We start from the raw sequence: 60,948 nt of genomic DNA, 5'->3' as shown, positions 1-60,948 counted from the left end.
AGATTATCATGTCATTTTTGCTGGAGTGGGATGTTTGAGAGATTCTCTGTTATTAAAGTCAACAAGGTTAATTATAATCATCATAAGATGCAGTAGCTCTGGGTTTAAACTAGAGTTTTTCTGTCCTCTAAGAATGGCTGGTAACTACAACAAAGAGAAATTAAACCAAAAGTGACAGAAGTTGGTGTATTATATCATATGCAATTGTATATTGTCACACATAAGAAGGGGAACATTACTAAAGAAGAACAGGGATCCAGGGTGAATATAAGTAAAATGTGGTGGCTTAAATACTGTGAAATTTTATAAAATCATCAAGTCTCATCAGGAGCACTATCCACTATCAGGCAATGGTCATCATTGTTAGGAATCATTTGGCCTAACAGGATTCTTTGGGAATCACTATTCTGTAATAAATTCTTTACTAGTCCAGCTCTGCCCAAATGAGGTGGCACATTTTGCATTTTCTGAATCTTGTAAAACTTGCCATAGCTTCTTCTGGAGCATTTTAAAAGCGGTGGCACATTGAGGTGCAGTGTAAAACAATAGAGTACAGCAAGCCTGCGAACAATTCCACAAACACCACCACAACAAATCAGGGCATTATTTTTAATAAGGTACTTGACTAAAGTGATGCTGTTGACACTGGAATGACATCTCTTACTTATATAGTACAAATGATTTGCATTTAGATTTTACTAGATCTGTCTGCTCCTACTTTCAGTGACACATCCTTGCTAAACAAGCATCATAGAGAGGAGACAGTGTTTTGATTTTTTGTTTTTCTTTAACTCTTTGAACTTCAATGGTGTTTTTATAGAACAGTAAGAATTCTGCTAGTTTTCTGTTTGCTTTTTCCATACTGTAGTCATTAGGGCAAATATCTTCGCTCAGGTTAAATAAAACATTTAGTTGTTATCTTTGGCAGATGGATATTCTTGATGGTAGACTGAATTTGAGGCCCTGTGCTCAGAGTTCAAAGGTCATGTGTGAATTTGTTATGCTTTCTGGTTAACTCAACAAAATAAATGAAACTGGTGAAATTCTCATGAAGTGTTTATTTTTTAAGGTTGCCATAATATACAGTAAATTACAATTTATGAGGTGTAACTGAAAAAAGTCTAGAGGAAGTTGTGTATAAGATTAGGGGATTATCAAATCAACTTTTTTGTGTTTTCAAACATAAAGTATTTTACAGCTACAATAAATTGTTTGAGAGTGTTTTCAACCCACAAATTTTAATAATTTAATAAATACACTGTCCCACTCCTGTAAAGTGGGATATATAGCCAAATCTCAGAGTGGTTTGTGCACAGAGTATTACAATAGTAATATAATATTTTTTTCTTTACTTAGATACTGGAAGAGTGTTCTGTTTTTATCCATAACACATGGTGATTGGTCATTTGTTTTAATGAACTGCATCTAAGAACTTGCTGGAGTTAGGAGGAGAGTTGTCATCCCCCTCCTTTTTCTCCATCTGTTGCAGGCTGTTAGATACAAGGAGAGAGCATCACTTATTACCTCTCTTGAAGCATGTTGACCTTTTAGGCTCTTGGCAAAGTGACTGCAATGTCAATATTCATCTTATGGGAGACTGAAGGCTATTATTCATCTCTCAGTGCTTGCCCTGAAGGAAACAAATACGAAAAATGTTAATTTATTTCTCTTGAAGGAGGATGAGATTGAACAGAATGAGAAAGGAGCTGCTGCAGTTGGTGTGTGTGTGTGTTCCTTACTTTAAAAAAATTATTATTACTATGTTTTGATCATAACTATGATTCTGAAATGGTACCATGAAAATTATCTGCGGTAAGTTTTTTGCACATAGCCTTGGCACACTCTGTCCTGAAAGTAGAATGTAACATAATGAAAGATCTGACATCTTCTTCAAAAGTAGGTGTTCAGCACAGGATGGTGGCAGCAGTGGAGTCAGAGATTCAGCACAGAACTCTGTCCAGATCTTAATAAGGAAGGTCCAACAACTAATGCTGTAATAAGATAACTATTTTAATTGGAAGAGGAATATACATACCCAGCAAATCTTAAGTCCCTTCAGTTGTTGGACACCCTGCATTTCTGCAGCATCAATTGGAGCCCAGGTAGACCTCCACACATCCCTCTGTTCAGAGCTAATCCTGTCCACAAGGGAAAGCTCTCCCTTTTGGTCATATAATTCCTGCACGAGCAAGCAACTCTGTTCTAATGAGAACTTCTTGCTGCCCTTTTAGGTAAAGGCAAGACCGTGAAGGTGGTCCAATAAACAATACCCAGTGGAAGCTGCCTACAACATTCTCTCTTGCAATATGTAGGTCTAGTTTATGCTGCAGCCAAGGGACTTTTGGTGCACAGTACAGCCCCAAAGGCCTCACATTATGTGCAGTTCAGCACAGCACAGTTCAGCACAGTCCTATGTATGTGCAACACTCCCCCATCAGTATTAATAGAGTAGGTATCCAAGAGTGATGTAACTGAGTTCAGAGTGTAGTGTAGAGTGACTTGTGTTTGTAGACAATACAGCACCTAGAAACAATAATTTATTTTAATAATATCATTTATGACAAATATTTCAATAATACTCTGGGGGTTTCTTCTGGAAATTTAAGTAACTAACTTTAAAATAAAAAGAAATGCCTCAATTTCTTCTACTTCTTCCACGTTAGAAAGATCCTGCAGATGAGATGGATGGGATTTCATCCAATCTGCAACGACTTCATAGAGGGAATAATTGTATGATAGCTGGTAACCTATAACAGACTATTTGCATCATATACAAATACAATTTCAAAATCTATTGAAAGGATATGCACGTGTGCATTAATTCATCCATTTCTTGCAAAGGGAGAATCCATTTTCTTTCAGATTGTGCTTATCTCAAGTGAAAGGAATCTTCATTTATTAATGGATAAGACCATGTATCAAGTGACTGTTCCTACCTTTGAAGCAATTCCGTTTTGTAACTGTATATATATATATATATATATATATATGTGTGCATACTTCAGATACATTTTGACTTAATGAAGAGCTTAATAAAAATCGGCATTCATAGCTTCTGTGTAGTCAGATAAATTAGTTAATGCACAAACTGAGATCTTATGTATTATGCAAAAGATTAGTTCTAAGATTTGCATAATGTGCTACAAATGACCTACTGTTTCAAACAGTAGCAGCTTGGGTAAAAGTGGGTTGAAAGCTGAAGTGACGTCAATAAAGTAATTACTCCTAGCTTGGTACATCTCATTCACTGTCAAAAGTTCAAGTCCCTGTAGTGCTGAGAGAACAGCTGAAAGACATTGAAGGAAAGTTAAAGCAAAAATGCTACTACAATAGTCAGCAGGAGGGGCAGGGAACGGTCAGTGTGATTGGGGTACCAGGGATTCTTAGCTCTTCAGCATCTGATCCAAAATCCCATTAAAATGAAAAGCAGTCCTTGTGCCTCCTTGAAGAGTGTTATTATTCTGAACCACAAGCTGCAGATTTGAGTTACGAGATTGTACTAATTCAGACCTGACTACACTGTTAACGAAACCTTAAATCAGTTCAGTTTCTGAGACAAGGGAGAAATACTCTTTACAAATCTTGAAGTAATTATGTAGTAGATTCAGAACATCAGAAACAGCAACTGCCTGAATTTACATAACAAGTTTGATCATACCAGGGTGCAGAACACAGAGTGGATTGGAAACACATGGACTCCTGTCAGTCCCTCATTTGGTTTCTTATGTGGTCAAAGCCCTTATTTTCTCTTTCCTTGGGTGTCCCTTAGGAGAAATTTTTGTGGCAATGTCTCACAAAATTTTTTGTTGCTATGGCAAACAGCTTACAAGCACAAGTCCATGGCACTAACACTACTCAGCATGGATTTTCTGAATCAATATTAGTCTAAAAATATTATTCTCTAGCTATCTCCTGTATAGGCAGCCTATACTGAAGGCATTTCAGTCCCTCTGCATTCCTGGGGGCCAAAAAAGCTTTCAAATTGGTGCTATTAAAAGACCTTTTTAATTTGCTCTCAAACAAAAGATTAAATGGATATTAGAATTGTTAGCTCCAGATTGACTGAGGCATGTGAACAGAGCAATTAGAAGAGATACAATACCACCATTGACTGAGCAAAGGGCTTCCCTCTGTCAGATGCTGGAAGAATCACAAAAAAACCACAAAATTTTGGGTTCTGTGTCGGGCAGGCATGCAGGTGTGTAAATTCACTTATTGTAATTTGAATCTAATCTTTAAGAGGATTATTAATAAATTTTTAAAACAAATAATACACAAAATATTATCATTTTACTTATTTTGTTCTTATTGAATAAGAAAAAAAAGCTATAATTTTTTTTGTATTGGGACAAGAATACTGCAATACAAACAATTTTTTGGCTGAGGCCATCTTAAATTGTGGTTTTCTCAAGGTAGAATAAGGTCTAACCCACTCTTGCCGTATAAAAATATAAGCTGAAGCAGTTGAATTTCTTGTTGCCAATTTGTGCAGTTTGTTAGCATGGCTCTTGTAATGTCTGACTGTTCCAGAGAAGCCCCAGACACCAATGCTTTTGAAAACATAAGTAAAACAAATTAATAGATCATCAGGTTAGAGGGATGAAGCTTTGAGAACCAGACATATTTGCAGAAATGAAAATGTAAGTAATTTTTGCGGCAAGGGGCAGAAGGAGTGGTTGACCAGCAGTGCATCAGCAGGGTGGGGGCATTATGGCTTCCAGAGGAAACGGCTGCCTTGGGCAATGATGTCCATGGTCACTGCCACGTGGGATGATGTGTCCTGTGCTTTGCTCTCACCAGCACCCTCAAAGTGCCATGTGCTTCTCCTGTCAACAGGGCTTTGTTTGGGAAGCCTTGAATGGCCAAGAGTCTGTGCATCCTCCAGAATGGGAGCTGCAGCCCAGCAGGACCACCCAGGGCTGGTGAATGTGTAGACCTGCAAGCTCTGTTCGACATCAGCACTTGTTCCTACTCTGACTTCCACTATTCTTCTGATTTCTTACACAGTGCTGCTCAAATAATTGACTTTTAAATAAAACCCTATGTTGCTCAAGAAGAAATGGGAGAGTGGGAACCCCTTCCTTTCATTAACACACACAGGCATAGCAGATGGAATAAATGGACCAGCTGCTTTGTATACTGAGGTACCTGGGTTTTACTCCAGCCACTATATCAAGAGGAAAATTACATGCTTGGATGTCTGGTTGAAACGTCTTTTGGGAAAAAGAAGAAAGAAATTGAAAATTGTATACCTAATTTAAAAATTCTGTAATATCAATCTTTGATCATCATGAGGAGTAGTAATAGAGCAAGTAGGGTATCTAATAATGGTAAATGTTTTCAGAGACTTGGTAACAGCCACAGGTACAGTGGGTTGAAGTCAGGTCATTTTTAACAATAAGATAAAGTCTCATTGTTTCACTAGGAAGCAGTGTTTGTAGCTATCTTTATGACAGGCAGTGTTCTGTCTTAATTAGTAATATTATTTCTACTTCACCTAAAATAGCTGAAGGGTTCTCCTGGGGTCTATTCTTGGATACCATTTTGTTTAATCTTATTATTAATGGTTATAATTTTTTTCTTGCTTGGATTATCATCTGTATGCCAATGATTCTCTTATTTAAACAAATAATTATTACACATTACAATTCCATTTACTGCATGACAATAACAAATTGTAGTTACAGCTCATTCAAAGTAAATTAGTTCTAAAACACTAATAAAATTAATTGCAAGATGCTTGATTGAAAAATAGAAACAGTTAAAATAGGAGCTCTTTATCATGGTGTTTGATAATATATTCCTTACTGGAATATAGTTACTAGCTTTAAATATCTTGGTAATTTTTGGCAAACAAAGAGTAATTGAAACTTAGTTGCTAAGAAACATTATTTCTCATTGCTGACAATAATGATTTTCTTTGATTGTTGCTTCTATTGTTTTTCATTGCACAAGCTAAATGTTTTCTCATAACATTGTGAAAACATTCTTTGGATTCCAATTGTTTTATGTGAAACCACTGGGTCTGTTTTAAAAGCTTACAGCAGCATGGTATTCTCCTGGAAGAGTGGTGGTGTAGGATTTTCTGTGGTAGATGTAAATTTTTAGAATGCCAAAGATACATGAATGAAAGCTGGAATTGCAGTTCAAGGCCAGCAATGCTAGCCTTCTCTCATATACTGCAGGTGAAAAAATTTGTAGGGATACTTTTCTTGATGTCTAAATGGCTTAGCAGCACTACAAACATTTTTCAGATGCTAACACTTGCTTTTGGGGAAGCAATTTTAGTAATCTGAAAAGAGGTTTTATTTTTAGAATTTTTTTAAGTCCCAAAGAAAGTGGCTTTATTTCCCCTCAAATCATTAAACAAAACCCATAAAAAATGTAGCCACATTTGTAGCTGGAAAAGTATTCTTTGGCAAAAGTCAAAAATAGGAGCTCTTTGATTGCTGATAGAGGCAGCCATCTACAATTTTTTCTCCAAGAATTTCTGTTTGATCAGATCATGTAGTTGGCAGATTCTCTTCTAAACTTCTTTGTGATTAATGCAAGGGATGAAAAATTAGCAGCAAAAAACCTCACCATGCTAGTTTTTTATTTTGACCCATTTAATAGATAAGTTCTGTTTTAGGTCAAAACTCTGCTCTGTGAGAATTACTTTAATATTCAAATGGCAAATTTTTAAAAAACAATTTAAAGATTTTAATTTTTTTTAAAGTTTTGGAGTGTTTCTTAAATGTATACATTGCCTTTGAAATGAAATAAAATCTAATGCATACATATCCTAAGAGAAAAAATATTAAGAAAACAGGAAAGACTTGGACAGTGGGGATTTTCAATTCTCCAACAGATGCATGATTTTCCTTGTAGAGATCTATGCCATATCCTTTTTCTCTTGTCTGCTGAGGTGTCTTTTAGGTACTAACTTCTTCAGGATGGCTGAGTGTTGCTTACATCTCTAAAAGCAAAGGGTCCACAAGTACAGGAACTGCACACTGCAACAAATCTACATGACAGGATTGGTTTACAGAGCAATCTACAGCATAAATTTTCCGACTGGGAATGTCTGCTTTGGACAGATGCCAGCTGCAGTTTGAGTAGGAAGAAGGTATTACCTATTTTGTTTTGACTACAGGTTTTTCCAGATAACCCTGTGTCTGTGAAGTAGCCTGAAAAATTAAGTCAGAACCCATCCAGTGCTACAGAGCAAAACTGTTACATACATCAGTCCTTGTGCTGTAAAGAAAACATATATCGTAAGAGAGATGTTTCTGCCAGAAAGAGAAATGTAATTTGCATCTGTACGTGTGTGTATATATGCACCTGATTATTGGTTTCACATGGAAACTCATTGTGGCAAAGAGTGTTTTAGTCCTCTAAAGACTGAATTTCCAGGCTGAAAAGTTTGAGGTTGAACTCTTTCAAATAATTTCTGTGTTTGAAGATTTTTTTTTTTTTTTTTTGCTTTTTGATCTGAAAAGCTGGTACTTTTATTTAGAGAGGGATAGCTTCTACTTCTTGAAAATGCTGGGAAGTGAAGTTTGCATTTACTGTGTAAAAAGATGAACATGTGGAAAAAAAAATCAGACCTTGATTTTCTTCTGAAAGGAAAATTGTTTTTGCAATACAGCTCAACATGTCCTTTGTGTGTTTCCGTGTGTAGTAAATATATTCTGATGTTGATAAAATCTGTTTTCCTAATGAATGTTTTAGTATTCTTTTGTCCCATTGTATTAGGTTCCTATTAACTGGCTTACTGTTTAGGTACTGTGACTAATTCTTGGTTTCTAGTTTCTAATTTGGTTACTTAATTAATGGTTTCCAGAGTTCCAGAATGACGGTACTTTTATAAATGAAATGCAACTACCACTGTTTCTGAGTATGGCAAAAAAGGACTAAATGTCAGACAACCACCAATGAAGAGAAAAGAGAAAGAGAAAGAAGGGAAGGGAAGGGAAGGGAAGGGAAGGGAAGGGAAGGGAAGGGAAGGGAAGGGAAGGGAAGGGAAGGGAAGGGAAGGGAAGGGAAGGGAAGGGAAGGGAAGGGAAGGGAAGGGAAGGGAAGGGAAGGGAAGGGAAGGGAAGGGAAGGGAAGGGAAGGGAAGGGAAGGGAAGGGAAGGGAAGGGAAGGGAAGGGAAGGGAAGGGAAGGGAAGGGAAGGGAAGGGAAGGGAAGGGAAGGGAAGGGAAGGGAAGGGAAGGGAAGGGAAGGGAAGGGAAGGGAAGAACCCATAAGTGAGAAGGAGAATTGATCCAGTAGTCAAGGCAAGATTTTAATGGATTTTAGGTGATTTGAATGAGGTAATTACATATTTAAAGGGAGCTTCTCTGTTAAAATAAGCCAGACTGAGTCTCTCTTCAGAATCTCTCAAGTTTTGCACATATTCTACATGCACTGTATGATTTTGCACAGGAGCCAAGTTATAAATTCTATCTGTTATCTGTGTAGAATTACAGAGCATGATGCTACCTAGTCTTTTGGGATTTTATTCTTTCAAAAGAGAAAGTGTATGCATAAGATCTAGTCACCTTGTAAAAATGAGGAAGTACTGTCTGTGTACAGAAAGCAGATTAGGCTGGGGTCAGTGACTTTATGACAGCTATTCCAATATGTTTTATTTGAAGAGCAAAATGCCAGAGATTTAGTGCTTTTGAAAATAGTGCTATGTAAAGCCTGTGTTGTATGATGAACACAGTAGAAGAACAGCAGTGACAGTGAAGAGTGATTTTAATTGCTTTAAATGTTCCTTCTTTCCATAACAGTCCCTAGGTCACATCATCCTTACAAACACTGCTGGAGTCTCTCAGCAGGACATTTTTTCTGGAGAGATGTTTGTCACATATGGACTGCCTTCAAGCAAGGAATTCAGTTGCATATAAGGCAATGTGCTCAAAGAAGGCAGTTTGGTAAAAAAGGGAGAAATGCTTGAAATGCCTCAATAAAACCACCATCTCCAGTGCAGGTTAACTTCACCTAGGTAGTAAGCATAACTAAGCAAAAGAGAAGACCATAGACCATAGACATAGACATCCATGCTGCAAGAACAATCATAAAGCAAGATGCTGAAAATATGTGATATAGTAGAAGAAGTCAGAGGGAAGAGCACATTTTATCAAGCTGTGCCACATGTTTTGTGAAAGCTCATATCTACATCAAAACATGGCCCACCTGACATGCCATCTCTGTCCGGGTGTTTGCTGTCCAGACATGGTAGTTGTAGGTGGATGAATGGGTACAACTGTAATGTGGATAAATGCTGTAATTGTGTTCATATGATTTTATCTATGAGACAAGTATTTATGATTGCATTCCTGGTTTGCTTCAGAAATGATCCCATTAAAATCAATGAGCATATTGATCCAATTCAAGGGAAAGATATCTGGTGTCATATCAGTTGAGAAATGTGTTTGACAATTCACTTGCTCATGAAAGAGGCACCAAGGACATTGAAAATTTCTACTGCAAAAAAAACAAAGTGAGATTTTTCTGTTTTCTATATGAAATAAAAGGAAGATTTTTAATATTTAGACTCGCATCTAGTTATGATGTTGTGCATGTGGGCACCGGATTAAATTCACTGCACTTTGCAATTACTCATTACACATCCACTCTGGTAAATGTTACTACATTTTTCTGGGTAGTGATGACAGGACAAGTCTGAGCTCTTTCACCCCCCCCATGGCTATGGCATCTCCGTTCTGGCTTGAAAAGAGACTTAATCCTCCTGCAAGCAATGAGGAGAGGAGAGGAGAGGAGAGGAGAGGAGAGGAGAGGAGAGGAGAGGAGAGGAGAGGAGAGGAGAGGAGAGGAGAGGAGAGGAGAGGAGAGGAGAGGAGAGGAGAGGAGAGGAGAGGAGAGGAGAGGAGAGGAGAGGAGAGGAGAGAGAGAGGAGAGGAGAGGAGAGGAGAGGAGAGGAGAGGAGAGGAGAGGAGAGGAGAGGAGAGGAGAGGAGAGGAGAGGAGAGGAGAGGAGAGGAGAGGAGAGGAGAGGAGAGGAGAGGAGAGGAGAGGAGAGGAGAGGAGAGGAGAGGAGAGGAGAGGAGAGGAGAGGAGAGGAGAGGAGAGGAGAGGAGAGAGAAAAGTCAGGGTCTTAAGTCTGGGGCGTGGTTTAGAGTAGCCTGAAAATATTGCAATATTTATGCACATTTTATTCTGTGTATGCACAAAGCACTTGTCATTCTGAGTCAAGAGAATGAGATGTTTGAGTGCTATGAAAAATGAGACAATGTTCTGCTACCAATGTTTGCACCTTCGTGTTCTGAGTGCAAAGTAGATTTGGCATGTTACCAGCCCAGACGGATAATATTTCATTCCTGCATTATTATAATAGAAGCACCTATGAACAGCAGAAGGTAAAAAAGTTGTAGTGCTGCCAATTCTTGAGACGTAACTGAGCTTCATGCTTTTTTGTTTCTTATGGTGTCAAAAGTGAGAAACTTGACTTTTATTTAAGAAAACTTATAAACCTTATTTTTATAAAAAGATTCTTGAAAACCAATGGAGAAACTTACATGAACTATATATTCAGATGACTTTCAAGCTGCATACAATGCAACACCATATAACTATATGATAAATTGAGGATTAATAATTTGTTCAATGGATAAAATTCTTTGGATTTATTTTTTATCATGAGTGTTTTCAGTGCATGAAGTATGAGGCTGAGGAACTCAATAATTTTAAACATTTTTATTTTAATATGTCTGTGTCGCTATCACATTTCCATACCTGGCATAATTCCATATTCAGTGTTTGTTTCAGAACATTTAGTTGGGCTTCAGTCTGTCCTGAAAATCTTTCTGCATATGTTTAAATTTGAGGCATAAGTGCATGCATTCAGTTACTACGTGTGGAGATACTATTTGGTGTGACTAAAGAGAACAGGAGCTGCATACTGCCTACCACTTATCTAACAAAATGGTTTATGCTTCCAACATAAATTAGTCATCCAAATTGTGGGAGTCAGAACCTCACAATCCCTCAAAGTCAAATTTTGATGGAGTCAGTATCTCCTTCTGGGATCTACAATACTCTATTTGTAATGCTTTGCACTTCCACTATTTCTACTTTCACATAAATATTTTTTGGATACTGTTTATGTTTTTGGTTTCAGATATTTTAGTGTGGCTGTAACTTTTCATTTGCACCACATGCTTTTCCAGGGGAATATAATTGATCTATTCCCCTTTGCAATATTCTGTATTTTATATTCACTTTAGCTGCCTGCCTTTCTTCCTCCACCCCAATAAATTCTTTATTGCAGATTTTTTTTTTCTCAAAAGCTTCCAGATTTATTGGTTCTATTTTAAAGAAATGTATAAAACGATAATTGGTGAAGGCATTACTGCTTTCAGTTTACAATGTTACTAACTAGAATGACACTCATTTTGCTGATAAATATGAAGTAAACTAGAAATTTAGAATAAAGAAGTCATTACTTTTTTGTTGTTGTTTTTGTTTGTTTGAGAAAAATATTTTTAAATGCCCTACACCATAACTTGTCAATGAAGAATTTTTAGCAGGCAGGGCTTTTTACATGGTTCAAGGTAAGAAGTCAAAGACAAAGATCTCCCTCAGCAGTCAATATTCAGGCAATTGATCTTCTCCTTTTATTTAATCTCACCAGCCACTTCCCTTCCTCTCCTCTCCTTTCCCTCTGTCTTTTTTCCCTTCCCCCATTCTACTCAGGGAAACTAAATGTTCCTGCTGCCAGCAGAGCTTAGTGTAAGTGTAATATTACATGAATCAAAGGCCCTTTAGGCCATGATATAGACTGGTAATTTATTACTGAAGAACAGAGGCTTTTTTGAAATTTCCTTTAGTTCAGGCAGATCACTATGAATTAACTAGGCAAGAGGGCAGCAGGTGCTCTCATTAAATTTACAGTCACTGCCAGCAGACAGGGAAGCATTTAAAAAAAGAACATGCAGCTGTGCTGACACATGTAATTGCAACCATCCACAGACTCACAAGATGTGTGGGGGTAGCCACAGACTTTTGGTCACTGTGCTCTAGCTGTGCTGGCACACAAGGACCAACGCACATTATGCTTATGATTAGGTCCCTAAAACGGCAAATTGTTTTTACTAGACCTCCAAACGTCGTGTGAGAAACAAATGACCTACTGGCAGGGCTGGGTTTAGTCAAACCTCCCAGCTGAAGCGACCTTGAACTTCAGAGAAGTTCATAGCCTGATTGCAGCTTTGTGGTTTTGGCATTGCTCCACTTACCCTTTGTAAAATAACAGCTTCAACAGATCTCCCCTTGATCTATGTTCTTGGCTCAGTTTCTTCAGCCATCAGATAGTGTTTTGTGTATAACTGGTGTTTGAAACTAATGAAATGACATTTTTTGCAGAATGAAACCTATATTTACCTTACAAGAAAGGAAATTCCATGCAAAGCTGCCCACTAATGATACCTTTTTAATTTTCCTTTGTAATTGCTTATTACTCTAAAATAGTATAGAAATGCTTATTTTGCACCCCAAGCATTCCTTGGGGAAACACTAACAAAGTAAACTCTTGGCATTGATCCAGAGTTCCTTTGAGTCAAGACTTCCATTGACTTCAGTGAGGTTTTACATCTGGCCTTTAAAACCTACTTTTAGCTTTAGACATATGTGTTTTGTTTTCATTAAGACTTTTCATGGAAGTTTCACACACATGTCTAAGGTCCTACACTAACCAGAGTCTTATGCCTTGTTATCTAAGTTCAAAACAATCTTCAAGTGCAAATGTGCTGGAGTCAGTGCTCTGTATTCAGAGTACGTTGTACTTTGTCTCTGGCTGTGCACCCTATTGTGTTTGTACACTGCACGTTGTTACAAAAATGTGACTATTCTTTTCCTTTTGTTTCTTTTCAAAATACTTTAACTAATAAAAACCTGACAAAGTTAGTTTGATTGATTAGACAAGTACATCTAAATTATGTAATTCACCATGTATAACTAAAAAGATATTTGATTTTTTGTTTATAGAAAAGATCCTTCCTTCCTTCCTTCCTTCCTTCCTTCCTTCCTTCCTTCCTTCCTTCCTTCCTTCCTTCCTTCCTTCCTTCCTTCCTTCCTTCCTTCCTTCCTTCCTTCCTTCCTTCCTTCCTTCCTTCCTTCCTTCCTTCCTTCCTTCCTTCCTTCCTTCCTTCCTTCCTTCCTTCCTTCCTTCCTTCCTTCCTTCCTTCCTTCCTTCCTTCCTTCCTTCCTTCCTTCCTTCCGTATAGTTTCAAGTCTTTTGTTCCTTTTAATCTTAAAAAATAAAGATGCTTCATATTGTATTTTTAGTGTGTGAAACTTGAAGCAAATAAAGGGAAATATTTGCACAATTCTTCAATATTTTTCTATATGTTCCTATAAACTTCTTTTCAGGATTATAAATCATTAAATGCTTCTATATACACTTGTTTATACAATGTTTGAAGAAGTTTCTTCTCTCTTGTCTTGTATTTACAGTTTCCCAGTGTTCATAAAATAGTTTGATGCTACAGAGCTATGAACAAATTACACTACTTTTAATAGAGCCATTTATCTACTTTAGAGAAGATTAACATGCAACCCCTAGAGACATTTCTCACCTAATAAGAATAAAATGAATGCTACTTGAGCACCTGTAATCAAATTACTTTTTATTCCCTAAACCCCTGACAGACTCTGCAAGCCTTGTAGTTTCTTAGGTGGGTGTTTTATACACCCTGGTAGCATACTGTTGGGATTTTTCCTTTCTGTCCTCTCATATTTTGCCCACTCACCAGCCACTATTTCTTGAGAGAAAAGTGCACCAACCACCCAACCAGAAGACTCCTCTCAGGATGAAATTCCCAGCATTTTGGAGGGATGAAGCACCCCACCAGCCATTCCTCTATAGGTGTCACAGCCCAGTCTGAAGCGCTGGTGAAAAAAGGGCCAAATAATTTTGTATCTTGTTGAGAAATGCTGCTACTGCAGGCTTGATTGTTCCCAGCCAGATGTCATGGCAAGACTGCTGCACTTACAAAAAACAAAACAAATACCAAAACACTAACAACAACAAGAACAAAAAAACCCAAAACAAAACAAAACCCAACAACAATAAAAACAAACAAACAAACAAAAAAACCCCACCCAAACTAACCAAACAAAAGGTTAAATTAAGGAAAGAAAAAAAATCCTATTGAGCATAGCAAAGTCTCTCAGTTCAAATGAAAAGCAATGTGTAAAGCTAATTCTGTTCAATATAAATTTGTTTTCAAGAATAATATTGAGCTCAAATTTAGTCTGATGTTTTCAGATAGAATTCAGTAGTTTTAATTCAAAATACTTGAAATAGGTAATCTGAGCTTGTTATATGTATATTTAAAAATTAAATGGGGCTTCCTTGTATAGCTCTGATGAACATTTCTATTATCTCTATATGAGGAGGTTTGGTTTTGTCTTATGACACCAAGATGACCCAGCAATGATAGAGAGATTACTTTTTCAGACTGGGAAACAGAAGTTATGTTTCTGCACAAAATTCATGGGTTCTTCAAGCTGGAAGCCTATTTGGATTTATTTTTGTCCCTCTGAAAATGAATTAATTTAATTAATTTTATATGTTTTTAATTAACATTATTACCTATAAATTTGCTACATTACCAGAAAAAAAGCCAATGGAACAGACACAGAATACTGCTAGATAAAAAAAAGGCAAGTACTAACTGTTGGTTGAAAAGTTGCTATATCAGCAGATGTTCATGTCAGGATGTTGTTTCATGGCTTGCAGATCAGACATGACACCAGCTTGATATCAAATCTTTTATTCTCATCTCACTCTCTGTAATCTCTCAGCATGGGACTCCCCAGCACTTGTGCTGACACTGTCTTCACAATGTCAATCACACTTGCATCTCAGGTGATACTGATCAGGAAGATTTCAGTGAAAAGGATGTCTCCAGGCATCTCTGCATTTTGTAAGGATAACCTCTCATGGGCTGTTTAGAAGAAAGAGAAAAGGTTGCTTGCTAGGTGTGGGTCTCATAAATTAGATTTGAATTTAGTCCACATGAAATCTGAAAGTCTACTCCCACTCCCTACAGTAGAAGTTACATGCCTCACCTGTCTGGAAAATGATAGTGTAAAGCAGGAATTAACAAATCCCAAACAAGATACCTGCAAATCATCTCAACACCAAAAACTTTCAGCAGTCTGTCCTATTTCCACTTCTTAGACATGCTTTATAACTCCATTTCTACCTGAATTCATTAGACAAAATATCTGATGAAACACTGGCTAACTTGCCATCTAGATTTTTTTCTTTCTTATAATTATTTGCCAATTTTTAAATATTTTTAAAAATTTAAGATGTATCCTGTACAGTGAGCAGGAGTCAGAGCATATTACCAGCAATGAGCTCATTTACATAAAAATTCATCAATATCTCACTGGCTGTTGAAAACAGATGAGTCCACACTCACATCAAAAGCAAAAGGGGTCCTACAGTGATGGCCTTTTTGATAGGAAGATGCAGGAAATCTTTGCTTGGAGTTTTTGTCTTTTTTTAATGGAAAAAAAATCTTCCTTTCTATTTTCCTACTATTTTTACCTATCTTGAGTTCATTTTCTCATACTCTGGGTACTGTAAGGTCATACAAAACAAAGGGAAAAAAATCTTGCATGGTCTTCATTCAGATTGCAATAAGAATAATAGTAGTTCTTGAAAGCACATGCTCAGTCCTAGAAAGTCCTTTAATGATTTCATGATGTAATAGTGGTGCACATCAATGAACATCTATGAACATCAAAATATATGAACCTGTTAATAACTCTTGAAAGTTTATTTTACATAATTTAATTGAAGCTTAAATGTACTTGATGAGTCACCTGTGGTATTAAAAACCTAGAGCAAATATTGCTACAAATTTATACAGGAATAGAAGCGTTATCAAAATCTGAGAATTTTTTTCTCTGCTGTTAGGTGAAATTCTGCAGTAGAAAAACCAAATGTGTTGTCAGCTACCTCTTTACAGCATCCAGAAATTTCATTTTGCTGATACTTAGATTTCCTTTATAGCAGAAACAAAATCCATTGGGCATAAACCTTAACTAATTATTGTCAAATGCAAGAATCTGCACCTAAACCTGCATTTTTTTACATGCCTGCTTAAAGAGAATATTTATCTTTGCAAATTTTATGTAAGATGTGTGGCATTTAAGGTACCTTTACTGAAGAAGACCTTTACATCTTTGCATGTGTGTATCCAAAGGAATATCTGGTTACTATAAATTCTTTCAATTTAACACACACCACTGTGACATTTGATTTCAGTGATTAGTTTTCCAGATGCTTAATGTTGAACTGACAAGGGTTTTATTTATCAAAAGTACGCATTGATTCCTGGAAGCCATAACCTTCCCATTATATTTATCATACAGGTGGCTTAATTAAAATTTCTTTTAAAAGTATCTATGTGGATGTTCTGTGTCTTCTCTCCCCCTGTGCAAATGAGTATCATGCTGTCACGTCTTTCTTTTAGGGTTTTGCTGACCACAATAAAATGGAATAAACCACATTAGTGAGGTGCAACTCAACCAAAGGAATGAATCCCCAGATGTCCTCACATTGGTCCATACCTAAAGTAAGTACACTGGCATGCTGTTATGTTCCTTCCCTCATGTTCTTCCAGAACACGAACTTCTGAATGCAGGGCTGTCTGATTGGCCTCTAACCAAGCTCTGCTCCACAACCAGAAGTTGCAGTGTAGCATTGGTGATTTGTTTATTCTATTTTAATTTTCACAGCATTTTACTTAGACCTTTCTTTTTTTTCTCCAGCTCCCCCATCAAGCATGTAAAAATTAGGGCATAAAGTAAAAGTCATTGAGATTTAATGAATTTTTAAAGTCAAATCTTTAAACTCACATTTTAACATTTTTCTAGCAAGATATACAAAAAATTAAATTTATTTTTACATTTAAATTATAAGCATAATTGAAAGTTTTAAGATGATTAAGTGTGCTAATTACATATTATTTGTCCTTTCTTGTGTATTGGTTTAAATGCAGAAGAGATCCAAAACATTTTTTTTCTAGTTGTGCCAGGTTCCCTCATCATCACCTATATAATCTGTGAAATGCAACCAGATAAGATAAAAGAGGCTTACCTTTTTAGTTGAAACTCTAGGAAAGACTCTAGACTCTCATCTAGGAGCCTGATAACAGCTGTATTTCAGATCCAGGTGAAAAAGGGCTACTGAAAATTAATTGTTCAAGAATTGTAGCATTCAGTGGATTGCAATAATCATATTTACCAGATGTAGCAGGGGGAGAGCACCAGTGAAAGACAGTGATGGTGCCTTGCCTTGTATACACTGGCACTTTTAAAACATTCTGTATCATTGTGTGAGCAGTGAGATATAACATGATGGCAAGTCAGCAACTAAGATCATTTGCTTTGCCCAAAACTTGAGAGAACAAAAATATATATAAGAAAAAAAAAATTAAGCAGTGATTGACACAATATTCATGCTGTGGAATATTGAATAGCTTAATCTGAGATACACCAAATTCTGATGTGGTGTTTTAGAATATATTTTAAATAGGTGATTCTCATTCCAATACGAATACCCATGTCAAATGCAAATTTTCAGGTTTTTAAGTTAGTGTAGGCGGCCAAGAAGTATCTATCTAAAATCAAAATCAGTAAATTATCTCTAGCAATATTAATGTTGTATTCTTCTGATATTTCTTTCTGTGAAAGAAATGTTCTTCTGACATTTCCTTCTGTGAAAGAACCAGAAATTTTAAAAGTCTTGTAATGCCTTGTCTCAAGGGACTCTGACAACATGAAAAGCAATTTCTTGTTTTTCAGTGGAGCTTCAGCTGAAACTACCTAACAAAGGAAAAAACAGTCAAGTTTATATTTGCTAAATCTTGATCCATGTTGAGAAAAATTTGAATGACTTTATTGCTGTGCTATATCTGATTCACAAAATTCTTGAAAATATTCTGAGCCCTACTTAGTGGGCGTTCTGACTGGCAAACTTTGAAAACTCCACCTCTACACAGTGCTTGAATAGGGCACAGATTTGGTGTGAACAGTGAGATGACTCCCCTCAGTGATGACCAGTGAGTAGGGGACATCTCTGAGGGCTCACAGTTTGAGTGAAGGCCATATGGGTGTCATTTAGAGGTGTTAAATCTTATCCAACATATGCAAAAATGTGTGATGAAAGCTATCCCAGCAGATTTTAGCCTGCATTTGATAAAATGTTGCTAAGTAATTATTTCTGAGAAAGCATATATTTCCCTTGGGAATTTGGAAACCTGTTGTAATGTGCACTGTTATATTGCATAAAGCAGTCAATGGGTAGGATAAAATTCAGGTGGGGCAAGGATAATTCCTCTCATGGCAGGAGATTGCTTTTCCTCTAGTTGTGATAAAGAGATGATGTTTCAAGGGACTTCTTATACTTTTTTTCTTTCCTTAGGTTGTGAATAATTCTATGCAAATTAAGAAGTCACTCTCCACCACAGCACCAGTTCCTGCCATGTGTTTGTACTGGATAAATGCGGGTATGGTTTTGCTCAAATATATGTGTTTGTGTGTCATCACAAGACATTTTCTTCTAAGCCTATGGATGTGGCCATAAATAAATAATTTTTTTAGGTCATTCAGATACATGGATTGTAGTTCTAATCATATCTCACTCTCTTGCCAACTCTCTTCCACTCCCGCTTCCCTTACCTTTATTTCTGATTTTGTTAGTCCTTCCAGCTCAGCCATTTGCTCTGTTTCTATAGATAGATGAAAGTCTCACACATCTGCCATATGGGCAAGTGATGTACTAGCCTATCAAAACCTTCTTTTGCTTTAATAGAAACTCAGCAAGTTCAATTCCTACTTTGGCAGAATTGGTTGGTGTGGTACTGTGGCAGGGTGAATGTGACTAAATATCTGCTTTTTTAACATCCTCACACATGAATTTTAATTGCTCCCTAGTTGGCTTGGGATCATACTTGGCCCTTCTACAGAGCCTGTGGCATTCCAGCTACAGACTTCTATTCCAGAATGGATTTGGCCTCTCTTCTGAGTGTGTCTCTGTTCCCACAGAAGCACCTCTGTCTCTCTGTCATGCACACACACACACACACACACACACACACACACACACACATATATATATATATATATGGTACTCTTTTGTACAGACATTTTATCTTAATAGCATCAATGTGTTGAGAAATCAGATGGAGCTCCTCTTATGGTATCTGCTTATTCTGACAGAAAGATAGAAGTGACGACTTCATCATAAACATCTTGTATTATTTATAAAGCTAGAAAGTAAACCTTGATGGTTTATTTCCCCTCAAATTTTTCTAGTCCCTACCTTGAAGGCAACACATATTTGCTTTGATTAATGCACATTATCAGACTAAGTATCCTTTACTCTTGTTCAGCTGCCGTAATTTTTGGGCTGCAAAAATGTTCTTCAGTCAGCCATGTACATAAAGCACAGAAGATGGGACTTGAATACTAGGCTGTTCTGACATTGTCATGACAGGACAAACCATACAGATCTGTATCAAAAACTCTCCAGTAAGGAATATTTTACTATCTCCCCACTCAATTGGTTCTAGTACCTCACCTTCCTTATCCCTAGGAAATTTTTCCTAATCTAACTTTCTCCCTCATGCAATTTAAGTACATTGCCTCTTGTTCTAACTGCCACTGATGTGGAGAACAAGGTATTCCCCTCTTCCTTTGTCTACCTTTTTCTGATATATTTGAAAACTGCTACTACATTCCCCTATCAATTTTATCTTTGAGACTTGCAATTCCAGTTCTTTTAATCCTTCCCCATGGGGGAAGGATTCTATACAACTGGTTATTTCCAGTTTCTCTCCTCTGACCTTTTTAACCTTTTTTCCTTTAAGACCTTTTTTTTGGATTTCCTTTCTTCCACATCTCACCACTCCACTCCAGACTCTAACATACACACATATGTATGGATGCTTCCTATGCCTATATACCCTATGAGGAGTCTGAGGAAGCTGGATATGTTTAACCAAGATAAGAAAAGGCTGGAGGGAAATAGTTAACAGAATCACTGAATGGGTCAGATTGGAAAAGACCACAGTGGGCCCATCTGGTCCAACGTCCCCGCTCAAGCAAGGCCTGAAACACATTGCAAAAGATTGTCTCCAGCTTTTCTTGAATACCTCCAGACAGGGAGAATCCACAACCTCTGGGAAACCTCTTCCAGTGCTCAGTCACTTCACAGTAAAGTTCTTCTCCGTGTTCAGGTGGAACTTCTGTGCATTGGTTTCTGCCTGTTGCCTCTTGTCCTACTCCTTGGCATCACCAAGCAGAATCTGGCTCCATCCTCTTGACATGCTTCCTTTAGATACTCATAGACATTGATGTGGTCCCATCTCAGTCACCTCCTATCAAGGTGGAATGGACCCTGCCCCCTCAGCCTTTCCTCATAAGGGACATACTTCCACCCCTTAATCACTTTCACAGTCTTCTGCTGGACCCACTCCAGGAGCTCCATGTCTCTTGTACTGAGCACTTCAGAAATGGTTGCTGTCTTCAATGACATACCAATGTGTAGAGAAGACGAATTCTTCTAAGGTACACTGTGAACAGATGAGAGACAAAGGTCACAAATTGAACCAATTGAAATTTTAATTGAATATCTAGAGTGAGAATGATAAAGCATTAAAACAGAGACTCCAACAGACAGTGAACTGTCCATTCCTGAGAATTTCAAAACTCATCAGTAATTTTAACAACCTTTGATTGGAAGGCTTGACTAGATGATCTTGGGTGGTCCTTCCCAGCTTAAATGATTCCTTGAATCTTTGTTGCCAAAACTGATCATATTACACTGTGCTTCAGTAATGCTTACAGAGGTAGAATCACAGAATAACAGAATAGTTAGCATTGGAAGGGACTTCTGTAGATCATTTAGTGGACCTTGTCAGGGTCACCAGGACAGCAAGTTACAACAGAATTGGTCTAGGTGGGTTTTGAATGTCACCAGAGAGGGAGACTCCCTGGGCAATCTGTTCCAGTGCTCTGCCACCATGAAGAAAAATTTCTTCCTCATGTTGGTGTGGAAGTTCTTGTGCTTTATCTTAAGGCCATTATACCTTGTTCTGTCTCTGGGCACCAATGAAAAGAGTCTGGCACCATTTACTGGTGTCCTTTGTACTTTCCACATTTTCTTCATGATCCCAGATGATTCTGCTTCCCTGTGAGCAAAGAAAGGAAAAACACATCAGAACTATATATTAAAAATCTTTAATTTTTCTGATAATTGAAGATATTTTCCTTCATAGTTGCCTTGATTTTTCTGAAAAAAAAAAAAAAAAAAAAAAAAAAAAAAAAAAAAAAAAAAAAAATCCTGCAGTTTATTCACGTGAATGTGTTGATTGTTGGGCTACCATATTCTGCCTTGATTTCTACCATCAGAAGGTTTATATTTTCCCAAAGCTGGGACTTGCTTTCTTCTTGAGACACATATCTTCTAAATCATTCCTTCTAATCATATCACTCTTCCTAACAAATGTCTGTTAGATCAGTTAAACCACAGCTTTTATCTTAAACTACTTCTTATACATCTTCTTGATTGTTTCCTGATCTGTTTCCACTGGTGCACAGAAATCACAAACACGTAACATTGAGTTCATTCACTGAACTTACTTCCTTTATATAATGTTGCTACGAATAATGTTATCCTTCTTGCTTTTAAAGGACTTTATCCAGAGTGTTGCAGTTTCTCCTTGCCAGTATGTCACAGCTGAAGAGATCCTTCTCTAAAGCTAATGAATCTCACTCAATATGTGTAAACCCCTTTCATGTCATAGAAACCAGCAATGACTTATGGACCATCTTCCCAAAGTCAAGGAAACTAAAGCCCTCCTGGTGAACCATCTGTGCAACCCTGCTTTCATCTGTAGGAGGAATCTGTCCTGGTTTGATCCTTTGACCCTTGATAGAAGGATTAATGAAAATACTGTCTGAACCTCTGACTTCTTCACCCTTGCTCTGAGCCTCATTGTCACTTTTGATCCATTTAGAGGCATTCATAGCAGTATTGTTAGCATTCAGGTCTTTTGTTAAATCACATTCACTTCAATAGTGTATGCTATTGAATAACCATATTGGAGAGTTTTTCTAAGAATTTGTCATTAGTCTCTGTGCAATAATTACCTGTCTGTGGGGACACTGCAAAATCTTTTTTGCACACCAACACTACTGTAAGATAGTATTTTATGGTCTGAATTAGTTCAGGCTATGTTGATGCAAGGCTCCTTCATTAAAAACCAAGACTGACTGTTTTCTAGTAGTTGATCATCATGTAGTTCCTCATTGTCAATGTATGAGAGCTGGCTTGTTCATACCAGGAAATGATGGTATGAACTGCTATGGATGAGTATCAGGGAGATTCCAAAACCTGAAAATGTCATGATTTACTTTTGTGAAGATGAGCATCAGGAATGAAGTCAAAACAGAGAAGTCATAAAATCTCTCAGGAATAATATTCTACTTAATCTTAACATTTATTTCCTTATTTTTTAATCAATTTCTTATCTGTTTACTGACTATAGCAAGCAAATGTGGGAATGGTCATGCTGATACCAAATTCTCTTCATATCCACATATATTTGGTTAAAATGTTGACTTCTGCATGTCCTGTTCTTACTGCTTGAGGGCAATCAAAATTTTACTGTTTCAGGGAAAGACATAGCTTGTTGCAATCATCTTTACGCTGTAAGGTGTTTGTTGCTGTGGTTTTCTAGATAATAATTTTGCTAATATTTGTCTTTGGTATTAAATATACAGAAATATAATGTATATGAATTTTTCTCCACTGGCAATAATGATGATATCAGGGAGGAAGGATGGAATACTCAATCAATGACTAAGGTTGAATTCTTTTAGGACGACACCTGAATCAAAGGGAAGACATTTCAGTTTAAGATTTAGTTTTCAGACACTCCATCAACATTTTCCAAATGATACAATTTATTTCAGAAGTGCCATTAGTTTTTAAATACTACCCAAAAGTTTTTTAATTCAAATAATATAACATTTTACTCTTAGACATAGCTTAAAAAGTTAAAAAATATCTAATTTAGTCTTGAGCCAGGTAAACTTTCTTTCCTTCTTAATAAAATTAAGAATCAGATAATGTATCATCCCAAAGGAAGCAGAAGAAAATAAAATGTTCATATGTCAAAGAAAATGAACTAGAGACTCTTTATAAGACGTGAATTAGGAAGTGAATACAGTTTTGGCTGAGAACAGGTTACTGCTAGGTTAAAGGCTGGACTTAATGATATTAGAGGTCTTTTCCAATCTTGATGTTTCTATGAGATGTTAGGCTATTATGTTATATTAAGGAAGAAGAACTATTGTTAGATTATATGATGTCTATTGAAAGAGTAACCAATTGTGCTAGATCCAGAGGACATAAAATAAGGAAGAAATAAAACTGAAAATTATTTTAATAGCTGAATAAGTGTTCTCAAAGAGAACACTTCTGTTGCTTCTGTAGGGCAGGAAGGAGGGATGCTGGTCACTCCAGCACATCCATCCAGAATTTGCAAGAGGGGATAGCCAACAGATATCTATAACAAAGAACATTGCTTACTTTGTTTTAGGTGATACTGAGTAGCTGTGGCGCAGAGTTGTGGCACAATGCTGTAGAACAGACACCAGGAGGTATGCTACGAACCACCAAATTACCTTCCAGAAGAAGATGGCAGCATTTTAATTTTAATTATATAGATAGTGAAAGAAGGAATCAGCTTGCATTTCTGGGGTGAAAAATTTAGTCTGATTGATTTAAACTGAATGAGGGTAATAGACTTAGATCAGATTCTATGAAAAAATTCTTTAATGTGGGGGTGATGATGCACTGGAATTGCTCAGAGAAGTTTTGGAGTCCCCAATCCTGCAAGTGGTCAAGGCTAGGTTGGATGGGGTTTTGATTCTACTCTAGTTTGGTTTTCCTGGTCTAGTGGTTTAGTGTCCCTACCCACCATGGTGGGAAGTGTGTGTGTATGTAATTAGATGACCTCTGAGGTTCTATGACTGACATTTAGGTTCTAATACTGTGAGGATGTAAGTTGCTCAAACAGGTCTAGAAGTTATTGCTAATTTAAAAATAGCTATATTCAACACATGGAAACTTACTCATCAGCTTATCAGAGTTTTAAAAGATGGTACATATTTAAATGCTGATGCATTTCTTCTGAGCAAAAAAAAAAAGATTACTAAATGCCAATACTCATCTTTAAATAAAATATCTGTGTGTCTTAAAGAAGAAAAATATGAGTGGTAACTGCTATGAAAGTATAAGAGTAATTCTCCCAAACTACATATCTGGCATTAGCACAAGAAGAAGGACTGTTTATACTATAAAATAATAAAAGGTAAGTAGAAGTATCATTTAGAGTTGATCATTAAATATTCAGCAACATATAAAAAGTATTCAAAATACACAGCAAGTAGGAGAGAGAATTTTTTTAAAAATTGACTGAAATGTATTTTAAATTAAATAATTTGTGTTTAGAGATTGGATCAAAATAAAGCCTAGAAACTGTATTATTCATTATCACATAGAAATCACAGTATACCACGGAATATTCCAAGTTACAATGAAAACACAAGGATCATCGAGTCCAACACAATCATGCACATGGCTTCCTCAAGAATCACAGCATGTGACTGTCAGTAATAAAGTAGAGGAAGTGCTCAATAAATGTTATGTCACAATCAGCTATGGTACATCTGATGGAATGGACATGATAATATTTTTTCCCGTCCTCTAAGTAATTCTGAAGGATCTTAAGCAGTTAAACAATCAGGTCTAAAACATTTGAAATGTTTTCAAGTATTTTAAACAAGATTGATGTAAAAAAACTATCTGGTGACCTCTGTTCCTCTGGTTTTCCATATTTCTTGAAAGACAGGAAGTTTCACAGAACATGAATAAAGCTGATAGTAAACCAATGTTTTTAATGGTGATTTTGATGCTGTGCATAATTCAAGTTTTATAAAATAAAATGATAGATTAGTACTTGAAGGAATACAAAGTTTGTTAATGACAATAAATTGGGAGGAGATACTGGCTCCCCCAAAGACAGAAAGGCCCGGAAGAGAGATCTCAACAAATCAGAGCTACAAGAGCAGTCACCAACATACGAAGTTTAACAAGGGCAAGTGTCAAACTCTGCATCTGGGACTGGGCAACCCTGTTTGTGTGTGCAAGCAAGGGAACAAAAGCCTGGAGAGAGGCTGAAAGGGCCACTGCAGAAAGGGCCTTGGGGATCCTGGTCAATGGCCAGCTGAACAGGAGCCAGCAGTGCCCTGGCAGCCAGGAGGGCCCCGTGCCCTGGGAGCATCAGGCACAGCATCACAGCCGGGCAAGGGAGGGGATTGTCCTGCTCTGCTCTGCACTGGGGCAGCCTCACCTCGAGTGCTGGGGGCACTTTTGGGTGCCACAACACAAAAAAGACATTGAGCTGTTAGAGAGTGTGCAGAGGAGGGTAACAAGGATGGTGCAGGGCCTTGGGGTGAAGCCGTGTGAGGAGTGGCTGAGGTCCCTTGGTCTGTTCAGCCTGGAGGAGACTGAGGTGAAACCTTCCTTCTTCATGAGGGCAAGCAGGAGGGGCAGAGAGAGATCTCTGTGGTAACCAGTGACAGGACTCAAGGAAAAGGCATGAAACTGACACAGGGGAGGTTTAGGTTGAATAGCAGGTAAAGGTTTTTCACTCAGAGGGTGTTTGGGCACTGGAACAGACTCCCCAGGGAAGTGGCTGCAGCACCAAGCCTGGCAGAGCTCAAGAAGGCAATGCTCAGAGGCTTTTTGGAATGTCCTGTGTGGGGCAGGGAGTTGATCTGTAATTCTCAACATGGGAAAGTCTTCCTTTCTGTAGACCTTTCTCTGATTCCCTCATCACTGCCTTGGCAGTGAAGTCTAAAACACAGGTGCTCAGTATCTTTGCCTTCTCTGCAACCTCTGTTTCAAAGATTCCCTTTGTATTCACATTAAATCCACATTTTCCCTACTACTTGTTTTGTTATTGATGTATTTGAACAAGGCCTGCTTGTTGTGTATGATAGGTTTAACCCCAGATGGGCCTTGGTCTTCCTCATTGCATTTCTGCATACTCTGACAACCTCCCAATATTCATCCCTGCTTCCACCTTGTGTATCTTCTGTTTACATCCATGTTTTAACAGGAATTCTTCAGCCAGGTCTCAGCCATTTTTTTGCTCAATTTCTTCCCTGGGGATGCACTATTCTTGAGCCTGAAGGAAGTGACCCCTGAGTATCAACCAGCTCTCTTGCTGTTTCTGTATAGAACTTTATTGCATTTTCAGATTCTTCTTCTTGTTGTCCAAAAACTTTCCATTTGTAAACGCATCCACCTCTGTGGTCATCTGCGCTGTTTTCTTCCTTTTTATTTCACTCCCTCTCCACACTCTTAGTGTCTGATTTCAGCAATCTGCAGGACCTCATTGGGCTCAATGCTGACCGCATATTCAGTGTTCCCAAGTGCAAAAAAGAGAGAAAGAGTTAAGAGAGTGACATATTTCATGCTTCCTTTTTTTTTTTATTGCACATATTTGCACTCTTTTTCAAAAGTACTTCCTGAAAATACATTTCTCCACATTTCTAGACATAAGACTGTATTAAGGATATCTTTATTTGTTTTATTCCATGTTGATAACCTATCTCTTGTAATTGATATGACCTGCATATTACATTAAGTAACTTTCAGTGTTTTGCAAAGAGGTGAATTTTATTTGTAAAATTAAGTATTTTAATATTCTTGCAGTACAGAAATATGTCATGTTTTTTCTGATTGTATCTGAGATAATATATTGCTGTGGACCACTACTGGCACTTAGGACTATCTGGTTGCAAATTACACTTTTTTTCTTAGTATTTTTGTGGAGTTCTATGTTACTTTTGTGTGTGAATTTCTTTGCTTCAAAATTATTTCAAAGAGGTATCTTCCTGCATACCATCCTGATGTCCAGTTAGAAGCCAGTTTTAAAAAAAGCAAAACTTTGCAGACATACTGTTTTGTTTTCTTTGGAACAGTTTGCAAAAATGTCAGCAGATTTGTAGGAAACACAGCAGCATGAAGGAGTAAGGGGATAATTTTGATCATTGCCAAGAACTAGTGCAGCTTTTGGAACCCTAGGAAAAAAAATTCCATCTGTTTTTCTAATGCAACTTTTTAAATTAACATTACAAATCCTCTTCATATTGTTTGTGCCATTATTTGTCCTGTCTTGTCAAAATCATTCAACTTGCAGGAAAAGAACTGAGAATTTTTTCCCGCAAGTAACTAGAATAATTCCTAGCAATTCAACACTCATCTTAAAGAATCAAAAATTATGTATTTAGAAGAGGGGACAGGCAACCTGCTACAAAGCAACTCTGATATAAAATTCTACTTTCTTCAAATTTATAAACGTTATAAGGGTCATACTAATATTTAATAAAGCACAGAAATTTAATGTTAAGTAAATAAAACGTGCATTTCTTCAAGTATCCTCTTCTGGTCAACACACCCAAATTCTAGCCAAACTCAGCCATTATGCAGAGTTCATGCATTTGTATGATGATGCTCTATAAATTGCTATTGCAGAGTGAAGTGACATACATAAATGTGGATGGAAGAGTCTTTTGTAACTAAATACAATTGGGGAAAATTACCATCTATTTTCTTAGTCTGAAAAGATAGGCAATAATAAGGAGATGGTCAGGCAGACCTGACCAGGTAGGAGAAAAATTTTACAGACATGGTGTTTCAGAAGTTTGTTGGGGATGGGGCAAAAAATTGGTAACCTGGAGGAGCCGAATTTTTTTGTGAAGTGAGCTCAGTTTAATAATATTTTTCAAGCATTAAAAAATAAAAATTACAAGGATTGCATACCTACATGTGTATTCCAGCAACTGGCTGATCCTTTCCCTTCAGTGTTCACCATTTTGCAGCTACATGTTTTATTTTCCATGTGTTAAGAGGCAAGCATTTCTTCTGACACTTTCAATAAATGTTAATCTCCATCAGGTACTTCCTAAGCCCCAGGCCCTGGGAAATGAGCCTCCTCAGACTGGGCAGTGTAGGAAGGGAAGATTGTCACTGTGGGGCTGCCATGCATGGCATCTCTGGGATTTAAGGGGAATGATAGAGAAATAGGTAGTGAGTCTGGAAAGGAAGGCTTCCACGTGTTGTCTCTGGAAAGCACGCTTTTGTGTTAATTGACACCCATGGCCAAACTATTCCTTTTACTGGCATGGTCTAGTCCTTAATCACTGCATGTTATAAACACAAATGGGACCATTTCCAGTGCTACACATTAAGAATATTTATTAGAAGGCCCAATAAAGCTTTCCTCTGTAGCTAGGCTCTTATTTTGTGGTGTTATTACATAAACAAGATTTGGAGGACTGCTTCCACTTACAGACATGTAGCAGAAGGCTTAATCTGAGAGGCCCAGTAGGATGTGATTTTAGGCTTTTTTTTCCATCAACATTATAGCAGACTAAATATTGAGGATGATTTGGGGACTAGAGTGTTTCAGCCAAAAACACTTCTTGCAATAAATTATTTCCCTGTTTTCATTTCTTCACTTTAGAGACTTGGAAGGTTGGGAGTTTATTTTTTTTCTTTACTTTTCTTTTTTTTTTTCTTTTTTTTTCTTTTTTTTCTTTTTCTTTTTTTTTTTTAATAATATTGTGGACTCTGTACCAGCATCAGTTTCCCATATGTTAGAGGCATCTCAGGGTTTATTAGTCAGCCTAGGTCAACTGAGATTTGTTGTATTTGCTTTCATAAAAGCTGTGTGTACTATATACTTCTTGAACTGGAAATCACACAATGCTTCTTATTTGCCTTCAATCACTCACAGATGCAGAATGGTCAGACCATTTCCCTTTAAATTGACCTAAGGGATTAGAGGAATTCAAAGGAATTTCCAGCTAACTAGTGCCTCTGATTTCCCTGACTTTATTTCTTGAGCCTTCGAGGTCAGAGTCTCTGGTAACTTAATCTGTCTGTGTCTCCCCCTGATTTGTTCACTTCCTTCCCTTTGTTTACCTCCAGAGCAGTAACTGAGTAGCCAGGCACAACTCCTTTGTTTGTGTGTTTCCAGAATTTTAAACCAAACAGTCGTGTAAATCTGGTGAGAGGAGGGTGCTCTGTTAAGAGTACAGGAATCTGAAATTCTCCTTCATAGCAGTTTACGCCCTTTAATCTGCAACCATCGATAGGCCTAGAAATATATCAAAGAATTACATGTGGAAAACAAGCCTGTTGGCAGTTTAAATCTGGCATGCAAGCGTCCCAGCTTCCACTGAACCAAACCTACAGGGACTGGAGAAAGACTGAAACATGAAAGTGCAGCAGAGTACTGGAAACAAGTGAAGGTCTTTCAGTGCTCATAAAAGCTGTCCTGAAGAGGAGGATTCAAGAAGTTCTGACTCACAGAAGAAGATGAAAAATCCAGGGATAGGAGGGAGGAAGTTGGGAAGAGGACAGCAAGGCCACAATCTGCTTTCAATCAGGCACAGCTAATGGTGGTTCTGCATCTTTTGTTGGTTTTTGTTTCAGAAACTGGTCAGGAGTCTTTGTGTGGATTGTCTCAATTATCAGGGGACAGGAGCTTACTTAGCAGGTGGGCATCTGAAAAGTGGCTGATGGTTTTAAAAATACCTCTAACTCTTTTGTCCTCTGCCTGCCGCCATAACCTTGGTGTTTCTAGTTTTGACATCTGCTCTTCATCCAATCATTCATTTTGACTAAGCTCTTCTAGGGAATAAAAGGGGCTTCCTTTCAAAGACTTTATGTCATTACATAGCTGACTGCCATCTTCTCTATAAATCAACTTCTATTTTAAAAAGTAAACTAAAATCCAAACCCAGTAAACTTTCAATAAGATCAGTGATTAAAAAACTAAAAAAAACCAAAAAGCTTTCTCATTTTTCCTTGAATTTTTTAACATGAAAAGTATTCATAAAGAGTATTGATTCTAAAAAGCAGTTATTTAAAAATCTCACAATGTATCAATGTAATCGATGGTATAAAAATCTGCAAAATATGAACAAGATCTTTCCAAGGAAGACAGTAATTTTTGGCTTGCGTTTGCCAAGTAAAGGAAAACTAAATCTCTTATTACTAAAACTGCCACTTTCCTGTCCAATGTGTTATGGTCATCCCCCAAAAACTAATTTAAATGCATATTTTATCTACTCATCATGACTAAAATGAGGAAAACAAGTAAAATGTGAAGGAAAAAAAATACAATGTATTATTTTCCTGGAATAATATTGCATTTTTAGATAGCAAGCAGCTACCACTTAAAAGTTTTCATTTATGTTATTTCTTCATTGTGACCTGGCAGGTAAATTCTGTGAGGATGGAACAAAGCTTGAGGAACCTCTGAATCTAAAGTAGCCAGAAGTGTTTCCAGCAGTTTTGTCAATATTTCTTTGGAACTGAAAGAGCCTGAGGAAACTCAGGAAAATATTAATTTTTAGAAAGCTATGGGATCTAAGAAGAGATATGGAAAGAAAAAGTAGATGATGAACTGAAAGAAAAAAATTGTGTCAGTCTGGTTTTGAAGTTCAGTCTTATCTTTGCTTGTTTAGGTTTTGAAGGAGGAAGGAAATGTTAATGAAACTGCTGTATCCACAAAGCTTCCTTTTAATCCTGTCTCTCCTTTTCTTGCACTGCCCTAGCAAGTGCTCTGTCCTGTCATTTATTGCTTTTTGGTGAAAAGTAATAAAGTGATTAACTGAGGTAAATAAAACCTTAACTGTGTGAAATATTTTTCTTCATTTTCATAGAAGCATGCATTTTCATACATATTTTCATAAATTGTACAAGTAAATTTTCTCAGATGAAATTCAAAAACATAAATTAGCTTCAGAGCTATTGTGATTTTTTTTCCAGCAGCTTGTGGCAGTCTATAGTCTTTTGGCTTTTCCAGGATGCACATCCTCCTGAATCAAAAATGTGGTCTGTGGTTGTTTTATATTAATTTTTTTCCATGTTATACTACTTAATGAGGCACACTTATTAGGTCCCCTCAGCAGAGAGGAATTGGCTTGTTCCTCCCATCCATCTCAGTTTAGGAAAGAGGTATTGGCAGTTTAATAGAAATTACTCTATCAATAAGACTGTGAACAGAAGTGTGAAAGGGGCCCTAGAACAATAATTTTATTGAGGAAAAATGTGGGGGAATTTACTTGGTCTTAGGAAATCCAAAGCAGGCCAGCAGACTGTTACAGCCAAAGCAGGAAGATGTACACCCACAGTTCTGTCACACAAATGTATCAGGTGGGGATCCAAACAACAAGTGCTGTATACAGACAGCAAACATGAGACATGTAGAGAGAACATCATCATATAAATTGCAAAAATATGCATTTTGTAGTGTTATACTCTTTTGCTTTAAATGATATGATAGATGGTAGTACATTTTTCCAGGACAAATTTCAGAGCAGGAAAGTCTTTTTTTCCTGTTATTCAGTCTACATTTATTTTGGCTTCTTTCCACCTTCTGACTCCCAGTTATAACTTTATGGACTAAGAAGCCTGTGCAGCTCCATGCTTCAGACCACCGTGTACTTCCTGAACTTACTGCCTTCTGTAGATAATGAAGAGGGGCTGGAAGGGTCACTTCTAGTCAGTCCTTGACTTGAATAATTATGATGTCTCCCTAGTGCCCGCATCCTGCAGTTAATCATAGCAGTATTTAGCTGATCTTGCTGCATTTTAAGCCTGTGAAAATAATGAAATTGATTTCCATAGATGAAAGCTCAGGACCTGTGTTTTTGATCATGCTGCTTAATCCTTCATTTATGGAAGTTCTCTGAACTTTCTCTGACATGTTAGCAACTTTCTGTTTTACCTGAGTTGCCAAGAAATTAATATTGATGTTTGAGTTCAGTCACACCACTACTATACAGAGAACTGTCACTTCTTGTATATGAGAAATGATGGCTGTTTCATATGGTTTCATGAAATGTATTGATCTCTTTTGCCACCAATTTTCCACTTAACAGTTCTTTGCTAATTTTGACTTTCCTACTAGTCTTCTTGAGCTTTTTTCCCTTCACTGTTTTGCAAATACCTCCTCCTGCTGGGTATCTATTTCAATTTATTTTCCCTCTAACACTTTAACTTGCCTTTTTCACAAGACTCTCATTTTGTGACTTCCTGCCTATATTTTTGACCCTTCTAAGATATTCTGGTTTATGATCAAACAAACCTATTAGGCTCCATGAAAGAAGAGACTGTGCATTTGTAGGTTTATTTTTATTGAATCATAGTGAAAATTGTACCTTGAGGGAGGGCTTTATTACATTTAACTACTTAGCCAGGATTTATTAAAAATAAACAGCATAGGAGTCAAGACCTTCCAGATGGGCTCTCACTTCAAATTTTGCTGCAAAATATATGCAGACTTACGCATTATCTACTTATAATTCCTCTGATTAATGAATCTTAGCTCAGCCTAGATTAGTTGCTCATTTTTTTTGGTTCAGATACTCCAACAGCCTTGGAAATACCATGGACTTGAACAGGTTAAGTATGGTGACTGAAGAGGAGTTTCCCTTCTAAAGGCACTTTTATGTGGGAACAGTAATTGAAAACACCACATAGGAAAGAATGTACCTGTACCTTGTCTTCTGTCACAATTAAGGTCCTTCCAGCATTTCTGGGGACTCTGCCTTTTTAGAAAGTTAGTTTGCTGTCCTGTAGTGCTAAATAGCTAAACTCTAAATAGCTAATATATTGTCAGTATATGTGGTAGTTGAGGGACATCTGGAACTTTGCAATGAAAGCATCTTTTGTTGGATTCTAACTCACAGATTATTTATACAGTAAGAAAAATATATTTTTCTCATATTTTCCCCATATTTTCCCATATTTTTCTCCTGGTATTTGGAAGAGCTCAAAACTTCCAGTTAAAAATTCAGTGGTTTGATTTTATAGCATGCTTATAGGAAAAGAAAGTATTTTGCTATATAAGTGGAAAGGTTGCACTGAGCCAGGTTTTCATCTGTTGCATCAGTGTAATGCGAAACAAATTCTGCTGATCCGAGTGCAACAACTTGGGATTTTTTGCTGGATTCACACTGGACTTATAGAGATCAATTATATATGAATTATAGATAACTTACTATTTTTGGAATGGACTTCAGGGAAAGTATTGACACTATTTGAAGTATTTCTGCAACACACATGGACTGTATGTATATGACATTTTTTTCTTTATATGTGCATATGAAAACCTTTTAGAGGCAACAGTAGGGAAACAGTCCTTGACAGAGGTGACTTGCAGGAAAAATACTTTTTCTATTTTTTTTAATTTCTTTTTTTTCCACTAACACTACAGTGTTGGTAAAGTTCAAATAAGCATGCTGCACGGCTATAGAAGAAATAGTCACAAGAGTATTACACCAAAAACTGGGGCTCAGGCAAGCAAAAATCAAAGCTGGTGTCAAGTACATCAAGATCACTATCAGATTTTGTCTGGCTGCTAAAAAGAGCTTACTCCTGATAAAGGGGGAAAAGGCAGGAGGAAGCAAGGTTTTACACTCATAACTCACATTTCATATCAAATAACAACTTTGTCTCATCCTTTAAATCTGTTCTTTACAGAGGAATGAAAGAAAGGAATGAGAAATCCACAGAAGGAGGTGTGCAGTACATGCACAGAGAATCTCTCTATGCTGGCAGCTTGCTGTAATGCCGTTTAGACATCACCACTACCAGCCAAAGAAGAAAGAACACGGTTGTGTGCTGTGTGTGCTTTCCCCTTACCCCCTGCACACTTGTGCTCATTACAGCCCTTTCTTTAAACTGCTGGCTAGACAGCTGGCCATGCCTCAGAGGAGCGTGGGGTAAGGGAGCATATAAATTACTGTTGCATTTTATGGCCAAGATAAACTCAAACTGCAGGGTTATAGTTTGAACTGACACACAAAAAAGAGATCCTTGCAGGCCTCTGAAAAACAAAGGGAAGGAAAAAGAAAGTAAATGTGTTTCAGCTAATCTAGCAGCGGTGGGGGGATGGGGAAAAGAAAAGACACATAAAAGATAGGTCTTCTCTAGGTCTATGAACAAGAGCTAGGTTAATACTTCTGTGTTTGTAACTGTAAATCTGTAATTTCAAATTAGTATTTTTAAAGAAGCTTTAGGCCTCCTTATATTATGTATATTTTCAAAGATGGCAAAGAATATGGGGTGATAATTTTCATACTGTGCATTTTATTAAACAAGGCTTAACATATAGTACTTTCAGGTAGGTAAGTGCTTGGATAACCTTTCCAGATAAACAGTAAGCAGGTTGGTATACTTGGACCTGTCTGTGGTGGTTCCATGTCTCCAACATGTGATCAGGTATAGCCTGTTGTTTCTTTAAAATATTCAAGATACATTTGCGTGTGAAAGAGTTATTAAGAAATAAAATGTAATTTCATCCATGTTAATTTCTGATTGGCTTTACACAGGAAAGAATAAATAGTGGTTCCTAATTTCACAGGATCACAAAATGGGTCAGGTTGGACAGGACCACAGTGGCTCATCTGGTCCAACTTCCCTGCTCAAGCAGGTTCATCTGAGGCTATCTGAAATGGGATTGCATCCAAACAAGTATGGAACATCTCCAGTGAGGGATAATCCATGAGGGATAATCCACACATTCTCTGGGTACCCTGTGTCAGTGTGTGGCAACTTGCACAGTAAAAATATTCTTCCTCACGTTCAAGTGGATCTTCCTGTGCATGAGTTTCTATCAATCCTATTACTGGGCCACCACTGGGCAGAGCCTGGCTCCATCTTATTGATAGCCTCTCTTCAGATACTCACAGACATTGATGAAGCTCCCTCTCAGTTGTCTTTTCTTGAGGCTGAACAGGCCCAGCTCCCTCAGCCTTTCCATTCATAAAAGACACAGTCTAGACTCATCATGTTATTCATACCTCAAATCACTCCAGGAACTCAGTGTCCCTCATGAACTGAGAAGTCCTTCACAGGACATAACATGCCAGGTGAGGCTTCACTGGGGTCTCAGGATCACCTTTGACCTCCTAGAAATCTTCCTAATGCACCTCTGAATACCATTGGCCCTGGCCCTGGCCACAAGCTCTCATGAGCCACCACTTCTGGCTCATGAGAGCTTCTTGTCCACCAGAACCCCCAGATCCTTCTCCTCAGAGCTGCTTCCCAGCAGGTCACCCCCAGGCTGTGCTGGTGCCTGGGGTTGTTCCTCCCCAGCTGCAGGATCCTGCACTTGCCTTTGCTGAATTTCAGAAGGTTCCTCTGTGCCCATCTCTCCAGGCTGCTGAGGTCCTTCTGAAGGGCTGCTCAGCCCTCTGGGCTATCAGCCACTCCTCGCAGCTTTGTGTTGTCAGGAAATTGCTGAGCAGGCCTCTGCCCCTTCACCCATGTCACTGATGGATAAACTATACAAGACTGGGCCCACTACTTGGGGGAGACACCACAAGTGACAGGCCTCCAGCTAGAGCCTGTGCCACTGATTGTGCCTCTGGGATCTGCTGTTCATCCAGTTCTCAATCCACTTCCCTGTCCATTCATCCACTCTTCCTGAATTTGCCTGTGAGGACATTGTTAGAGACAGTGTCAAAAGCCTTGAAGGTGAAGTAGGCAAGATCTGCTGCTCTCCCCTCAATCATCCACATAGTTGTTTCATTCTGGAAGGCAATCAGGTTGGTCAAGCAAGACTGACCTTTAATGAATCCATGCTGACTATTCCTGATCACCTTCTTGTCCTGCCTGTGGATAGAGGTGGCCTACAGAATGAGGTGCTCCATCACCTTTCCAGGGACTGAGGTGAGCTGACTGGCTGATAGTTCCCTGCATCCTCCTTCTTGCCCTGTTTGAAAACTGGAGTGACATTTGCTTTCTTCAGTCCTCAGGCAGTAGTCCTGATCTCCATGACATTTCAAAGATAAGGAAGCACAGCTATGATATCCATCAGCTGTCTCAGCACTCCTGCTGGGGCCCATGGACTTGTAGATGTCAAGTTTTCTTAGGTGTTCTCCAACACAAACCATTTTGACCAAGGAAAACTCTTCCAGCATTCCTGCATCCTGATCTCCAGGGACAGAGATCCCTGCAGGCTGGTCTTGCCAGTGAAGACCAAAACAAAGGTGCCATTCAGAACTCTGCCTTTTCTATGTCCTCTGTTACGAGGGTCTCCTTTTCATTTAGTAATGGGCCCACATTATCCTTAGTTTTCCTTTGGTTATTGATGTATTTGAAGACACTTGTGTTGTTGTCCTTGACATCCTTGTCCAGATTTAATTCCAGATGGATGTTCGACTTCCTCATCTCATTTATACTTACTCTGGCAACTTCTCTGTATTCATTCCAAGTGGCCTGATACTGCTTCCATCTCCTATGTATTTTCTGCTCAAAGGTGAGTTACAACAGGAGTTCTTGAATCATCTCTGTGGGTATCTTGCCTTCTTTTTCTAGTTTCTTGCTCACTGGGATGCATTGTTCTTAAGAAGTGGGAAGTGATCCTTTGACCAACTCCCTCGGAACACCCCTCCCTGCAGGCCTGTTCACTTGTGGTTCTTCCAAGAAGATCCCTGAAGAGACTAAAGTCAGCTGTTTAGCCTCAAACAATCCACAATCTCATGGTCTCTACATCAAAGCTACCCCCAACCATCATATTTACAGCAAGGCTTTCCCTCCTTCTTTGTATAAGCTCCTTGTGGGATCCTCCACTGCCCATGTCAGGAAACGGTCAATGCTTTCCAGGAGACTCCTGGACTATTTGTGATTCATTGTGTTTCTTCTCCAGCAGATGTTAGGGTAGTTGCAGTCCCTCATGATGTTTGAGAAGATATATTTAATTTTGCATCCAGTACTGGATAGGTTATTTGGAGAACATAGGATTTGTTTGAATGCCAGCATGGATTTATGCTCCAGTCTGTATTACCTGGTGCCAAATATTCAGATAGTTGTATATAAAAACTCCAATCCATTACCTCACACCACTGTAAATATTCCCTGGGAGTGCCACATAGTTTGTGCAACAAAGAGAAGCTGAAATGTATACAACTTGGCCTCTTCCCTCAGGAAACTGTGCTCCAGTGGCGGAAAACCAACAAAATAAGTACTGGGCGGACTTGTTTTCAAAAAACCTATGGACTGGACCACAGTGTGTGGTGTGTAATACTGCTCTGTTGCAAGAAAAAATAAAGCATGGAGCTTTATCTTTCAGACAGAAACCCTGGGACCTGTGGGAGACCATAGTCTAAATCAAGAATCAAAACTCTTCCCCAGCAAAACTGCAAATTGAAAATAAGTCCTTGTGCTGCTCTGGCAAATATACAAGATGACTTCTAAATGCTTGAAAGGTTCTCAGAACAACTTTTTTACTTTTCTAGGTGAAAAAAATAATAATATTAGATACATATTTGTTGTGGTTTTGTGGAGGTCTGACAGATCAGAAAGAAAGCTTTTAGGAAAAGTAATTATTTGTTTGCTGTATACTAATAGTATGATGATGGTCACTTAAATGTGATTATATTGTATAAATAAGATGTCAGAAAATGAGGCAAAATATTCTACACAATTTATTAGAATACAAAGTCTACAAAGACAAACCATAAAAATCAACAGTATGCTTTTCAACAAGCATGGTATTCTCTATACCAAGATTAGTGACTGAGTTGAAGAAAACCCTTCTGATTTCGGTTCCAATGTCATAGCAGCATGTATGGTTATAAGAGAAAGAGTGACGAAGATGCAACCAAACTGTGTGTTCTGCACCTATATACATTGTTCCTGGCAAACTGTTAATGCTGGGTTGTTTGCAGCAGCTGTCCAGTGCACACCCCACCCCTCAGGCTACAAGTGGGGTGTTAAATGAGAAAAGGAAAAAGAGACAACCCTGTGAGACAGGGTAATGTTTCTTTTCCTTCTCGTGGACGACTCAGCCCTGATAGCTCCTTCTGGGGAAGCAGCAGCACAGTCCCATCCATCCTGATGGGGCCGTCTCTGCTAATGGGCCATAATGACCTCAGTGGCACTGGCAGAATAGACATCTGCAATGACCATCAAGGACTCCAAAAACATCTTATGACTCACGGGACTACATCATCCCATTGTGAAACTCTGTGCCTCAAGGGAGGTGCTGAACATTCCTGCCTGGATTTTGAGGGTGTATAATCCTGGGGTTAGCGATCTTGGATACCACCACCACTGGACATCCAGAGGAGGACCTGAACTTCTAAAGGACCACTACTTTTGAAAGTAATGTGAACATCACTTCAGCAGCACTGGAACCATTGCTTAAGTGGACTATGAACACCACCCTGACTAACAGGGGCCAGGTTGTACTCTGATTTTGTGGGTTTAAACAAGTTTTTCTGTATCATTGCATTTATTGTAAGCTTTCAATTAAAATGTAACTCTTACTTGAAATCTCTCACAAGGTATTTGTGCGGTGTTAATTTCTTCCACTAGTTTACTTTCAAACCAACGGACACTAGAACTTCAAGTAAATTCAAATGAGATTCAAATATCGAAATATACTTCCTACCAAAACCTATCCAAAAAAATCTGTTAAAAGCATTGAGATTGACCTATGGACACCATTTTTACTGAGCCAGGTGTTGAAAACTTCTGGCTTCATAACATGGTCTTTTGCAGATGAGCTGCAGATTGTGTTTTCAAAACCCTCGTTTTCTGGATATTTTGGTCGTGCTAGTTACATTCAGGTCCTGGACCTATTTTCTGGTGCTGAAAAATGCTGAATTTTAGTCATATGTAAGGAAAATGAGAAGATTGCATTCAAAGAATATTCAAAACAGCTCTGATTTGAAATTCACTGGAACGTTCCTGAAAGGCCCTGGGTCATCCCTGCTGTGTGTACTCCTTCCACCAGCTTCAGCAGTATTGGAAAGGCTGGCATGCACCATTGTCTTGCAGTCAGGAGGCTGTGTCCCTGGCTAGGAGACCAGTGTCCCTGCACTAGAATGTCCATCATGCTTAAGGTGCTGAACTTCTGTAAGCAGAGTGGGGAAAAAAAAATCAGAGGTGCTGGACAGACCCCTTTTTGTCAGAGGAAATTTGTATTTTACAGAGAACTTCTCCGTTCCCTTCTTAATGGAAATATAAAACCTAGATACTGACTTTATTCCCTTTTTTTTTTTTTTTTTTGTGAAGGGTGGATTCAACCCAAATGCAGACTACTTGTCACCTTCATAATTATTGCATTCTACAGAAACAGCTTTTTATGTCTGGAGATTTCTCAGACTCTGGCATAGGACCTTTACAATGTCCCAAACCAGGCACTGATGTATTCAGTATTAAAAGTGTGTGAGTGAACTGGATAAAAGCTATCTAAATACTGTAATCTGTTCTCAGCCCACAATAATACAGTATTCATGCATCCTTTCTGCTGTCTGTCATGAATCATGATTGTTGAGAAATACAGGTAAAAGGCTTCACAACACTACAACACTGCAAACAAGCAGATAGTTCCTTTGTGGGGTTTGCTATCTGTAAGACAATTAAGTAATTAGACTTCTGTGACCATGAGTTCTTCCAGTCATTCAGAGTCAGCTATGAAAAATGTTTTGCATTAAAAAAAGAAAAATATGCAGATTTTCCATAACTCTTGGGTTCTCCTATTAGATTATTTTCATTAAAAACAAGCAGTAATTCCTACTTCTAATTCACCGTAAGTTCTATATGTGAAACAATTATTAAATAGATTAAAGTTTAGTGGCTTTATATTTAAGAAGTACTTCAAAAGTAATGTTGATAAGGTTCTAATACTAACTCTGCTTTGGAGATAGGCTTCCAATGACTAAATAAAGCTTCTGATCAATAAACAAAAAAATACTCATTTCTGTCAAATGATTAAATTTTACATCAGGAAATGCTACATACTAATACAGTGAATTATATTTGCAGAAAAAATATAGAAATGTTCTTCAAAGGAAATTTAAATTTATGTCATGATTTGTTCTGCTAAAGATTAGATTCATTCAAGGCAGTTTTTTGCAGTTAGATTATTTCAACATGTAAACCAAAGCAGTTGCTTTTTGAAAACAATACTGTAATCTAAAGGATGTAGTAACAAGTAGCCTTGTGATTGAAAGAGACAGAGTACTGCCTTAAAAAAAAACCCCTCTAATATTTATTTAATTTCTTTTGAAGCCAGAAATTTGCTGGAGTGTCTGTCACATGGCAATATGTTTTCAAGATAGGTTGTCTTTACAAAGACTCTGGAGAGTCATGGAGCCATTCTCTTGAGACAACACTTACTTCCTATATTACTAAGTAGGGCATCAAATGATATCAGAGGTCAGATATGATTCCAACTTTGCTGCTAAATATTAATTCTCTCATCAATGCTTCATATAATATTTTTGCAGTTGCTCTCTTTTTCACAATTAATCTCCATTATTCCACAATTGTATCCCATTACTCTTTGTTTTTTTCTCACTTATGGTCTTTAGGTTGTGTTGTGTCATACCTGTTTCCCAGTTGAATGTCATCCTCTGACTTTCATAATTGTATAAGACAGTCTGTAATTATGGCCTTTCATTTAAATTTATTTTTATTTTTGGAGTTTAATTTACTGAGATAAAGTCTAGAGGATGACCAAATAAGGGTTGATATTATAAAGTGTAGACCAGTGGAAAATCAAAATATTGCTCTTAATTTTGGATTCCAATCTTCCTTCATCTATATTAAATTGATTTTGAGATTATTTCTGATGGCCTTACATATTCCATCATCTCATCTTCATTTTGGTATGTATAATTTTTTTTTATAGTAATGCAGTTTTTGTTTCATAGTAATGCAGTTTTGGCAACAAATTTTAATAACATTTGCAGTTTTTCCTTTTTACGAAGGAGAGTAAGAGAACTTTAATAAGAAGTGAGGTTATCCAAAGGCCAGCATCATTAAAATAAATAGACACTGTTTTCTATTTTAATGTATTAATTTAATCTATTTCATAGGATATGGATATGCAGCTCACCTGAGCTCCCCATGTAAAGCTCCATTTTTCCTGTCACACCTTGTGAGACAGCATAAGTATTTCTTCTTATGTGTGTGAAGATGTGCAAATTTTGCAAGTGCTGAAGACTGCTTTCCCCCTCATAAATGGTAATGATGGAGAAATTAATGGTCTCAATGAAAAAAAGGCACCTGTACAGTAATGTGTGTTATTTTTCAAATAGAGACACAGTCTTTCAAAATAAAAAGGTCTGCAGTCTCTGAAATCCATCCTACTGCGTAGCTGTAGTTGAAGTATGTCAATCAATTCCTTGCTGGCTTTTTTTGGAAGAAAAAATAGCAAGTACACAGAATGGGGGTCAAAGTGCTGGAAGCATGGAGATAGACCAATTATTCACTATTATACTATTACAAAATACAATAGTTCAACAATTCATAAATAAAAGCTAAGATAAATAGCTAAACCACGATTATTACACATGGGTTTATTTCTGTCCTTATTACATTTTGCTTTTAGCTGAGACTTTTAAAAAGAATGAGGATCTTTTTATGCAAAAAAAATTTACTGGGGAAAAATTTCCATTACCTTTTTGATTATTTCATGTACCTGAGATTTCATTCTTCCATAAAATTCCTCTGGAATAATAGAAATTTTTCACATTGAATCACACAAATGTTTTCAAGCCACTTTTGTGTGAAATGTCATGTTCTGTAGTTCTGATGAGATACTTAAGACAAATTGTGGCCACCTTTTAAATCTCTATCTTGAAGGAAGATAACAGTAAAAATGAAGAAATTATCATAATCTAGACCATCTGGCTGTACCAGTGCTCTTATGTATTTCTAATTTGCTGCAGGACTGAAAAAATAAAAATCACTGTTTCTTAAAGAAAGGAAATAGTAGTCCTGGTACTCCAAGGAAAAATTAATGTATGGCTCTCATGGTTTGACCCTGGCACAGTGCCAGTGCCCTCATGAAAGGTGTATTTCCAAAATGGTTACTGTGAGATGTGACCCGGAAACAGAATAAAGCAGGCTCCCAATTGGGGATGGAGGAAAAAACACAACACTTTAGTAATCTACAACACAGAAACATAAGGGAAAAAGGAAAAAAAAAAAAATCACACACACAACAATCCACAATGGAACACTCCCAAAACACTCCTCCTCCCCCCATTCCTCTAACATTCAAATCCCCTCTAACATTCAAACCTCAGTCCAATACCCTCCTTTACACAAGTTCGCCCCAGTTCATCAGGAGAGAGGAGTCTCCCTCTTGCACCATGGGCCTCCCCAGGAAACACAGTGGAACCTCCTGAGCTTCCATGTCACACACGGCAGCCGCCTGGAGAGAATCTGCCGCGGTGACCATCTTCCTTCCATGTCCAGTGCTCTCACCACTGTCCATGGATCCAAACCGCTCCTTAGGCCCTTTTAAGAATGCTTTATCGCCCACTTCCAAGAAGTGGCTGCCTCTCACCATTTGGGACACCTGTTCCCCCCATATTCACTGCCCTGGGGCCTGGGTCTCAGGAACAGAGATCCTTCTCCGCTGAAGGCAGAGGGATCCACCACACCCTCCCCCTCAGTCTCTGTTCTCTCTATTTCTCCTCGCAGCCTTATCATTCTTGGTTTCTGGCCAACCGCCTCCCCCAAGGCTGCAGTCTCTGCATTATCGGAAGAAATTGGTTTTGCCCGTGGCTATGTAAGAGAAAAGTCCAGCCAAAGCCACTCCAATCATCTCCTCCATCTGGGGCACTCTCATCTGCTGGCATTTTCTTCACCTACTCAAACCTTTTCTTCTTTCCCATCCTCCGTCCCCTCTCAATCCTCAGCTGGGGAGGATCAGTGTTTTTTCAGCTTCCATTGTTTCAATACCAAAAGAGTTAAAAGCTCAGCCCGGTCTCCCAACGACTGGGCACCTTGCCCCCCCTCTTCTCCTCCTGGCCGTAGTGCCGGCACGAGATATCAAATTTGAAGCCAGCACAGTCTCTATCACTCTCTCCCAGGGGCTGCCCAAACCATCCCAGGTCTCCTCCACCCCTGCCTCTTGCAGGGCTCCGGCCTCCCTTCCCTCAGGCCGCATGGCCTCCCCCTTCCCCACCAGACGCAGCTGGGCAGGGGAGAGGCCAGACCAGCTCACCTGCTGGACTCCAAAGAGAGAGTTTCTCTCAGAATGCTCTGCTTTTAATCCCTGTGTGTTCTCAGAGGTGTATCCAAATCCTCAGTGGCCACTACAGGTAACAATTTCAAATCTGGCCACTGATTGGTTTGACCACGACTTTTCCAGAAACACACTTCCCGGCCAAACCACGACAATGGCTTATTTGTAAAAAGAGTGAGATGATTTCACAGAGCCTTGTCTGCTGATAGATCATCTGCCAGAGTGTGAGCTGCTGAGAAGTTCCTCAGGTTAGAGAAAAATAGGGAAGTACTGTGATTGTAGTTGGGCAAGAGGAACTTTCATTTCTAAGGATTTTGCTTTCCTGTTATAAGTCTTGGTAAAACTGGTTATTTCCTCTTGTTTCTCAATGAAAATTTTTGTTGTGGATCATATAGAAGAGGAATGCTGCAGCTCTTAAAGCAAAATCCTCATTTTGGCTTGGTGGTCCCTTTCCTAAGAGATTAAAGGGTCGGAATGCAAGAAAAGAATCCTAAACCCTCACTTTCTAGAAGGATTATGAAGAAGTTCTTTGTGGCAGGCAAGTCAAGTGAAAAGGGTCTGCTTAGAGTCAGACAGCAAACAGGAAGGGCCATGCTGCCTCTGCTGGACATGGAACACATAGCTCTGCGTAGAGTCTATTGTGTGGCAGGCACGATCCTCCCACTACTGTAGATATGCTATGACGTCTACAGGTCTTGGACCAGCAAAAATGAGTCTGAAAACCATTTTCCTGCTGATCTCCTCCCTTGGCTGCAAGCTGTATATTGCCTTCTCTACAAGGCATGGATCTGAAGTAACAACAGCCAGCTTTAACTGACTACACAGATTAAGCAGGTTTGCACATAAGCAAGTGCCTCTGTAGCTGAAGAGCACGAGGCAGGATGCTGTCCATGAGGAAGTACCAAAACAAACAACATACACAAATTCTTGATGTGGGAGTCTCCAAAAGCTGTATGAATAGCTCCATTAAACAGACCTTCCTGAAGTCTCAATTTATGTTGCAGTTAATGATCTAAATAACTTGGAATCAGTCTGAAGATAAGCCACAAAATTTTTATAGAATTATGTTTCTCTGGCTTTGCTGAATCACATTATTCTGTCCAGTTCCTCCATTTTGCCACTTAATCTGGAATTTAACCAATATGTATAAAGTATCATGACTCAATGGTAAAGCAGAACTTAAAAGCAATCAATATGGCTATTAAGGACTCCAAATGACAAGAATGGGGAAGAATCTCTATGTAACAGAGATTAAAGATTTTCTGAAGTCTTTTGAATAGTCTGGAAAATTATCTACAAAAGACAAATGCTTTGAACAGAATTGCAGCTATATATTCTTCACAGGTTTCAATGCTTCCTGAAATTATAACCTCTGTCATTATCAGAACATTAAGAAATACTACAATGAGGATGTCAGGATAAATTTTACAGTGCTGATCTGAAATCTGTGCTCAAGTATACAATAGGCAATGACATGCAAGTGGACAGCTCTACAACTAATGCTGCATGTTCTGCTTCTGGGATTGAAGAAAAGACAGGAAAACCTGTCAGATAAGTATAGTGATGTTGTTTGCAACAACAGCTGAACACAAAAGCAAGTTTTGAAGAGAAGAAATTACCTTATTTCTCAAATTTATTTCCCACAATTTATGATCAAGTCTGAAAATACCAAATAATTGAGCTGTAAAGGGGACAGGTGATTGACAAATCCAGAAATTGTATTGGCATTCATGTTTGCCCTGAATTTTCCAGTGAGTGAGTCACTACAGTTTTTCAGAAGCAGTGGTGCCAGGCAGAGCTTCATGTGGAAATAAGACTTTGTAAAAAATATGCTTGTTAAGAATTTCCTCTTCATATCTGATGCATGCCTCAGTGGATGTCATAATATCTAAGTGGTTGCTTACTGTTCAGATTGTGTAAATTGCACAGCTTGGGAATGTGCTCAGTCACTTGTGCTGAACTGTGAAGCCAGGGCAAAAGGCAAGAGTGAGTTTCCAGGGTGAAGACTAAACTGCTGGATGACAGTAAAAGATAGTGTTGGATACAGGCTCACGGCACCAGCCTTACATCTTAAACAGATCTTTGTCAGGCACAAGATTGCACAGTCCCCACAGTAATAATAAAGCAGCATGTCTTCTGTTTTTAACACACTTCTCTCTTTGAAGAACTGTTTTTAGTAGTCAAGCCTTCTGACAGATTTGACAAATTGTTATTACTGTGTGTCCAGCACAAACAGTTCTCAAAATACCCAGAAAAGAGAAAAAAAAATCTATTAGAAAACACAGAGGTGCTTTAAGATCCAGTCAAGTGAGATTAGTCAGTTTAGTGTGGCTGCATCGCTGCAGTCATTAATTGAGAGCCAAGGGAGATATATTCTACAGAGAGCAGAGCATTTTACAGCATATCTTGGATAAAACATCTCCTGGTCAGTATTAACTCTCAAGCCTTGTTAAACAGCATAATTGAAAGAAAAATGTCACATAATTTTGGTCCTAAATAATTGATGGCGGCTGAGCACTAGACAAAAGGCCTGGTTCTCCCTCCCCTCTTTAAGGTTCTCCAGGCCATGTCTACAAAAACCTGCCAGCAGTCAATGGAATTTATGGGAATGTAAAAATATTGTAGCTGATCAGAGGAACAGGCAGCGTACATGCCTTCACAGCTTTTGTTTACTACACTATTCCTATTGTTTTGAGTTTTTGAGTAGACCTGTTTTCTTTTGCTGAATACACAGATATATCCAAGAGAGCTTAGAAAAATACCTTAAAATATAAAAACACTGCTTGCTTGTCAGTTGCGCTTAAAGAAGCTTACAAGAAATCTGGGATCAAGTTTTCTGTTTGCTAACAACAGAAGGGAAAATCTACAAAATCAGATTACAAGCTAAAAACTAAAAAAAAAAAAAAAAAAAAAAAACCTAAAAAAAAAAAAAAAAAACCTAAAAAAACCAACCCTATTTCTTGTTTGCAAAACTGATGGACTTTAGAAAAAGAGATTATAAATAGTTTCTTTATTTTTTTTTTTATGTAGGAATTTTGAAAGCAATTAATTTACCTACTTGGAAATAATTTCCTCTAAGGCTAGGAGGACTTTTCTAACATTTTGGGTTCACAAGGAACCTTATACACAGCATGCAGTTCATACATAGTTATATAATTTTGCATAATGCAAGTGACACTTCTTCATCCATTTTCGTCTTTTTCTTTCTTGTGGATTGCAGCTGTTACATCTGTGGCAGTTTCCATAGTAACACTCAATTTTGGACTTTACTAAAGGGTGGGAATGAGTAACTTGAGAATGATTGACCAGGAAATAGATTTAAAATGAAAAATTATAATATTTAGGGTCTGTCGGGGAAAAAAAATCCAAACCCCACACAAATTAAAAGCCTTGAACCCTTTCCAGCCCCTCACAGAGTTTTAACCCAGCCTTCCAAAACTACTCCAAATAGCAGTTCTACAGACATAAAACATTAACACTGTGACCTGAGATTTGGCAGTTTGATGAGACAGTGGTTTCCACTGTGAAGATCATGGCACTGTAACTTTGTACTGAATCCCTATAAAGAGTCCTGTAATTTTTGCAATCATTCCACTTTCTCTCAGCTTCAGCAACATGTGTGTTGGAGTCACATGTGATAGCATTATGGTGGTCTGGACAGGCTCTAGAGTATGATCTCAGAGCAGTAAGATTTAATAATAAGCACATGGCAGTTGCACAGGAAAAAAGTTCATAAATTACAAGAACACTTCCCCGCTATCTGCCCGAAAGTCAGTTTTAAGGACCATCTCTGTTTAAAAGCTGTGCCTACATATATATAGCTAAAGCTCAAAGGAATAATGTGAGTAGGAACTAGTAGAAAAATAAAGAGCCTGGAAGACAGAGAGTCTACCATGACTGCTGCACAAGCCTGCCCCATGGAGTGAATACTCTCTAGAAATAACTGTTGCTAATAACTTCAAAGGGAAGGAAAATAGAAGAGAGAGCAGATATTTGGTGGTTTAGCAGCTAAAACTTTGAACCTTTCACCTCTGTATCTATGATGAAAGCCCAGCTTGAAGTTCTCAGAAAAAGTATTTTCTACTTCAAAATGGAAAGACCTTACCATACATAATTGGAAGTGATTTAGGATAAGGAGTTAAAATAGTAGTTTTATAGGGTCATAACCTTTAACCTCCACATTTTGTCATGGTGCTTTTTTACAGCTGGTGACATTTAGTCCAGGGAATAATTTGTCTTGACATGTTTTTGTTTTGCTTTGTGTTCGGCTTTGTAGCAGCATTTGGTTTTTCAGCAGTGACACGTAGATACTTCTCATAAGTGCTTAGATGCCCTAAATTGGATTATTAGAAGGTTGATTATTTGTCTCATCTTCTGATTTATTGTAGTACATTAATTACAATGCCCGTTCATATCTAAAATCAGTATTACAAAGGCATGATTGGAATTCCAAGAAAATAAACCAGACTAAACAAAGAAGGCAGACTGTGTGCTCTAATGCCTGCCTGGTGGGGCTGGACCCTGTAGCTCTTCCAGGCCACCCATAGGTCTTAATTTTATGCAATCATGGTAGATACCTTTTACAAGACTAAAGCAAATCATATGACTGAGCCTAAAGAAGACTTTGTTCCCTGCTATTATCCTTTTGATGATATAATTGTTGCTGTATAAGATGACTTAGCCTTGTCACAAGTTGTGCAACACTCTCACAGCTGGGTTTCTCTGTAAGCAATGAAGACACTTGGAAACTCACGCATGTGTCTGCAAGTGTGAGCAAGGACTGCTGTCTCTCTACTTAACAAAGCCTTCACTTAAGTCTTCACCAGAACAGACTTTTCTGTTATGTAAAAATTACCAAACATATTTATGCCTGCATGCATGTATTTGTGAATAAAGAAGGGTTTAATGGTTTGAAAGGCTTTTCAGCTTATCCTAATATGGCTTTGCTAACCCTTTTCAGAAACACTGTGATGAGAAAAGGTAAAGCATCTCAGAAAACAGTTGAGCAGAAATTTGGCCTCATGAATCATGATAACTGAGACAAGGCAGGAGAAGCAAAGAGAAAACCAACCCAAACTCAGAAGAAAAGTGAAGTACAACAAGATGACTAGTGAAAGAGTTAAGTGCTTTGCTTCATGCACCCTGGCAAACAGAACACAAATCACTGCAAAGGAAAAAACACTCTTGGAAATCTCTGGAGACTGGTTTCATATGGCTAATTTACAACCACATGCAGCATCTGTCACTTTTACAAATCAATGAGAGTGCCTACCCTCTAATAGCACAGGTTCACTGGTAAAGGTTGCTGGTGTCGGCCATACAGATGAGACCTTTCAGGATGTCAGAAAAGAATGTTGGTGATGCACATTAACACCCACACGCTCCTTTATGTCACTTCCAATTTACTTTATCTTAAATTGTCAGCTAGCAGAGCTCACTCTGATATTAATAACTGGAGGTTTGCATCCAAGCCAGGAAAAATAAACCCTGCTGATAGCTCCATGAGACATCTGGCTTGCTCTAAGGAAAGCCAAAAGTGAAAGATAGAGCTCTTAGTCCTGCTTGGTAGAGCCTGCAATATTCAGAATGGAAAAAGATGGTATGACTCACAGATGGCCCATGTGTACAGAGAAACACTTGCATTTTGTCATTTTTTGTAGTTGTGTTCAACAGGAGAGTGATTCAATTATTTTACAGTATTGGAGTACCATAGAAAATGTTAAAGCCACATACTGATATAAAATGTTCCCACAAGCTAGAAGTAGTGTCCCCAGCCCTGAGTTTATATTTCTCCATGGTATTCCTAGGCATTTAATCCTCTTTCTCACTCATTAAGTCTCTCCAGTCTTATTGGAGAGAATGGCCTTGATTCAATTTTTGAATTCAGCTATAAGCTGAGACGTGGGACATGATGATGGATATATAATTTGGGTAAATCAACAATGCCAAACTTATCTCAGACCAGCTATCAGGCATTCACCCAAAGCACATGTCCATCATTGCTCTTGCAAGTACAGGACAGGATTCCCAGCCAGCTGCTGAGAAGTGCTGATCCAGCTAGTCCCCACAAGTGTACTTTTCCAGGATTACTCCATGATACTGCAGCTTTCCACTGAGGGAATCACAGAGAGACTCGTAGCACTCCCCATGGTAATTGCAGCTCTCTTCTTTCATGCACCTAATCAGGGGAATTAAACCCTAACTTTTATCTCTGTCTCCCTCACCTAAGGAGAGGAGACGTTTATCTACAATTTTGACTGAATCTGCATATGAGGACCTTGCTTTTGCAGATATAACTTTAGTATGTTTATTGGAAGGCTGAGAAAAGAATATGTCCCCATTTGGATGATTATCAAACTTCCTTCTCAAGGAATTTGTAGGACTCATTCTATATTTATAATTTTATTAACTGCATCTGTACCCCTTTCATCATACTATTTTCAATATATAAAACATCCTAGAAAGGCTTTTCTTTTTCAGTCAGATTCTTTCCCTGTCTGTAATGTTGTTGGCAAGTTCTATCACCTACCTCATTGTCTTCTTTTTCTGGTTATTTATACATATAAAAAATGCATTTATGTCAGTAACAACCTCATTGAATCCTCTCTCTTAACAAAAATATGTGTTTCTTTCTACACTTTATTTTCTGGTTTTAATATGTTTTTATTTCCTGGGCTTGTCTCCTCTCCTGTCTTGCAACAGCTTTGGAACCAACCTTTGACAAGAAGCAAGACTGAAAACTTATCTGAAAGCTCAACTACATAGTATTAGCCAGCTTACCCCCTCATGCTGACCCCCATGTTTTAGGTGATGAAATCTAGTGGCTATACTAGTGATGATTCCCAGCTACAAAAGTAGTAATTTATTTCCATGTCATACTGATCCCAGTGATCATTACCTCTTTTTTTGTCAGCTTCTTGGAAACAAATTTCAGTGGTCTTAAGTCTGACTTTCAAGTACATAATTTTCAAGACTGCACTTGAAGCACCATTAAAGATTGATGCCATGCTTGCCATCCCTTTTTCCTCTAAAGAGGCAAGTTAAATATGTTTGACTCATCAGTAGCCACCCTCGGATTTCAGAATAGACGTATCCTCAGTAGCAATAAACTTAACAAATGGATGCATTTCAGGATGGCAAAAAGGATTCATCTGCCATCTTTGAAATGTTAAGAGAAAGATAGAAGAGCCACCCATGTCCTGGGGTGCATCAGGCCCAGCATCTTCAGCTGGATAAGGGAGGAAATTGTCCTGCTCTGCTCTGCACTGGGGCCGGCATTGATCTCTTCTCCTTGGTGATCAGGACATGATGGAATGGCCTGAAGTTGTGTCATGAGACATTTAGATTGGATATTACAAAAAGGTTCTTTCCCCAGAGGGTGGTTGGGCACTGGAACAGGCTGCCCAGGGAAGTGGTCACAGCACCAACCTGTCAAGAGCTCAAAAGTTATTCAAACAATTGCTCTCAGGCACTTTTGGGGCTGGTACTGTGCAGGGTAAGGAGCTGGACTCAGTGATCCTTGTGGGTCCCTTCCAACTCACCTTATTCTATGATTCTGTGATTCTGTGACTAATTACATCTCTATGAAGAAAGTTGTGACATTTACTCAGACTCTTAAGCTTTCTGAAAGAACTGTCTCTATTCTTGCACTTCTGCTTAGGTGATGGAGTTTTGCATAGGAGAAAATAACTGACCTACTTGTCAATCACCTAAACTACACATATTTCATTAATCTATGTCAGGTGTTAGATAGGGGAAGAAAGTGAGCAGTAAACACATGAGGCAGAGACTTCCCAAACTAAGGATGTTGTGGAAGCGATTTACACATTGCAGCAAAAATGTTGCCCTTAGATTTACCTCTATTTGGCTGTTAGGCTGGAGCTGTCACACTTCTTGATGTGATAACAAAACAGAAAAAACCTTGTGGAATTGTTATTGTTGGCAACTAAGCACAATATAATTTTCCCCAAGTGAAGCAAAACATTTTCTCTGAGTGATTTGCAAAGTATACAATGGGGTGTTAATGAAAAAAACATACAGCTATGAAGGAAATGTCTGTAATTTTACATTTTGAAACTGAAGGCAAGAATTCAAGAAGTCATTTCTGCTCTCAAACTCCAATGGAATCTTCATGTTCATAATGGGGCTTAACAGACACAGGCTACAGAAGGTAGAGCCTGTTCTTGTTTAGAGTAGATTTTTGGGATTCCTTGTGACATAGAAATATGTCATCCTACATTTAAAATTTGGTCCTTTCCTCAGGATTTTCAGCGCTGACAGTTACTCTTTGGTAATAACTAATGTAATTGGAATACTAAGAATTATTATTGTACTAATAATGCTTTATAATGTCTATGTACACTTCATAGTGAATGTTGGAAATTTTGGCCAAATTTTCATTTAAACTCTCAGGAATTTTAAACTTAACAGAAGCACACAGTGTACTGGAAGAAATAAATAGCACATAGTTCTTGTATGTTCTAGTGTTCCTTAATTAGTTGTGGTTGCTTCTTTTCATTTATCACCAGTGATTTCCAGAAGACAAAATGGTACGTAACCTGTGCAAGATACACAGCTAGATACATCTGCTTAGCAGCTTTAAGGACCTATACTGAGCTTTTACTCCGTTGCTCTTCGTGCACCACTGTCCATCGTTCAGACCAATCTGACAGTCTTAATCATGTCTCACTGGCTTTGTTCCAAGTGTATAAAAAGCATGCTTCTTAGTTGTGACTAAGATGTATAACCTGTTCCAAATTTTTTCTTCTCTCACACTTATATTAATTAAAATATGTTTGAGATAAAGCATTGTTAAAAATACTTTATCTCACAGGAAATCAACACATGTGGTAAAATCATACTGAACTACATTCTCACAGAGGAAGCAAACACTGAATGTAACATAAAAACATTCAATGAAGTTCAGAGCTAAGTGCATAGGATCAATTTCAGCTATTTCCCTGTCTCTATCCAGAAGATGCTGTGCACTGGAGTGATCCTGATGTACCATATTGAAACTCATAAATTTCCTGAATTGTCAATAGCTGCAAAACTCTGAAACCACAACAATAGCTGCTAAGGCATGTAGAAATTTTGTTTAAAACCCACAGGTTTTCATGGCAAACTCTCTGTTTTTTTATTCAATTGGCACTTCAAGGACTAACAATATTCCAAATGCCTCATATGGGACAAGCTGCTTCCTTGTACTGGATAATCACCTTAGGCCAAAATAAGCTGTCCTTCAGGCTACACAGTCCATAAAAATAAAAATAAAAAAATAAGAAGAAAAAGTTTAAAATGGTCTACTCAGACACGGACTGTTTCAGATCAACAACAACAGTGTTAAAATGACAAGACTTCTGTTTTATATATTTTGATCAAAGAAGTATATATTTTTTTAATTTAGGTCCTCAGAAGAATAGGCATTGTCTGTATTTCTCAGATCTCTTGCCCAGAGAGAGTTTTACTTTATTGTTTTAAATCCATTTCTTGCTATTCTATTTTTTTTTTTCTTAATTCAAAGTACTCCAAGGGTTATTTTTTTTTGGTTTGGGTTTGGTTTTTTTTTAATTTCTTCTTCCTTCCTTTTATAGTCTTTTCATGTTCTCTAGTAAATATAGACAGTTAAATAAAATACCAGTTTAATCTGTGCATCACTCCTGCTCAGCATGATGCCACAGAAGAAAATGGAAGGAACAACAAACATTGGTCCAGGAGCTAAAGGCTGAACTTGATCCATAAGTAAACAATACTTTCATATGACTGAGAGAAGAGCAAGCAGCTATCACTGATCATTTTTATAAGCTTCATATCCATTTGAAAGCTTACTTTAATATAGGGGTTATTCCTGCTATAATTTTCAGCAAAATTTTAGACTGTGCTCCAGATAAATTGTTTTTTTCTTCTTTATGCCTATGTAATGCTTTTAAATTTGTTGACATAGAATTTTATGCCAGGAAATTGAGAATGCACTGAAATTCAAAGAAATATTTGAACAAATAAGGTAAGAATTCAACACCCTTTGTCCCCACTCCTAGGGGTCTGGAGTAGAAACTGCCCAGAAGGGATCTGCACTCTTTAGTTGTTCAGGGTGCTGCGGAGAAGAGGTACAGATTGGCAAGAACTGGCATAAAAGATGCCGCCCAGAAACCAAATGCTCTTCAAGCATTCTCAGAACACTGGCAAGGTGCATATCAGAGCAAAATAAACTCAAAGCCAAAAATTAAACCTGAGAAATACAATCAACTGCTCTTACTGTTTGTGCTCAAGGAGATGGTCTTCTTGAATAGATCTCCTTGCTGTCACCGCAATGGACCCCCAACCTGGTAATAATTAGCATTTTCTCCATGATTCACATAAGCCTGGTCAATCTCTTAATTACCTGGTCATTCTCTTTATTATATTATTCTATGTATCAATAATAAGAAACCCATTGCTTTTATAAACAATTACGATACACCCAGACCTTACTTGTACACCAATCCAAACACTATCTCCACTGGCTAATTAAGAAAACACTCTTTGGTAAACAAATCTCCATAACACATTCCACATGTTCACAACAGCAGGTGTAGCAGGCTAAAATAAGAATTGTTTCTCATTCTTTTCTCTGATCTTCACACAGACTTTTCTCCAGGTCTTCGCACAGACTTTTCCCCAGAATTTTCCAGGCCTGGAAAAGTTGTTTCTCCCTGTGGCCAGAGAGCTGCTGCCACACGTTGCATGTGAAATTACTTCTCAGTACTATTGTTGTCATTCCAAACTTTCATTCTCTAATTTTGCATGTAAATCAGAATTCAAAAGCCTAGTGCAAGTCCTGAAGTTCTCTCTGACTACATGTATGATCAACACTTACCTTGTATGTGGGGAACCAGTGAGGTTCTTTCATTGTAGTGTTTACTGAAGAAGTTTTGTTCTTTTATGATTCTTTACCCAAATGCTGCAATAGCCTAGTATCTAACCAAGCCCTTAAAAATTAAATTACATTCAACACAATGTAGAGCAAATGTGTAATCTCCATCTAGATTAAACAAATACTAAACAATGTATTTTTCAAAACTTTTTAATCAGCTTGCAAACGAAAATGTAATAATTTAAATACTGTTCTTGAAATAGATTTTCATGGAGTAACACAGTCATTCACACCCCCATGATGAGCTGTAACCTAATATTGAAAAAATTCGGCTTCATAGCAGGGTTCTGCATGGAGTGTTGTAATTTATATATATAGGTGTTTAGCCTTCATTTTTGTCCGAAGTTATCCAGAAATGTCTCAATCTGCAATATATTTACCTGTCCTGTATCCACTCCCCTCCATATCTGATCTCAATTTGGATCACATATCCTTCAAAGCCTGTGAGTGTGCGGCAGTGAGAGAAAGATTAAATCATATAAGTGGTTTCTCAGTCTGTTTATAAAGAAACTTAAGGCAGCTTTCTGTCTCCTAAACCTGGTGGTTCAGACCACTTGTCCATTTGTTGACAGATTTTGTTCAAGGTGACTTATTCTGTGTGAATAAGGATTTTTGCCTATATAAACCTGTGCAATGCTTTTTATCTTGGCCATAAAAGCCTGTACTGTCCAATGACATAATAGACCTATGATGCACATAGCCACAAACCAAACATCTTCTGCATATTTATTTCAGTCATATGCTATTATATACTATTTTGAGAAAAAAAGAAAATTTAGGGAAATTGTGCAACAATTTGGGGACTTAAAAAGATAGTACAGCATCTCTCAAAACTTTTCATCTTATTTGCAGTTTTTCTTAAAATATTTTGGAAGCATGGGCCTGCATCCATATCAATAGGGGAAAAGTTAATCAAGAAAGTTCTAGACTGGAACCCAAGACTCACTCCTTTCTTTTTTTCTTTTTTTCTTTTTTTAATTCCATGACATTAAATTTGTTCAATGTATCAGAAGGTTTCCATTCCTACTTTTCTTTTTTACTTGAAAAAATAATTAAATAGGTGTGTTTCCTTCCCTCCATTTCAGATGATACTTGGAACATAGCAATACATATTACTAAAGGTAAATTACAGTGTATTCTTCATTTCTTGTACCTGGTACTAACTGGTGGTAGTGAGAGTGCAGTTACTGCCATACTTATGGAAAAGAACATTTTTGATAAAATCATATTGCATATTTTAGTAATACTGAAAAAAACCTGATTCCTTTAGTTTTTTTCCCCAGCCCAAATTCTGTCTCTTCTAACAACCCAAATGCACAACAGAGGTGTTCATACATACCAAAGCAATGGTCTTTTTGATTCTGTAATGTAGAAAACATGAAAAAGAATTTTGGTTTCTGGGATTATTTTTTTTCTTTCTACAGAAGAGAAGAAAAGAATATTATGAAAGCAACAACTCTGAATTGATCAGAACTTAATCATGAAAGCAAAAGAAAGAGGGGAAAACAAATAATTATGAGAACTCAGAAATTAAAGGACCTACAGGAATCCTGTGTCTGTGCACCAAGATAATGTGCCTTTGAGGGTCCAGTGAATACTTTTCTGATAATCATTAATAGATAAGTAGCTTTACCTTTAATACAATATATATGATATTGTTTCAAATGCTTTACCTGTATTATCAAAATAATTAGTTATTGAGTTTTTCACAACACATTAAAACATAAATAACCTAGGAAAATTACTGCCATTTTAGAACAAAGGTTTTACAGGACAAAAGGTGCAAAGGCGTAGGCACTGAACTTACTATAATGGCAAAGACATAGCACACACACTATGGTGGGTGTGCTGTAAAGCTCCTGCATTTGGAGTATGAATACATAATAAGATCTTAATAGTGTAGAATACAAGCTTGAGAACAAGGTTGTAGAATGTTGTGGTCAGCAAAAGAAATAAAAACAGAAAACAGGATAACTGACTATAGAAAACAGAGGAAAGAAGAGAATGCAAGATTAAATACTAACAAGAGATCTATTTCTGGAAGACATGGTTAGAAATTATTGTTGTTCCCCCCCATTTCATTTTGAAGAAGTTTAGAAATTGCTAATAAGTGTAAAGCAGGTGTTATGGAAGCATATGATGTGGATTTAAACCATGCTTTTGATCAAAATGATTCAGAGAATTGATGGTGGGAGTCGGAAAGAAGTAAGGCAGACTCAAGTTCTTTTCTTTGCTTAAAAGATGATGTGATCCTAATTAAATAATCTCCCATGGTTTGTGTGTTGAGTAGTAATGAAATTTTCTTCCCATGGCACCGAAATATGTTTTACAGTTTCAACAGCACTGTGTTTAAATCCTATTATTACCTACCAGAATAAACAAGAAGTTTAATATGATTGTTTGGGATGTTCCACTTACTTAAAGCTGGATTTGTTACTATATCTATCAATAGGTTCAGCATTTTCTTAGACCATAAGATAGAGGGTGAGCATCTGTTAGCCTTTCTGTTATACTTAAAACTCTGCTTAATGAAAATTATGTTCATCTGGGGAGAAATCCTCTCAGAATAGTTCAAAAGACTATTTCTAAATATACTTGTCTTGAGAGTTGTAACTCTTGGAAGATTCAGGATAGTTAGCATACCATAACAGTCTTGTACAGGTGCTTAAGAAGGAGGAATAAAATGAATACATAGGAAGGAGTTCTTCTGAAGCAAAGAATAAAAACTTCTCAGCACTTCAGGCATACACTGCCTCTGCCATCATTAGTTTATAAAGGTGACAGAGTGACCACATAATTGTTTCAAAGCGAGTGCTTAAAATTAGCTGTGTAAAACAGAGTTGTCAAGTCCCATTGAGGAAATTCCTGAAGTATTCAGAATAGAAGGATGATATCAAGTGAAGCTGCCTTATGCTTAGTATCAACCTTCAGACATCCTGTCCTCACTGGTGGTGCTGAGCTGCAATTCAATGAATCTCTGGGAAAGCTGAAGTATTCTTATTTTGAGGTGCTTGGAGAGACTGGATGTATATTTATTCTATTTTAAGTGGGTAATGATGTTATAATCTATCATCAGATGACCTTCATAATGTGACTACTTCTAATAATTAGGTCCTGTAACAACACCCTTTTGTCCTATGGACAGAGTGGCAAATATGTGACCACTTCAGGACATGAGACCACCTCAATCCTGTTGGAAGTTTCATGTGTTAATTAGCCAAGCAGCCCAGGGAAGAGAAAACCTGTGCAGTGTTACAGCAGGCTGGGTGAGGGTCAGGGGGAGCAGCAGCTTCCTGTTCACAGTGCTTTGCAGGTTGAGCACTGCTGTGATCCTGCATGCTTTCAGCTTACCCAGTGTCTCGTCCTCTCCGTTTCACTGCCACCACCCTCTCACCCCCTCAATGCCCCTGCCAGGGGAGACTTGAAGGACCAGAATGTTCATAAAGGATGGCTAGAAAACCCTGCTCTATTTTAAAAATGTGATTTCCTCCTCATGGGACCATGGTTTTTGAAAGCAGTAGCCCAAAACTCCTTGAGGTGCCAGTTCTCGCTGATTTTTCTGAACACCTTAAGTGAAATTTTTCACTCATTAGTACTCATTAGTTAGTTTACAATATATCACAGTCCTTAGAGAGTTATTCATTGCTAATTCAATATTTGAAATTTCTGCAATTCATACGGAGTAAGTTTGTCTTACGCACGAAACTCTCTTGATAGTTTTCCTAATTTGTTAATTTTATAGTCATATTGTAAATTAAGATTTTTCTCTGTTAATACACAGATGTAATATAGGTGTTACTTTCAAAACAAGAGGTTTTGGACAATATGGAAAGAGGAGAGGATGTATTAAAATTTTTCTAGTGGATTTAAGTTGGCTACTGATGGTTATTTTCCAAAACTCTTTCCAGCCTGAAGTTTAGCTGGCAGGTGATAAAGTCAGCCACTAATTTTGGTTTTCTTTTCTGGTTGGAACTTCTGTGACAGTAGTTTTTTCCATTTCATTCTTACAACCAATGGAACAGAGATAATCTAATAATGCACAAAAAAACCCTGTTCCTTGTTGGGAAAGCTGCAGTTTAATGTGATCAGATTAAATTCAGTACTGAATGCAATTGTGCTCAAATACTGTTTTAGCCACTATAAATAATATTCAACATTTTCTCATGCAAGATACTGAGATAGACATACTCTAGCAAGCCTTACTACCTTGTTAGGATTCCAAGATATAGGTATTAAGATACTTTCTATATATAATTATTAGGATACTTCATGGATAGGTATTAGGATACCTCTATGGATATATCATAATCCTACATAGAGGATTTTGATACCTGACTAGGACTGTAGTACCTCTGTGTTTAAAATCCTGTAATATTATTAGGATGGAATGAGAAGTCCAAGAAAGATGATATCATGCCATGATGTGATCTCATATAAATGCTTGCATCAGTTGGGTTATTGAAATAGGAAAAGTAGTCCTTACACCAGCTATTGGTACTACTTTATGCTGTTTATGGTAGTTTATGTTACATTTTTACTGGGTACTGATGTTCCAAACCTAAATTTTATTCCATGACAGCTGTAGTTCTGTTTTACTTTTCTATGATCACTGACCATATGGTTGCATTAATTTTCATCATGATTATTTTTAAGTTTTATAGAATCACAAAATCATATAATGGTTTGTGTTGGAAGGGACTGTAAAGATAATGTAGTGTCAATTTCCCTGCCATAGACAGGGACACCCTTTAGTAGACCAAGTTGTAGAAAGCCCCATCCATCCTGACCTTGAACACTGACAGGAATGGGACAGCCACAACCCTGGGCAACAAGTTATGGTGCCTCACCACCCTCACAGTAAACACTTTTTTCCTAATATCCAATCTTACCCTGCCCTCTTTTAATCTGAAGCCATTTCTTCTTGTCCTGTCAAAAAAAACCATTTATAAATAGTCTCTATCCGTCTGTCTTGTGGGCTCCCTTCAGGTACTGGAAGGATGCAGTAAGAAGCATCCTGAAGCCCTCTCTTTTTATAATAGCACAATTTCTCTTTATGTAATAGCAGAGGAAACAAAACAAAACAAAACAAAACAAAACAAAACAAAACAAAACAATCTCCTGCTTTATACAAAGAGCTTTGTGCTTTTAAAAAGGAGGTAGTTGGCACTCTAAACTGGCTATGGCAATTTACAAGTAAGACAAGCAAAAATAGGTGTGATATGAATTGTACCTCCTCAGTAAATAGCACTTATGATCTTCAATATACCACAGAAATTCAAGCATCTGTTCTGTTAAACTTCTGATTGAAAATTTGCCTTACACACAATACCCCATCTGACTAATGTATGTGGATATCTTTAGTGTTACAGTTGCCAGCTCTAGTTAGATATAATAGAAACTAACTATATTATGCTTCAGAGAACCTTAAATTAGGATGACAATGCTGTCTTGAAAAGTAGAAATTTCATGTGTCTCTACTACCATGTTCCAGTGGATATAACTGAACCTCATCAGCTAATTGTATTGTCTGAGATAGATCCTATTTTGCAAAATTATACGTGTAAAAAAAAATCTAAATATCTTTAGATATTACTTCAGTGTTGGAAATATTTGGGCTGTCACCTCAGAAAAACAGTAATAGTTTTGGACTAGGACTTTCAAAACTGGCTTTAATAGTCAGTTTTCATCTTGTCAAGTGGGGCCCAATAGTCTGACATTTTCTGAACAGTGTTTTTTGAGAAAAATCAGCCTTTAGACTTCTTTGAGATCGTATTTCCCTTAAAGCCTTAAATCACAGCTTTACCTTTGAAAACCATTCTTTTCAGAGGTCATATCCTGACCCTTTTCTAAACATTATTAATCAATCTCAGTCTATGTCTGACTTGCTATTCATCTGACCTGATTATTGCTGTTGCTTTGGCTGTTGTTTCCAGCCAGCAGATTGATAGCACTTTTCTGTTCTTTAAAAGAGAGTCTTTGCTGATATTAATTAATATTATTCAATGATGAGGTCATTTTACTCACTTTTCTTGGTTTTCTCATATTCTTATATTTTACTTAATCTCCTTGAATGTTGTAAGTACACTTCCTGCAATATTTCAGAGAAAATTTGGATAGTTTAACAAGTGGTTAATTTGTTTGACACGTGGAATAGATTTACTGCATTAGCATCCTATACTTCATCTTCTATCCTCCAGCCCCTGAAGAAATGCTATACTGCATGTGCACACCCCAGGTCACTTCTTCTGACACCCTAGAAGATATCAGATATATTAATCTACAATTCCAGCTTCTTTTCAACATAACTGATTTTGTTTCAACCACTGAAAGATTTCTTTTATAGACCAAAAGTTAATACTTCTTACGCATTCATTTTTGGTATATCTGCTGTTTGGGTTTTGGTTTACTTCCTTTGCTTTCTTTGGTGTTCCCGATGTGTGGTGGTCCGTCCTGGAGAGGATGGGCTGTGGGCCAACCACACAGCAAGTAATAAAATTGGACCTGGACACTGAGAATCTAAGACAAGAAACATCTTGTTAGATTGTGGTGAGAAGTGAAGGAGAAGAAAAGGATGATAGGAACACTATGCAGATTAAGTTATTCATTACAAGGTTATGTTCTGAACCCTGCCATCTGGTTAATCCAATATTCCATATAAGGTATTGATTCTGTATCTCTCTGTTCACTGTATAATAATAATGTTTGTTATTCATATACAATGCCCTCAGATAATGTTTATATAAGGTTGTGTCCGTCCCATTTGGGGTCTTCTAAAAGAGCTATGCAGATCTGTGCTGTTTATGTTTTATGTTGCTCCCTTCTACGTCGCCTTTATTTATATTAAAGCTTTCAGTTTCTGACCCTTTAGTCAT

The 60,948-nt window shown here is 37.7% G+C and overlaps 1 long non-coding RNA gene across 1 annotated transcript; it reads right to left on the bottom strand.

Moving 5' to 3' along the window:
* Positions 1-19,291: 19,291 nt before the first annotated feature.
* On the bottom strand, positions 19,292-25,851 carry LOC135290118 (uncharacterized). The gene is made up of 3 exons (XR_010352830.1): positions 25,435-25,851; positions 21,103-21,204; positions 19,292-20,586 (listed from the first exon to the last, which is right to left on the bottom strand). It is a non-coding gene; the product is annotated as an uncharacterized LOC135290118 (long non-coding RNA).
* Between the last annotated feature and the right edge of the window lie 35,097 nt (positions 25,852-60,948).

The sequence above is a fragment of the Passer domesticus genome, chromosome Z (genome assembly GCF_036417665.1).
Source record: "Passer domesticus isolate bPasDom1 chromosome Z, bPasDom1.hap1, whole genome shotgun sequence".
In the NCBI taxonomy this organism is placed as follows: Eukaryota; Metazoa; Chordata; class Aves; order Passeriformes; family Passeridae; genus Passer; species Passer domesticus.
Note: the sequence above shows the minus strand (reverse complement) of the source record. Positions and strands in the feature narration are given on the sequence as shown.